At 32.8% G+C, this 64078-nt stretch overlaps 2 protein-coding genes across 3 annotated transcripts; both read left to right on the forward strand.

Annotated features, from left to right (window-relative positions):
* The first annotated feature begins 30373 nt into the window (after positions 1-30373).
* Positions 30374-33149, forward strand: LOC132735589 (uncharacterized). Its single transcript, XM_060722565.1, has 3 exons — positions 30374-30570; positions 31160-31320; positions 33025-33149. Exons 1-3 carry the CDS (start codon positions 30485-30487, stop codon positions 33147-33149), a joined length of 372 nt encoding a protein of 123 aa, XP_060578548.1. The 5' UTR covers positions 30374-30484.
* Positions 33150-35377: 2228 nt separating this feature from the next.
* On the forward strand, positions 35378-51255 carry LOC132735591 (uncharacterized). Of its 2 annotated transcripts, XM_060722568.1 has the most exons (7): positions 35381-35625; positions 37803-39276; positions 45708-45947; positions 46266-46385; positions 48050-48123; positions 49464-50049; positions 50957-51255. In XM_060722568.1, exons 1-7 carry the CDS (start codon positions 35476-35478, stop codon positions 51061-51063), a joined length of 2751 nt encoding a protein of 916 aa, XP_060578551.1. In that variant the 5' UTR covers positions 35381-35475; the 3' UTR covers positions 51064-51255. The 2 variants fall into 2 exon arrangements, with proteins under 2 accessions (XP_060578550.1, XP_060578551.1); XM_060722567.1 differs by lacking the exon at positions 50957-51255 and having other exon boundaries at positions 35378-35625; positions 49464-50578.
* The last annotated feature ends 12823 nt before the right edge of the window (positions 51256-64078 follow it).

Raw genomic sequence — 64078 nt, forward strand, 5'->3', positions numbered from 1 at the left:
AAAAAGTTTCCCCATGAACTCTCATTATCTTATTTATATAGCCTTTTTACCCAGCTTGCTTTTACTGGCATTTTAAGATAATTGTAATGTTCTATCATTTTTAAGTCCACCATTTTTTATATAAGTTTTAAAGTTGGGCGTTTTTTTTTTCTGGTTCTTCCTGCCCATAGAAAAGTGAAACATCGCTTTGTTTTTTTCTTTCTCTTAAACATTGGATGGGTTTGCTAAAACTGAAAAAGGGATTATTAATTTTGGGCAAGCAAAAGTTTTCACTATTACTTTTCCTTAACGTAAGCTTTTTGTGTTTTGCCACGCTTTAAAGCAATTGAAAAAAATCCTTGAAGTTTAAGTTTTCAAAAATTTTTATTTTGTATTTTTCTTTTGTAATTCTGCGAAAAATAAAAGCCTAGTGTTTTTGAGCTGAATTTCAGATGTCCACTTAATTTTTCTATTTCTTACAAATATTCTATGTGTAGTAATCTTTAAATGACCCGACTCGTACAATATTGATTGATTTCTTTGAATTTAAGGGTTTAAAAACCGGAAAATTTACTTAAATTTCGATATCACATAACAATTTTTTTCGAAAGGACCTAAACTGAAACCACGTTTTACGAAAGTTGATCATCCTGCAAAGAAGGATTTTTTATTTCTTTGTTTCCCCAAAACTTTTATTCCTTTTATTTTCACTATCTTTTTCTATGTAATGGAAAAACCTAAACAGGACGATGAATACAATGATAGAATAAAAGGACAGCCTTCCCGAAACACCCTTTCTATGGTAAAAGGTTTCTGAGTGGAAATGACCATTATTTACAAAAATACTTGAAATATTCAGTTGTAAAAAAGGTTTTGAAACCCAATTGTAAAAACTTTACCAAAAAATTGGGAACTTTTGAAAAGTATTAAAGATAAACTAAAAGATTTAAATATAAAATGTTTTTAAATAATGGGGAAAAAATAAAAAACCCTGGTTTGTTTTTTTTGAAAAAATTTTCCCAATTTTTTAAAAAAATCATCCTTACGCCACCATGTAAGGGTTTTTTTAAAAAAAAAACCCTTTTGATTAAAAACTAATTATATTTGGAAAAACTTTTTTGTTTGCGAATTGGGAAAATATTTTTTGTTGCAAATTTTAAATTAACCCCTTTAAAAGAAAACTTTTTGGGTCTCCATTTGATTTTAATCTGAAAAGATCTTTTTTCCGGGCTTTGGTAAAGGGTTTAAAATTCCTTGTTTTTGGGAAGGTTGTTTTTTATATTTAAATGGGAATCAAGAAAATTTTTTTGATGCTTTTTTCCCAAAAAGCCCTTATAAAATCGCCCGGTTTAACCCATCAAACCCGGGACTTTTGTTTTTTTCGAAACTTTTAAATTCATATTCTTTAAATTTATTTTCACATAGCACTTTTCTTCTTCTTTTAATGTTTTAATGTCTGTTTTAAAAAAGTTTAGTTTTGTTTTTTGGGGGGCTCTGTTTTTTGGTATAAATTTAAAAAAAAATGATTTTTTTCCTTTTAAAATATTTTTTTTGCGTCTGAAATTTCATTTTTTTCAAATTTTTTTAACTTTGAAAAATTTTTTTTTTCTCCCTGCTTCTTTTCTAAGTTAAAAAAAAGTATTTACTATTTTTTTTTTTTTGTTCTTTTGAATAGAAACTTTGCTCTAAAAAATTCGAGCCATTTACACGGTATTAAATAAATTTTTTCAAGTTTTTGCTTTTTAATATAAATTTTTTTATGAATTTATTTTCATTGTTTTTTTTCCATTTTTTGAAAGTAGTTAGTATTTTTTTTTTTAAATTGTTTTTTTCTTTAAAAAAAAATTTTCACTCATTTCTTTTCTTTCTTTTTTTTTTGACTGAAAAATTCAAATTTTTTCATTTCCTTATTTGTTTCCTTTAAAAACCTCCATAGGGGTTTTTGGGAATTGCTTTGCTATATTTATTTCTCTATTGAGATTTTTTTTTTGGCTTTTTTTTGATTTGGTACTTTTCTTTTTAGTAAAAAAAGAATTGTTAATTTTAAAAATAGCCGGGCCCCTTTTGTCTTTCATTATCTTTTATTTTAAATTTTCCCTAAAGATTTGAATCTTTTTTTTATCCGTTGAAATATTATTTTTTTGGAAATGACTTTCATAGAAATCAAACCAAAAAAAAATTTCTAAGGGCAATATATAACGGGTTTTCCCTTTTTGAACCATGTAAATTGCCCTTTTTTAGGGTGTTTTAATGCCCCCAAATATAAACTAACTACATTTTTTCAAAAATTTACTTTTTTTTTTAAACCTCGACTTTTTCTACTTTTTTTTTGGGTTTTTCCTTTCTTTTTATCAAATTTTGTTTTTAAAATAAATGATTAAAGTCCCCAAACCCGATTAAAAAATTTTAATTTTCCCACTTTTTCAAAATTTAAAACTTCGAGCATTTTAAAAAAATTTGTCATGTTACATCATTTGGGGCCAAATAAATGTTAAAAAGGTTAAAATTTTTTTTAATTTATTGATTTAATTACTAATTAATCTTCCCTATTATAGTTCTTTTTTTTTTCAAAATTTTTTCCATTACAATTTTTTTTTAAAAAGGGAAAACATTTTTTGGGTTTTGATTTTTTTCACTGAAAAAAATACCTTTCCATTCTTTTTTCCATGTTTCCGAATTGATTTTTAAATTTGGGTTTTTTGAACATAAAAAATTAAAAAAAGGTTTTGTAAAAACCAAATTAAAGATTTTTTTTCTTTTCCCAAAATTATTTCCTAACCCTTTAACATTTTATTGTAGTTTATTTTTATTTCCTTATTGAAAAACAGAGATTAAAAAGAATGAGTAAAAACCAAAAAAAATTTTTAAAAAATTTAAAATTTGGGGCATTTGGGAAACTTCACATAAACAGAAAAGAAAAAAAAAATGAAAAAACTATGTTTCATTTAAAAGAGGAGTTTTTAGATTGACCCAAGGGTTTTTTGTATTTTCAGTTTTGTTTTACGTTTCCTTTTAACTTTAAATAACAGATAACAATTTTTTATTTTTAATTTTATTAATTTCGAGTGTTTTTTGATTTTTAAATCTTTTGCAAAATTTTTTCCTTTAATAAAAAATTTCATATACATATGCATGAAATGCAAAACACGTTACGCACGCACAACGGCGCAACACTATAACAAAACCACAAAAATACATACCCATGCCATGCCATACATGCAAAATTTCGTACCATAATTTCAAATATTTATTAAACATATAAAAAAAATATGACCTTAAGTAATTTGACTTTAAAACCTCTTTTCAAAAAATTTTATAAAAATTACTTGTTTAATTATTTTGAATTCAAGTATAATGTTCGGTTTTCTTAAATTAATTTAATACAAAATAAAATAAAAAAAAAAAACTCCAAGAATTGTTTTTTCTTATACTTTAAAAAAATCTTACGGTAGAAAATTTCCTTTTTTATTTAGTTTAATTTATATTTTTCAGTGATAATGGGGACAAAAAGAATAAGAAACAACACTTGATTGGAAAAAAGTCTAAATAAACCTTAGTTTTTAAAAATAATCTGAAATTTAGATAAAAAACCAAACAAACAAAAAAAGAATCAACCTTCCCTTTTTTAAAGTGTTCTTTTAAAAAGGATAAAAAAGTTCGAAAACCTCAAAAAGAAATACAAAATGAAAAAAATTCATTTTGTTCCTAGACAAAAAACATAAAGGTATTTCTCAAAACAAAAAAAGAAAGAAAAAACAACATAAAAAAACCAAATAAAAAAACAGTTACTGGACACGCTGAACAAAACTTTTTTGAAAAAGTTTCTATTTATTTGGCAAAGACTTATTCAAATTTCCATATGTTTGGAAATAGGGTTTGAAAAAGGAAAAATTAAATCTACTTAATACAATTTAAGTAACAGATAACTTTGAGACAAAGTTTGTTCTCAATTAAAAACATAAAACCAAAATTACTTTTAATTCATTACAAAGACCCAATGCATATCTTATAAACTAAATTGAAACCAAAAATTAAGAAATTTATTATTTTTGAAAAATGTATTCAACCACTTGTGGAAAAAAAAGCCTTATCAACAATACAGGATGTTATCTTTATTAAAATATACCCTTATATAGCCTGTACTATGTATATAGATCCAGCTAGTATTCTCTGTAAATTAAAAAACCATGCCCTAACATACATAATAACACAAATTCGACATTTAACATTTCATTTATTGCAAAACTGGGTGTTATAAAAAAATTTGCAAACAATAAAACTATATTATTCTATACATACACATACATATAGAAGTTTAAAGATGGGCAGTATAACAATTGGTTTAGTTCTTATATATTCGTATTCTTTTTTATGATTTCTAGGCAAAAGTTTTAAAGGACTTTTATTTTACAATCTATTTAAACAGGGTAATAACTCCCAAAAAACCTATAGTACTTTAAAAAGTTTCATGTATATGTGAAAAAAAAAAAGAATCTACATAGTAGGCTACAAGATTTATATAAAACCACGTAAAAACATGTGAGAAAAGGTCCCAGTTTTACACTCATGTTATAATCTTTGTCTAACATAAAAATGAAAAAACAAAAACAAAAAAACACAAAAACAACAACTAATCTTTGGGAAAAAAACTATCAAAAAAATGTACAAAAATTTCATGAAATTGTGTATTTACTAATAATTTCAAATTACAATAAAAAAGTGTTTATAAAAATGATATTTCTCACACTTTTTTACCCACCAAAAATCATGAAGTTGTGTATTAACTGTTAAGAAGTGGCCTGCTGTAAATGAATTTTTTTCCACAGGGACTTGATTTTTCTGATAATGTATTTCTTATATGTTTCACTTTTTATTTATATTGTTTTCATGCTTCTATTAAACGTTATTCCACGAAAATATTAAGCCACTTATGAATTCTTATAGCAACACACAAGATCACATTCCACTGCTGCTTTTTATAGAAAATTTTTTCCATTTTTTGACCAGGCATTTATAACCTTTGTTTGGATTTCACTCTTTTTGATTAAACCATCAAAACATGCCATATTAACACGCGTTTAAATCTTCACTTACAAAAATATTGCTTCCTTTTAAATACTTCCTATTTCTCCAGTAGTTTATCTCTTCATTCTTGATACCAAATCTCACAATAATTTGTCTATGACTAATAAACTTCTCATTTTCCGTTTTCTTTCAATTTTTCGGCCATAAGTTTTTCACTGCTTTCCTTTTTCTTTTTTGTTTTCATCACTTTCATCATTTCTACTGAAATTATTCTTATGCCTATTTTGATTGGTTGGTTTTCCCAATTCGATGTTGCTAGTATCTATGTCACTCCATAAAGACTTAAGCCAGGAATTTGGTCATTTAATTTCTCAACCACTTTTTTGGTGCTTTTTTGTTCAGCTGTTTCAACCACTTGTTTCCTGCGGCTACCATTTATTCGTACAAATTAAATTTATACGGCTATATTGAGCATTGTTGTATTTGTTGTTCTGGGCAATTGGGGACCGTTGCTACTTCTCCAATCATATTAATCTTATCTGTTTGAAAACACTTCCTTTGGCTTCCCAATTTTTCTTTCAAAGTTCAGCAATTTGGGATTTTTAGATAAGCATTTTCCCTTTCAAATAATCAAACATTTGTGATTCCCATAACTTCTAATTTCATTTTTCAATGGAACGAACATATTTTCAGAACCGCATCCTCTCTTAAGATGACATTCTTTATCTATATTTTTAAGAAATTGTCAATCTTTTGTTTAATAACATTTTCCAATTTTTGCGGTTAATATGCTTGGATTGATTATCTGCTAATAAGCGTTTAGGCAAAACTTAAATGGATACTGTATATCATCTAATGCGATACCCCAATAATAGACGTTCAAGATAAAACGAACACACTGAGAAAAGCCTGAAAGTTTTAAAAAAACTATGAGTAGAAGACGATAGAAAAATTAAAAGAAATATATATGAAATTAAACTGAAATAACTTAACGATGTTATTTGCGAGTCTTCAAACTTAAAAAAAAATAGAAAGAAAGAAAGAAACAAACAAAAAAATTGTTAGAAAACGATTGACGGCCGAGCTTTTTTTTATTTTTTTTTTAATTTGAGAGGTCTGACAGTTGGGGTGTCTTGTTGATTTCTTGTTCCTTAAGCCGTACTATTCCGGATTTAAAAAAAACAAGAGTATGGAAACGGTTTTAAAATGGCTCAACCAGGAAGATATTTAGGTGATCTAGTTTAGATCTTTTGACCCATATTGAAAGTTTGAAGAGTTGTCAAGATGCCACTTCACATTACTTCCGACCAGTACAGTAAGTATGATATCAGATTTTGGTTTAACAGTGTTTAGATTTAAATTTGATACGTTATCATGTTTATGTTAAAAACAGTTTAATAACTGATAATGTTAATGGATGATAAAATTAAAGATATATTTTGGTAGTTACAAGAGTATTTAAATAACATTTAAATGATAATTCAGATTCCTTGTGTGCGTGACGGTGAGGTGTTGGCATAGTCATCAGAAACAGATTGCAAATGATTCGCCCCACTTACAATTCGCCCCATAACGACCCCACATTAGTGACAATTCGCCCCAGTTTTAAAATTCGTTTAAATCGACCTAAAGGATATCAAAGTAATTGAATGTTTGTTTTATGGTGGCTGATTTGTGCCATTACGTGTTTTCACCCGCCACCCCGCCAAACAAAAAGTCAAGAATAAACAATTATTTTTTTTTGGGGGGGGGGGGGCAAAAAAATTTTTACTAATTTTAAGCGGGGGGGCACACGATGGGCAGCCCAACTCCTAATAAAAAATTCCCTACCGGCCCCATTGAACCCCTACCAAGAATAAATTTTAGGAATTTTAACAATTTTTAAAAGGCAGGACGCGGATTAAAAACACGTTAACAAGTGCAAGGAGGAAATTTAGGAAGTAGAACAACAGGGAAGCGAATTGTGGCTGATTTGTGCCTTTCGTGTTTTCGCCTTGCGACCCCTCCAAATGAAAAGTCGCAAATTAACAAGTTAAAATGACAGGGAGCGGAGCGAAAACAAGCTAATAAGCGAGGGCACGGGGCGAAGTTTAATAAATAAAACTTCCGGAGCGAGATTCAAGAAATAAAACGGTGGGGTCGCGGGACAAACGCGCTAATTAGAGGGGGCGCAGGGCGAAGTTAAATAACATAACATAACATATTTTTTTTAGCAATAAACATATTATACAATGTTAATAGCCAACATGGAGAAAAGAAAATGTTAATAGTGGTATACGCAGTGAGAGTAATGGTTAATATGTTTTCCAGAAGAACAAAGCTTTCTAATTCTTACGTAAAGTATAAAGCAAAATTCATTTATCTTTAATATAAAGTATACTGATTAAGATTTTGTAAATGCTTACAATTAAACACCAGGACAATTCTGTTCAAAAGACCCTGCAAACACTAACCTATAGAAAATACAATGTTATGTTAAACCATCCAAAAGGTATCATAAACAGCACTAGAAAGTCAAGGAAATAACACCATTTTCAACCTCACATTTCAAAATTTCTCAGTCTATGGGAGGGGTCACCACTCCATCACCACTCATAAGATGAGCTATTAAACCAACAATTACATTTTTTGGGTCACATGAACAAGATACTTGCCCAATATTCAAACAAGCCCTATTTTTGTCTGTAGCATTATTTTTGTCAAAATATTCTATCCATATGTCAGCCCCTAGGAAATCATGTTCTGTATCCGCCCCAGAAGAACGAAATATCTAGATTTTAAGTAAAACTGTAAATATCAATGTTTATCCGTTGTACACATGGAATATATTGACGGCATGTCATAACAAGGACAGAACATCAAAGTTTACTGATAACAACGTTTTTATGGGAAAAACCAACATATTTGATTAACACTTGAATATGCTGGTATACATGTATGTGAAAATAAACAAAGAATATTTTTGTACCGAGTGTACTGATACTAGTGTACTAGTGTATTGTTTACACAATTCTTTTCTTATTTGCGAAATATAAGTATTTAGCAAGGTTACAGATATTCTTTTTATAAGTAACGAACATTAACTTTTCAAATTAATTGATTGATGACCAATGATGATAGTACGGTTTTAGATATTTAATTTTTAAATCTTGAAAAAGCGAGGAGGAAATGAAATTCTGTTCCGGTTGTCGCATATTACACGATTTTCATATTCTTTGTTCACGAGGAATGTTATGATATCTTCCGGTTTCGATAAATAACTCGTATATCTTGACATCGCGATTCTATATTTATTTTCCAGTACGTATAACTCCGGTCTGTATCGGATTTTAGAAATAAATAAGTTTTATTTATTAAAGGTGAATCATTTTGTTTCAACATTTTTATCCAATATTTGATCATATTTATTTTTCTGTATAAATAAAGTGGAAATCGCCATAGTTCACCATATAACGCCGTTAAATGAGTCGCCCTTTTTGCGACGGACGCGCCCTCAGGCGCGTTCAGAGCTAAGTCATCTACACATGGGATTTCGTCGGCTACAATCGCGCAAAGTGTCCTAAACCGATTGACAGCCCAAGAAATAGTACATGAATTTGATCCTTCAAAACTCCCATACTTTGTCGGGATATCTTAAAATCTTCCATATTTAGCCTTTTCAATTTCAAATTAAGTTATCCAAGTTAAAATATGAACGTATATTATTGATAAAACGTTGTAGTCCCGTAGTATTATTGCGCAATATGCAATTACTGCCGAAACGAATTTACCGCTGTCGAAAAAAGTAGGACAGCAAATTATACTACAATAAAGGTGTAAGCTCTGAGTTCCAAACATTATTAGTAGAAAAATAAATATTTCTACTTTATACAAAACATTATTATTAACAAATCAAAAATTTTTCCTGACTCTAGGATAATAGCGCATTAATAAAAGAAGAACTATTTTCGTGACTCAATACCGCGGGTTTAAGCTGAATATTCAGCAGTTATTAATAAATTAGATACAGTACAATGTTAGTATAAATATCTATGTTTGAAAATGCATGTAAGAAGAGAGTTTTTCAACACTTTTACCAACCATGTAGTCCCTTTTATGGTCAGGAAGTTATTAATATCAGTTTCTACTTCCGATTCTTGTGGTTTGTTTACATTATTTTTCTAGTCACGTTATTCTAAAAATAGATTCTGCTTCACCTGGCCTGATTTTTGGACAGGCGATTAGGGAGTACACATTATACATGTAATAAACCAGCGATTAACATGCAATACTTTAAGAAATTCTATACAATTGTAAGAAGCAAAACAAAGTTGAAAATGGAATTTAGTGTGAAAATTTGAAAAGGACAACTTAACACTGTAGTGCTTAAGTGACATTTAAATTAAAAATAAAAACGATGTGCTCTGGCCTCTACATCTTTACCTTGTAAATAAAAAAAATCTAAAAAAATACACTATTAATTGCTGAATGATTTTAACTAAAACTTTTTTAATGAATATATCTTTATAATGACTTATTATTTTATTGTCTATAATGCCCACTTATGATATAACACGAAGCAATTCTAATAGCATTCTCAAATGTATAATGTATTATGCTTGAAGTTTATTTGCATGTTTTTATTTTAGAAATATTTCGTTGACAGTATTTTTTTCTATTTACATATTATTTCTTTAGAAATAAAATCGGATAAGGACACTGATTTACAAGTTTGACCAGAGTTTTTAGGCAAATTTCATTCTGTATTTAAGTGCTTGAAAGTAGAAAATCTGAATTATATCAGTTTGGGAACACAAAAATAATTGCTCTAACAAATCTCGAACTTGTATGGAACAAATTTTCTCTGTTATATATTTTGTGTTTTGTGTTTTGTTTTGTTTTTTTCTAAAAAAAGCCTTAATGTCTCTCCGGTTGCATGTCCGTCGCATTCAGTGCTGCAGCACTTTGATTACACAGAGTACTCGTCTCAGAAACTTATTGCGTATAAGTTCGCTGTCAGCTGTCTTATGCACACCCCATATTTATGAGCCAAAATTTGGTATGGGTCAAACAATGTTCATTTCTGCGCGACCGTTATTTCTATATATTAAAAGATGAAAAAAGTTTATGCAGTGCAAAGGATGGTGCTGTGCTACACATTTTTGTGTTCGGTGCGGCGTTTTTGATCAAAGTGATATCCAAGTACTTAAATGATTAAACGACCTCTATTGTTGTATTATATATATAAAATACATACTTTGTGTGTCTACCCTTTTCGAATATCATTGTTTTTGTCTTTGATACATTAATTTTCAAGCCCCATAAGTTAAGTAATACTCAACATCGTATAACATTGACTGAAGGGTTTCGGGAGATTTTGCAAAGAGTACCTGATCATCTTCGAATAGTTCAGCTCATTTACTGTAAATATATCACTTAAGTTACTGTCTATATTATCTATGAGATCGATCTAAAGTTTTTTCGCGCTTCATAACAATCTGCGTTGAACAATTTATTATTTACACGATTGTGTGACCGGCTTACATTGTTATTGTAGTGTTTATCAAATACAGTATGGGCGTGGACGGATAGCAAAGTACTGTCTTAGGGTGATAACTTGAGCCATTGTTTACATAACAAAGACCAATAAAAATGCGAAAAATAGGTGAGGCAAATCAATGCCATGATCCTATAAAAATGAAAATAAAACTACATGTTATCATATGTCTTGTTAGTGCAGAAGGTAAAGCAACCGTGTCAGTAATGTGTTTACCCGTTCAGACAGAAGTTCGACTACTGGTAAGATTTTTTTTTACATTAGAACAGTCAATTGTTCAGTAAACAAGTTTGACCGGGTTTTTCATATGCATACATGAATATGAGATCGAATATTTTATTACACTTCGAAAGAAAAAAATAAATTGGAAATAAAAAAATAAATATAAGTAGTCTAATTTAGAGTGTTCAAAGCATACGGTTAGGTGCATACGGTACCACGTGTTAATACCACGTGCTTACCACGTGTTAATACCACGTGTCAATACCACGTGATTATATAGGTAAAGGAATACATTTTCACTTCGTCATGGGTACGGGAATACGTTCCCAAGTGAACATATGGGTAAAGGAATATGGGTAAAAGGAAATACAGTACGGGAATACGTTCCCCGGAAATACGTTTTCACGTGTCTTACGCTAAAGCATGACAAAACATGTATGTGACAAACAAATTTTTAATGAAAGGGAAATAAACCTTACAAATTTTACGCACATTATTTAAAGATCCTGTACGTTTTGTGATTGATATTGTTACTGTGTGTATACCACACTTGCAAATATATATATATATATATATATATATATATATATATATATATATATATATATATATAATATATATATATATATATATGTATAAATTATGCAAATAAAACACAATTTTTAAAACATCGAAGAATATTAAAAATGTGTACTGCAAACATTTGTGCCACATTAAATATTTAATCAATAAATTATATGCATTTATTTCTTATTGGAAAATTTGAATTAGAATTTATAGAAAATAAATTTCTAATTACCTCCCTTTATTTACATGAAATGTTAAATTCGGTAATATCTTTATAAATAATGCTTATTGGAACTTACAATATTGACAAATCTTAATTTGAGCAGCATATTTATGAAATAAAACCATGAAAAAAATGTGTTACAAGATCTTTAAGCAGAGTTATTTACCATTATATATTAGAGTCAATTTTCCTTTGAGAATAATTTTGGTCAAAATAAACATTCACAGTATTTTTACGTATTAAAGAAAATGAATTTTTTTCTTGTTTTTTATCATTTGAATTAAGTCTAATGAAATTCCTTATTAAACTACATTTGTATTTTCTTTCCTCAGCTTGTCCTGCATTGCGTCTCTTAATTTTGTTGCAAATTGTTGGAAACATAGTTTGTCATTTTGTTCCATTTTATTTAAAATGCCAAAGTTAGCTCGTTGGCTTTTATTTATAATTTTATCACATAACTGTGACATTAGTTCATCACACTGAAAAAAAATGACACGCAAAAATTAAAAACTCCAAGTCGAAAGTCCAGTAAAAATGTATGAACACCACTGTCGGATCGGCTAGTAAATCCATGAAATGTTTAACACTCTTTGAACAGTCTCTGTTTAACTCCATATTAAAAAAGAATACTGTTTGTAACTCATAGATATATTTACCGTTCTCAAACTTTTCTTGGTTCCATTCTAACGCTTTGTTTAAAACTTGCGATCTTTTCATTAATGTGTTTTTTCTTAGCTTTTCCATTTTTTACTTATTATTATATCTTTTTTTTCTTTGACTTAATTTACAATTGTTTGTGCAGTAAAAAATTTAATTGGTTTGTTAAGTATCAAAGTGAAAGCATGAAATGTTCAGGTCAGAAAATAAGAAAATGAACTGCTATTTGTAATGTTACTTTAATTTCTATGCCTTTTTAACATAAAAGAAAATATACTAATTGTTACGTTAGTAAGATCAGTATTTGGCAATGACATTCGTCAGAATGACGTTGGTCTATAATAGATTCTTTTTTGATTTAACTCTCTGAAAACGAATAACGTATGAAATACTTTATGATGAATGTAAGTCATAGGCGGATGATCTTGATTAACCCTGCCAACATCTTACCATACAAGGTAATTTTAATGAATGTGTAGTAATAGTCATTGTCAAATGAAGGAGGGTAGACTGACTTTATCATAAATCTAGATTAAAATGCTCTCACCTTTCAAGATAAAATAGGTGTATAAATCAAATATACGATTTTACGCAATAGTATTTAGCCTCATGACCCGAAACTATACTATTATATGATGTTTCGGTCTAGTTCGTAAGGGCATTCTTTGACTCATTTCACATGACCTCCGGATCCTGTTTTTTGGGTGTTTTTTTTTGGGGGGGGGTGACATTGAGTAATTCTCAAAGAACAAAACTTTCTAAAGGTGACTCTTATGCCATACGATTCTAAACCACGTATTTCATGATTAAGAGTTTATGACGTTAACCCGCGTGACTGTCTTTAACCCACATATCTGAAGTCCTGTAAAAGAGCATCCTACTGTCCTGCAAGTCACAACACGCTTTTTTATTGTCATACACAAAACGCGAGTTACATTTTTTTTTTCAAAAGTAAAAAATTCAATTCTAAATATGCAAAATTACGGTAGTTCAAACGTGCAGAGTTATATGCAGACTTTTTCGAGTGAGTTTGGCGTGTAGGAAAATCTTCTAGGATACTTAAAACCGATGCAAAAAAAGACAAACAATCGAAGCCTTGTAAATGTGTATAAATGAGGAGAAAATCTCATAGCTGGCACTAACTTCTGGAAGTCCAGACGAGTTTTAGCAAATGTCGCAGACTGTGGGGTTCGTATTTTGGTGTATGAAGGAAAGAACCTACATAGTATATAAAACTGTCGTTAAATTGGAAATGTGTTATTGAGTTAAAAATGCTTAATACACATCAAAGAAACAAATGGCATTTACTTTATGGAAAACGGCGAAACAGTGTTACTTTGACAAATGGCATACGCCAGAATTTTACTCGTGCTTTTGCACATTAAATTACAAGATTGCCTTCAGTACTACGTAAATTTATTTTACAGTATATTTACACAACATAATGAAAGCACAATACAATCAGTCTTACAATTAAAAACTTCTAGCTTTAACACAAGGGCTGAAGTGTGAAAGGTAATGTGTCCATTTTACAATGTTTTGTTTATTGGGTTCTTTTTTTCACATGCAACACCACTATCCGTTTCAGGTTTTACACAATCATTCGGAGTCTTCCTGTTGTTCCATAGCATCCTGTTCTTCTAGCTCTGGAATTTCGTAACTGTTTAGAACCTTGTCAAATAAAAACTGCCTTTTGAGTATACCGTATTTCAAAGCTTCCTCCTTGTCGTACCCATCTGTATCAATCAACCTATTCACTGTCTTTTTAATAGATTTATAAATAAGATCTTTTTTCATTGTTCAAACCACACCACTTTACTACCAAAACTATTCATTAGTGCTTTCCTGTAGGTGCTTTTCATATTCCTGAAAGCCCTTTCCTTGGCTTCACTCAGACTGATGTCGGTATCATCCTTCAAAAGCTCATTTACCATGGAGTCATACTGCGACTGGCACTTTAGAAACGTTTCATCTTCAATGTTGTCCCAAGGATCGGTCATCAAAGACTTCTCTGAGGTGACAGATGCGTCATCTTCATTGTCGCTATGACTGGACTCATTGTCTTCTATGGGTCCAAAAATATCCTCTTCCACTGATATGTCTGACATCGGGTCCTCTTCCGAGTCGATGTTTGACATCATGTCTTTATTCGGGTCTTGTTCTGAATGCGCTGATTTTTTTATGACGTAACATATTATCCTTTCTCCCAAAAGTTCTCAAACAAATATCGCACTGAAACATTGTCCTCACTCCTCAAAGTTTTAAACAAGAATGAGGAGGAGTAAGTGAACTCTTCAATTTAATATTTGTCCTATAGATGCGATGTCGATTTCACCCGTGTTCTCCTTATGCTTTCTTTCGCTTGATGGCGGATTATGTCTAGGCTTTTTACTCTTTCTGCTTTTGTCACCAACTTTTGAATGCTGACGTTTGCGTTTTTCACTGGTAGGTTTTATTTCTTTCTGACCTATTAGGTCTTTAGCTTGACGTCTGAGCATACTTTTAGCTATAGCGGTCATCTGTTCCGCTGGAAGTTCCATTCGTATGTACATTTCAGATCGCGATGTTCTACTGTTTGGTCATCCAGTCATTTTACTTGTCCTCGCCACGTTTTCAAAAATGTCCGCTTTTTTTAAAAGTCTGCTATTTTTACTTTTGTTGCTCCTCGCTGCGTTATGAAATATATCCATATTTACGAATGAGCGTCTTTACTCTTCAAGAACCAAACGATGACTGAACTGAACAAGGTATAATGACAGCCTCACTTTAAATAACATTTTCTACATTTGAAAGTCAGTAATTTTCTGGTTGTTACTCTGTCAGAATTCACTCCTCACCATCCTCATGCCACTCCTCACATCCCTTATCTTTACTCCTCACCACCCTCATGCCACTCCTCACCGCCCTCATGCCACTCCTCACCACCCTCATGTCACTCCTCACCACCCTCATGCCACTCCTCACCACCCTCATGCCACTCCTCACAAACCTCATTTTTCTCCTCATTTATACACATGTACAAGGCTTCGATTGTTTGTCTTTTTTTGCATCGGTTTTAAGTACACTAGAAGATTTTCTTACACTCCAAACTCACTCGAAAAAGGCATATAACACTGCACGTTTAAACTACCGTAATTTTGCATATTTAGAATTGAATTTTTTACTTTTGAAAAAAAATGTAACTCGCATTTTGTGTATGAAAATAAAAAAGCTTGTTGTGACTTGCAGGACAGTAGGATGCTCTTTTACAGGACTTCAGATATGTGGGTTAAAGACAGTCACGCGGGTTAGCGTCATAAACTCTTAATCATGAAATACGTGGTTTAGAATCGTATGGCATACGAGTCACCTTTAGAAATTTTTGTTCTTTAAGGTATTAGGACCCTAATGGGCACTATCAGGAACTAAAAAATTGACATCATAAGTCAGATGTATACCTTAAAGTACACCTGTTTGAAAAATTTAAACAAATTTACCGTACGGAAATCAAGTTATGGCCACTTTTCTGAACTCAAGCTAGGATGTTATCAGGGCCCTTTTTTAGAAAGTAGGAACCTTTAAATAATCTGCAATAACATTCTAATGAAAAATGTTTTCCCATTAATTTTTGGTAAGAAACAAACAGTACCATTCAGCTACCAATCCAAATAAGCAAAATTATGGTTTCTACTTAAAATTTATGAAATCTGTATAAAAATGTTACCCTACCCCACCCATTTTTACCACGTGTCTGACCATTTTTTTACTTAGGGAGCCTAATTAAAAAAAATCTTAAAATTTACCCAAATGAGTGCCTGTTTTCAAAGTTTCCCTGAATTTTTAAAAAAGTATATTGGTTGATCTTGTAAAATATGAAATAGTTTTACCGTCTAGTTTTGATTATATTACACTTTGAAAATATCAGGTACCATATTTATTACTATATTTAGCATAATTTAGCCAATAAATACCTATATAAATTAAAAAATCAAAATTAAACACTTTTTTCTTTCCAAATAGGACATGAGAGATACATAAATAATGTTAAAAGAAAAAAAGAAAGAAAAAAAAGTTGACACTTCTGGGGATTGAACCCATGGCCCTCATTTTCAATGTAGTTAACAGTAGTTCCAGCCTATTTGAATACTCTTCAAAGCGGAGGTAATGCATTAGGGTGCTAATACCTTAAGAATTACTCAATGTCACACACCCCAAAAAATCATGAAATACGTGGTTTAGAATCGTATGTCATAAGAGTCACCTTTAGAAAGTTTTGTTCTTTGAGAATTACTCAATGTCAACCCCCCACCCCCACCCCCCCCCAAAAAAAAAAAAACACCCAAAAAACAGGATCCGGAGGTCATGTGAAATGAGTCAAAGAATGCCCTTACAAACTAGACCGAAACATCATATAATAGTATGGTTTCGGGTCATGAGGCTAAATACTATTGCGTAAAATCGTATATTTGATTTATACACCTATTTTATCTTGAAAGGTGAGAGCATTTTAATCTAGATTTATGATAAAGTCAGTCTACCCTCCTTCATATGACAATGACTATTACTACCAATTCATTAAAATTACCTTGTATGGTAAGATGTTGGCAGGGTTAATCAAGATCATCCACCTATGACTAACATTCATCATAAAAGTATTTCATACGTTATTCGTTTTCAGAGAGTTAAATAAAAAAAGAATCTATTATAGACCAACGTCATTCTGACGAATGTCATTGCCAAATACTGATCTTACTTACGTAACAATTAGTATATTTTCTTTTATGTTAAAAAGGCATAGAAATTAAAGTTACATTACAAATAGCAGTTCATTTTCATATTTTCTGACCTGAACATTTCATGCTTTCACTTTGATACTTTACAAACCAATTAATTTTTTTACTGCACAAACAATTGTAAATTAAGTCAAAGAAAAAAAGATATAATAATAAGTAAAAAATGGAAAAGCTAAGAAAAAACACATTAATGAAAAGACAAAGCGTTAGAATGGAACCAAGAAAAGTTTGTGGACGGTAAATATATCTATGAGTTACAAACAGTATTCTTTTTTAATATGGAGTTAAACAGAGACTGTTCAAATAGTGTTAAACATTTCATGGATTTACTAGCCGATCCGACAGTGGTGTTCATACATTTTTAATGGACTTTTGACTTGGAGTTTTTAATTTTTGCGTGTCATTTTTTTCAGTGTGATGAACTAATGTCACAGTTATGTGATAAAATTATAAATAAAAGCCAACGAGCTTACTTTGGCATTTTAAATAAAATAGAACAAAATGAGAAACTATGTTTCCAACAATTTGCAACAAAATTAAGAGACGCAATGCAGGACAAGCTGAGGAAAGAAAATAGTTTAATAGACTTAATTCAAATGATTACAAACAAGAAAAAAATTCATTTTCTTTAATACGTAAAAATACTGCGAATGTTTATTTTGATCAAAATTATTCTCAAAGGAAAATTGACTATATATAGGTTAATAACTCTGCTTAAATAATGTGCGTAAAATTTGTAAGGTTTATTTCCCTTTCATTAAAAATTTGTTTGTCACATTCATGTTTTGTCATGTTTTAGCGTAAGACACGTGGAAACGTATTTCCTTACCGTATTCCTTTACCTGCATGATCAGGTGGGAACGTACATGTATTCCCGTACTGTATTCCTTTACCCATATGTTCACTTGGGAACGTATTCCCGTACCCATGACGAGTGAAAACGTATTCCTTTACCTATACAAGTAAAATGGTTTCCTGCGGTGAACATTTTAATGATATAAAGATATTTCATTTAACTATTTTCAACATTATTTGGGAGGGGGGGGGGATAAATAAACGTTTGTAACAGGAATATAGTTGACAATAATCGGACAATATAGAAGAAGGTCTTTGGAAACTGCATGTGACCGTTGAAGACCGGAGAAGGTCGAACATAAAACAATTTTTTTTTAAGAAAATGATTAAATAGGCCTACCATTTTATGAATAATTCCGAGCAAAAAATAAATAAAGTAAACACACAAGTTTACGCAGAAAATATCTCTTTTTATCATGGCAGATGCCACCACGAATATTTTCATTTTGCAGATTTTCAGTTTAAACAATTTATTGTTTGTAAAATTTGAGATAGATATTAAAGAAACATTGATAATTTTCAAACACATCATTCAAGTTTTTCCACCTTAAACGGTAAAATAATCATAGAAAATTAGAAATATCACGTAATAGATTTTTGTTCTCAATTACATGTAGGTGTAATCCGGACTTATTCCCTACAGGTAAATCCGTAACGTACCGGCAAACGGTATTTAGCTGGGTTTTCGAAAAGGTCAATTAACCGATCATATGCCATTTACAGATCACATGCTCCTCCATGTACCGAAAACAGGTCACGTGCTCCTCCATGCCTCAAAAGTAAAACGCGTACCAATACCCTGCGGTCTCCAGACCGCAGGGAATAATCACGTAGTATTGACACGTGGTATTAACACGTGGTAAGCACGTGGTATTAACACGTGGTACCGTATGCACCTTACCGTATGATTTGAACACTCTAAATTAGACTACTTATATATACTACAAGTACAAATGTTGCTGCAATGCAGCAATTGAGAAGCTCCGCGCAAAAAAATGTGCTCATTACAGATACCTTACCAAATTATTCCTACGCACAGGTCATGTTATATTCAGATTAAGTACTATTGTAGATTTTTTCCGAATGTTTTGTAAACCATTTTTTTGCATAATTATACTTATCTTATGCACTGTCCATAATTTAAAAGGGGGAAAATATTTACTGATGCCTACCTGGTAAGGAAAGTAATTCCATTGAATACAAACAAGACTTACAAGACTTGTAAATGTTATGTGACATAACTGTACTGTGTTCTGTTTCAGTAATAGAAGATAGATGATAGAAATATCATAGTCTGTTATAATTGTAACAAATATACAAATAGTAACAAAAGGGACTAATATTATAATATAGTATTATTACATGCATATTTAACATGTCAAATTAAAAAAAAATGGTTTCTTTCAATACTGAAAGTAGAACACACTCTGGAATGAAAAAATGGAATGAATTTTCAAAAGACCAAATTCAGGATTTTTTTTGTTTGTTATACACGCGTTACATGGTGATACAGTATTTAACAATATAATAGAACACTGTTTCCTGAATTTTAGGTAGGTATGAGGAAATTCACTCATATCATATTCGTGCGAGACAAAGATATGAAAGCTATTTGACATTGGTAATATATAAAAAAAACTATTGTTAATTAATTTTTAGGGAGATCAATATATATTTTTGTTGAATTGCTTTAAAACCATTCATAAAAAACATTACACTTCATGTTCAAACTGCAGATCAAAGTTTCTGTTGTTGTCATGATATCTATCTATAGCCTATGCTTTAGGTGATTCCGCTTTGTCAGCCATGTTTGTTTTAACTAAAGTCTGTCCAAAGTGAAAGAAGACCAAAATTCATATAACAACAAAGCTCTTATTGTAAAATGATGAACTATTTGAAAATACACTTCCAGGTTTATATTTTAAGGACAATTATAAACAAAAATAAACATGATAACAATAAGAATATTTACCTTGAATGTGCTACATTTCTGAAGACCAAAAACATTATGTTGCAAAGTTTTATGCACATTTCATGAATGGCAAAATCCTTTTAAAAATCTGTTTTAGTGCAAACAAAAGCTATTTTTTGCAGCAAATACAAAAAATCTTTCAAAACTTAACTCCAAATAATTCAGTATCTCATGTCCTTCTAAGCACATGGCCTCCATTATTTTTTGTAAGAAAGTAGTGCAAGAAAACAGTCATCATTTATAGCCTTATGAACTACAATTAAAATGAAAACACAATTAAACTTTAAAATCTAACCTTTTTATGTGTAACAGTGAAGTCTGTCTGTTTGTCATGTACACAAGAAATAGGTAAATGATGTTTATTTTCATGGTACTAATTTTTTACACATGTCATGGAGGCCATGTTTTTGCAAGGTGAGATAAACTACTTTCCTAAGATTTATGTTTTTTAAAGTTTTTTGTATTTTCTGCAAAAAATAGCATTTGTTTGCACTAAAATAGACTTTAAACTGGATTTTGCCATTCATGAAATGTGCATAAAGATTTGCAACAGAATGTTTTTGGTCTTCAGAAATGTAGCCCATTCAAGGTAAATTTCTTATTGTTATCATTTTAATTTTGTTTAAAACAGTCTTTATAACATAGAATTGGCAGTGTACTCATATAACAATGTGAGCTTTGTTGTTACATGAATTTTGGCCTATTTTCACTTAGCACAGACTTTGTGTAAACAAACTTTGCTGACAAAGCGGAATCACATTAGTAAGGGTCCATCCGCTCGTAAGGCTACAAAATGCAGCTTTCGCTGTCAAGTACGGACCCCCGAACATGTCACCAGTCATACCATTATTCCCTGCGGTCTGGAGACCGCAGGGTATTGGTACGCGTTTAACTTTTGAGGCATGGAGGAGCACGTGACCTGTTTTTGGTACATGGAGGAGCATGTGATCTGTAAACCGTACATGATTGGTTAATTGACTTTTTCGAAAACCTGGCTAAATACCGTTTGTCGGTACGTTACGGAATTACCTCTAGGGAATTAGTCAGAATTACACATAATTAAGAACAAAAAACTATTACGTGATATTTCTATTTTTCTAATAATTATTTTACCGTTTAAGGTGGAAACTCTTGAATGATGTATTTGAAAATTATCATTGTTTCTTTAATATATGTATCTCAATTTTACAAACAATAAATTGTTTATACTGAAATTCTACAAATTTAAAATATTATATTATAGTGGCATCTGCCATAATAAATAAAGATATTTTCTGCGTAAACTTGTGTGTTTACTTTTTTTATTTATTTTTTTTTTGCTTGGAATTATTCATAAAATGGTAGGCCTATTTAATCATTTTCTTAAAAAGAAATAATTGTTTTATGTTCGACCTTCTCCAGTCATCAACGGTCACCAGTTTCCAAAGACCTTCTTCTATATTGATCGATTATTGTCAACTATATTCCTGATACAAACGTTTATTTATTCCCCTCTCCCAAAACAATGTTGAAAATAGTTAAATGAAATATCTTTATATCATTAAAAATGTTCCCCGCAGGAAACCATTTTACTTGTTACAAAGTGGTATGCTGCACCAATGACGCTAATGAAATGTAACGTTATATACTAAAGTTTAATTATTTCAAAACAACCAATATATCAACATGTTATTATTAAACATTTAATTTCATAACTATAAATTAAAAATAATTATCGAAAGCAAAATTGTTAAAATCTTTTGCCTGAAATCTTCTTTATATTGACAAATTCCACCACTAATAGTATACTTGATATGCTGTGTGTAAATGCATTTCAAAATATAACAAATTATAATTTCATGTACTACTAAAAAGGGAAATAACAAATTTATAACCTCAAAACATTTATAGCTATTTATAGCTTTCGAATTTATGTAACAGCAGAACTGCTTTCCGGTTCTCATTCATTAATATGACATGCTGCGAATCACCGACGGGGAAACCAATATAGAAATCGAAAGGAGTTCTTGAATGCGGATTTACTTTTAGCTGTTAATCGAAAGGATTTATTGCTCAAATCCGGGTCCATGGACAAAAAAAAATAGTAAACACAAATAGCTCCGCGCCTGTGGGCGCGGAGCAATAAAATATATATTATAAGAAGAAAACAAAAAGGAAAACGAAAAATAAACAAGAACAAGATATGTTTGTAAAACATGTATGCCCCTTATTGGCAGCCAATTAGTCATATGATCAGGTTATTATGCATGACTTCTGACCCAGTGAACAAAAAATTAATAAGGGTTATCTACTGGTCATGACTAGTCACAAGGTAATAATTATTGTGACCGCATAGGTTGTGTGCAGCAATTTAAGTTATTAAAAATCTTACCAAATAATATATACATAAATTTCATGAATCATGTAGGCCTCATTAATAACAGCCAAGTTGTTATATTACATAAGACCTTCAAATGTGTATACCAAAAGCATTTTCAGTTTAATATAAAAATATCAACAATGGCAACTTGAGTTGTTGAGTAATTGGTCAGAAACCATCTTTGAGTACAAGGTCAATATGTCACTGACCCCTTAACCCCAAAATCGATAGGGTTCATCTGCTGGGCATGAACAATCATCATACAAAGTTTGAAGTTCCAAGGCCTAAGCATTCTTTAGTTATTGATCGGAAACCGTTCTTACCTACCAGGTCAATGTGACCTTGACCTTTGACCCCTTGACCCCAAAATCAATAGGGGTCATCTGCTGGTCATGACCAATCATCACACCAAGTTTGAAATTCCTAGGCCTAAGCATTCTTTAGTTATTGATCTAAAACCGTTTTTACCTACAAGGTCACTGTGACCTTGACCCCTTGACCCCAAAATCAATAGGGGTCATCTACTGGTCATGACCAATCATCATACCAAGTTTGAAGTTCCTAGGCCTAAGCATTCTTTAGTTATTGATCGGAAACCGTTTTTACCTACAAGGTCAATGTGACCTTGACCTTTGACCCCTTGACCCCAAAATCAATAGGGGTCATCTGCTGGTCATGACCATTCATTATACCAAGTTTGAAGTTCCTTGGCCTAAGCGTTCTTTAGTTATTGATCGGAAACCGTTTTTACCTACAAGGTCAATGTGACCTTGACCTTTGACCCCAAAATCAATAGGGGTCATCTGCTGGTCATGACCATTCATCATACCAAGTTTGAAGTTCCTTGGCCTAAGCGTTCTTAAGTTATTGATCGGAGACTGTTTTTACTTACAAGGTCAATGTGACCTAGACCTTTGACCCCAAAATCAATAGGGGTCATCTACTGGTCATGACCAATCATCGTATCAAGTTTGAAGTTCCTAGGCCTAAGCATTCTTGAGTTATGGATCGGAAACCGTTTTTACTCACAAGGGAAATGTGACCTTGACCTTTGACCCCTTGACCCCAAAATCAATAGGGGTCATCTACTGGTCATGACCAATCACCATACCAAGTTTGAAGTCCCTAGGCTTAAGGGTTCTTTAGTTATCACTCGGAAACCATTTGGTCTACGGACCGACGGACCGACAAATGCAAAGCAACATACCCCCTCTTCTTTGAAGTGGGTGCATAATAAATACATTGTAATAATGATAAAAAAACAGACTTAGGAGAAAAAAACTGTGGTTATGAAATTGCAGCAAGTGGGATTCGAACCTAAAATTACAAAACACTAAAAGTTACAATTACTCCGATCTACCGGAGAGCCATAACGGTAATACTCTGACGATTCTGTAAGAATAATGCTATATAGTATATGTAAGTGATATCGGATAATAATCCAGATAACCCCGTTTTTGGACTTTGGACTCCCATGTACCGTTAAGACCAAATTACCATCCTAGGACAGTAGTAAATTCTTGAACCACGTGGCCAAGATCGCATGAATGTACATCACTGACAAGCTGATTTAAAGCGCGATTGCTACACATCAAGAGCTCCATGAAAATGGGTATTTTATTACTGTCCCAGCAATTCTTCTATTTTGAAGTCTGATATTTTATCAAAATCAGCGAAATCTAATTGTGAACAGGACTTAAATCTCCCCTTACTAGCCTCGGACAGCAGACGGCCATTCGCTATCAATAAACCTATAGCTTGGCATAAATCGAGTAGGCGCCGCCCAAAATGATCTAAATTTACTCTTATCTGGGATCTATTTTGTGTTTACAATAGGTACTTCATCATCTATATATTTATCTCTAAGTAACCTATTAAAGATCTCCAGTAATTAGTACTTTTCCTAAACATGTATACTTAACAATATCTAATTCTAACTGATCAAAGTGATCACAATCGAGTTTATTGGGGTATATATGAGTGGCAAATAAATACATCCTGCTTTAAAACAAAAAGCTCTGCAGAAATTTTTACCCAGACGAAACAGTTTTGGTTCTTTTCAATTTTTTCACTATACTGGGTGGGATGGGCTCTGAATATAGGATGACTGTAATCCATAGAGTTGCTGAAATGTAATGATCGTGTCTTCAAAGTATTCCTGTGTATTAATTTTGTATTTCCTATTGATCGTTCATTCACTTGTTTACATTTTTCATTTCGTGTAGTTTTCTGTGTACTTTGTGAAACGTAAGTGTGGTCTGTGCTTGTGAATTTCGTGCACCCCTCTAATAAGGGCGACATGGCTTGCCGGGGTTTTTTTGTTTTATTTTTTCTTAGTCTCTACATTCACATTTGGCGTCTTCGACATTGAAGTAATATATCACAAGTATTTTAATCCATATCTTATCCAAAATTATCCAATATTATCCAGAGAAAACTACTTTTTAAATGAAAAATTTCAGAGCCGTGTAAAACAATGCTCTCACTACGAATTGACCGGAAGTATATCTAAATAAATCCAACTTTTCCCGCTGGCCCCCACTAATTAGCGTATTTTCGTCCAGCGATCCCGCCAAGCAAAAGTTAATGATCAATAAGTTGAAATGGCGGGGCCGTGGAGTCAAAACGCCATTATTAGTGAGGGTGGGGGCAAAGTTTAATAAATAAAACTTCGCCCCGCAAGGGCGCATTGTCAGATGTAAGAAATAAAATTGCGGATCGCGGGACAAAAACACGCTTATAAGCAGGGGCGTGGGAGCAAAATTTAATAAATTAAACTTCGCCCCGCGCCTACGCTAATTAGCATGTTTTCGTCCTGCGACCCCACCAAGCCAAAAGTCGATAATTAAACAGCTAAAATAATCTCGACCTTTCGCTTGGCGGGTCACGGGCGAAAACACAAATGGCACTAATCAGCCACCAATAGCGCACAGCAAATACATGCTAATTAGTTGGTACCAGGGGCAAATTTATGTAAATGTCGCCCGTGGGGCCGCAGAGCAAATAAAAAATAAAACGCGGGATGTTTTTTTAAATAGTTAAATATATCTAAATTTTCAAAATTACGAAAATATATTTAATAGACTAGTTCATTGATAATGTCACCAGTTTGTTACAGTAAAGTATAAGCACATGTAACACTAAAACCCTTATAAAACGTTCTAATTACATGTGTATAATGCATTATACAACTTTCACATTTCTTTAACTAATGATCCCAATCATTCTTATCTGTTACATAATAACATGTAATCTATAATCAATGTCTTTTTAAGGTTTTTATGCCCCCGCCATATAATGGCAGGGGCATATAGTGTTACCCTGTTCCGTCATTCCGTCATTCCGTCATCATCAGTTTCCGTTCATTATCTTAATAACCGTTGCACATATTGAACTCAAATTTGACATATAGATATGTCATGAGAAAATACAGGTCAAGTTCGAAATTGGTCATTGTTCGATGATTTTTGGCAGAGTTATGCCCCTTTAACTTTGAAAATAATATGAAATTTTCAGTTTCCGTTCATTATCTCCCCAACGGTACAACACATTCAAACTCAAACTTGACATATGGATATGTCATGAGAAAATACAGGTCAAGTTCGAATTTGGTCATGGTTCGATGATTTTGGGCAGAGTTATGCCCCTTTCACTTTAAAAATAATATGAAATTTTCAGTTTCAGTTCATTATCTCCCCAACGGTACAACACATTCAACTCAAACTTGACTTATGGATATGTTTTTGGAATGCGCAGGCCAAGTTCGAATTCGATCATGGTTCAATGATTTTTGGCAGAGTAATGTCCCTTTCACTTTGAAAATGATATGAAATTTACAGTTTCTGTTCATTATCAACCCAACAGTGTTACATATTAAACTTAAAAGGACATATGGAAATGTTTTTGGAATGCGCAGGTCAAGTTGGAATTAGGCCAACTGTCGATGATTTTTTGGCCGAGTTATGTCCCTTTCACTTTGAAAATAATAAAGATACATCTTAGGAATAAGCAGTCTTAGGAATAAGCAGTTTAAGTTTGGATTTGGTCAAACTTATCTTTCCTGAATGTTGGAAAAATTTTGAACTTTCAGTTTCAGAACTCGTACTTTTGTGGAAATGTATATAGCCATTATTTTGGCTACAAAGATGCAATTTGCTATTTTCAAAAGGTTAAGACTGAATAATTTCAGTGCCTTGAACATTGTATAAAAATGGTTTGTGTTAACATTGAAAAGTTTTAAGGGCTTTGAACTTAGAATGAAAAAAATAATTTTTGCAAACAAATTTGGAACTAAATATTATAACATTTGAAATTTTGGCATGATGACACATTTCTAGTTTTATAATTGACGAAGCAATATATATATTTACATAAATATACGTATATGTATATGTAGGCTTATAGCTGAGAATTCAGTGATGATTCATATATGCTAACAATAAATTATAATTTTCCCAGGGAAATCATCAGTTGAGCGAATCGTTATATTACCGATAAACAAGAACCTTCCATCTCCCGGCTCTCATGGCCATTCAAGTAATATTTCATTTTTCTATTTCAGAGTTTCATAAGCTGTGATAGAGGATTTGTGATATGAGAGGATCATCGGAACTACAAAAAACAACTCAAGCCTAGCTGAGTGAAATGTTAACTTACGTTGACTTTTTTAACCAAACTTGATAGTATGAACCATACTTGATTAAACTAAAAGATAGTTTTAGTAAAGCCTAAATCAGGGAGGAATTATTGTTTGGCAAAATTGACCTGAGACATTTGAATATTCAATGACCTTTTGTCGGTAATTGTCAGTCTCGGAAGTAAACCACGCAGGCTGATTTTGTATCCTTGTTTGGACTAGCATGTAAACTCAGATTTCAACATTTTTGGTAAAAATATCTCATTTCTGAGAAAAAGCTAGGCTTCCACCTTCATGATGCTAGATTTTTTTTTTGACTTGCATGCAGTTAAAGGTGACAACATCTGATGAGGGTAAATGAATACCCCCTATGTAGAATCGATCAACAGTTGCAAAGGATTAAACTCTTATAAGCTATTCATGATGAGTTTACCAAGCAGACCTCCGTTGGAATCTAAAGATTCAAGTTTTGATGATCCGCTGACAATTAATCCTTTTAAAGTTTTAGTGGACAACATGTGTGAGAATTTGGACAAAGAGCTCTATAAAAAGTTTTTGTTTAAATCAAAAGAGCATTTACATGATGACTATAATGCTCTAGAGAAAAATGGAGAGAGATATGAGTACAGGCAATATTTTAGTAAACTGGAGAATAATCTTGGTGAAAATGGGGCAGTTGATCATATTGAGCATCTTGTAAGACACACCATCTTCCATGGTGGAAGTGGTAAGTATTAGTGATATAAGAAATTCCTTTCAAAGGCAGTAAGGATAAAAAATACATAAAACTGAATCAGATCTACAGGTGTACTTGAAGTTGAATTTAATCAACAAGTGCAATATTATATTATAAATAAATACTTCTACTAAATTGATGGGGCGTCCGTGGCCAAGTGGTTAAGGTCCTTGACTTCAAACCACTTGCCCCTCACCGCTGTGGGTTTGATTCCAAACAGTGACTTTGGCTATCCAGCAAGCTGAAGGAACCTCGGTGGTTCTACTCAAGTGCCTAGTCGTGCCTGAAAGAATAATGCACGTATGGTCACCTGAGGTCCTCCTCTACCAGTAAAGCTGGAACGTTTTCAAATGACCTTTATTGTGTTAATGTGACGTTAAACCCAATCAAACAAGCTAAATTGATCATAATTTTACTTTTGATTTATGTTTAACATGATTTTAATTGTGTAAAAAACACCATAAACAAGGACTTTTGGAGGGCACTGTATATTAATTGTAGAAATTGTAATGATTACAAATAAAGAGACAATTACAGTACAATTGTATTAATTTTCATAATGAATTCAAACATATTTAATTACTTTCAATCAATTTCTAGCATAAAGATATGAATAATTCATGCCTGCTCCAAAACCAAACATACAATAATGCAATTTTGAGTTTTCATTCACACTTTGATTCAATTTCACTCCATTACTCTACACTCCCTAGCAAAAGTTATTGGAATGTCAGTAAAATATGATTTTAATGAAATCGGCTACATGTATGTGCAAATTCTGGGCCATGGACCTTCTGTGAAGAGCATAATTATTTTGTGCCAATGAAAACTCTTTATTATACCCCCCAAAACAAATTTTAGTGGAGTACTGTATAACGGGTTAATTTTGTGACGTGGAAATATTTGCGATATTTGCAAATTGGAAATTATTCGCAAATATTTAATGACACAAAAATCATTTCTTTTTAATTTTAGGCAAACTTTCTTCTATCATATGAAAACACGTTTTCATACAGCATCTTACATAAATAAGTTTGACAAACATTTCTCATTGCCTGTTTGTTTAAGTTTGCACAAATGATTAAATGAAACAATACATGTCTTAATAACACAATATGTTATTCATATATCGAAAGAATATTTCAAAATATGGCAAAGAAATGTTTGATCAGGGCCTTTATCAAACTTACAATTATGTATAGTTCCAACAATTATATAGATAATAAAGATATTAAACAACTGAATAGAAAAATTGCAATCAATGCATATTTTTAGCATGTTCCTGCTTAGTTAATGAAATCACGAAAACAGTATTAAATACAAGAAATCATATTTTCACAAATACATGTATTTCCACACTCAAACAGTCCACATTTTGACATTTGCAAAATTTTTGTAGCACAGAAATATCCACTTATACAGTATATAGGAGTTAGCTTGTCCGTTGGTCGTCAGTCAGGGCGTTGTTATGAGTTATGAGACATGAAACAGACATTTTGTTCATGCAGGTGTAAATGGTGGATGTACAGATTGAAGTCAAAATACAGTGTCTATTCTAGGTGGAGGGATGGGGGATTCACCCATATTTTTGAGAACTCCCCCCCCCCTATTTTTTCAGAGGCAGGGGGGGGAATTTTATATAGAGAAAGAAGGAAAATGATTGACAATGTAATAAACTCTCACTTTTCGATTAAAATCCCCCTGTTTTTCGAATCCTAGAATAGACACTGAAATAACTTTAGATTTTGCCATCATTGCATTCAATGTTAAAAGTTAAGGACATGTGTGTAATCAGAAACCAGTGTGAACGGGACTTCGCATAAATATACATCTGAATGGATTGTTAACATTCAATTGACAACAGGAGTGGGACAGTCCTTTAATACATGTACTTTAGGCAGTTGTTACATTTTATACACCACAGGCTCACATAATATGATTTTATACAACTTGTTTAATAAATTTAGTATTAAACCTTTACTCATTTAATATTCTCTATATCAATCTTTTTAAATATATTACCAATTCTGCTCAAAGTCGACAACAAAACATGAGCATGATGTCACTGTTAGGTTTTGAAGAAAGGGGTTTGTATGAGGGAACTGAGAAATGTTTGAATATTTTGTTAGACATAGTGAAATTATGTTTTTGACAGGCTTTTTTTTATGTTTATGAGAGGCTTATATTGTGCAATTATTGTAAATATTCCAATAACCATAAAAATTCTTTACCCATTACCTTCTATAATAAGAACACTTCCAAACTTAACAGATTGCCATGTAATATTTTTGTATTAAAGGTGTTACACATGTAGTCTTTGTTTAATGAGGGTCCATCCAACTGTTAACGCACAAAAAGCCGCTTTTGCTGCTGATTATGGATCCTTGACATGTCATCAGTCATGCCCTCAAAGACTTAATTTTCAACCACATAGTGGTGATGATTTACCTCCATGCAATTATCATGTCGTATTAGGCAAAGGTATGAGTTTTGAGCCCAAAGTAGGTCACTGTATGACGGTCAATGAGAATCAAAATGTACAGTAACCTGAAACAATAATGATAGGAAGTAGCCCTTTAAAAGGCTGTTAATGCCAAGCAAAAGGCCGACTTTACATACCGTCTATCTGTGCCAATGGCCTAGCACCCTAGCACACCATCCACATTGTCTCAGCCAACATTGTAGAGCCACCAACCTTGGCTTAAGTCAAGACATCAGCAGCTGGTCCCAAGTTGAAGACCAAGTCGCAGTCCTGTAAAACAAGAAGGGTAATAAATGTTTACTATCCGCAAAAGCCGTAAATCTTCTGCTGATGCCCTGCACCATCTCAGCGAAGTGCACTCACTCAGGGGAAGTGAAAAGAAGGTGTTACACTGTGTGGTGTCAGTGACTTATACCAATTTTATTATTATATTAAAGGTGTTACACTGTGTGGTATAAGTGGAATGGGGAAGACCAGTTTGGCTGCCCAGGTGTGTGCCCGACTTGCATGCAGTAAACCAAAATGGAGGATCATCATCCTCAATCAAAGGTAATAAATTTTAAGTGTAATTTCTTACTATTAAATGTAATGATAGATTCATGATTATATTAAAGCTGCACACCTCCAGATGAACCAATATATTTCAAGAAAATCAAACTTAAGAAAAAAAGTACTCAGATGTTAAGAAAAGAAAAATGATTCAAGATAAAAGTAATAATTTCTTTGTTATATGCGATTTATGATAATACATATATATAGCAATGTTTTTATTCAGTGCATGATTTCTGCTGTTTAATAAAATGACAAATGATTGAATACATTTTTTTGCCAGAAACTGTCCAGGAATAAATTGTTTCCAAATGTTTGAAAGCTTAGGACACTTCTGTACGAAATGGTACTCATCTTCCCTCTCAGTATAACATAATTTACACTTTCTTAATTGTTTCTCTACTCAACTAATTTTTTCACAATTTTGGAGGCATAGAACAGAATGGTGTTTCAAAAAGAGCTTTAAAAATTAGATAAACGAAATGTGGTTTACATTAAAAATGCTACATGCATTGCATAATAGATCTATTATTCAAGAAATTAAAAGAGCAATAGAAACTGTTTGAAATTTAAACATATTTTATTAAAGAGAAAAATCAGAACTCAACGACTTGTTGTTGGACATGATATCAGAATTGAGTGCAGAATTAGATGGGAATGAGTACATGCAGCTACTATCAGAAACAAACACCAACCATCTAAAGATCAGGTGTAACAAACTGATAGATGAGGTTCTTGAAAAACAACTAAGTAAGTAGCTGTGTTGTTGAATTTTTATGCTCTCTAAAGGGTGTGCATATAGTCGCCGCTTTGTCCGTCCTTCCGGCCGTCTATCTGTCCGCACTACTGAAGAGGGAAAGGGGGCCATGTAACTGTAAAGAGGACAAAAGAGTTTATTCCGTAACAATAGAATAAGGGCCATGCGCCCTCTATTAAACAAACGAAAGTGATTCTCCTTTTTTGGATATGGTAAAAACTTTAAAATCTTCTGTTAAAAAAACAATACTTAGAGCTTAGATATAAAGCATGAAACATCTTGTAGTGGGTGTCTACCAAGTTTGTTCAAATAAAAGGCCCCAGGGGCCTATATACAGGTAAGTGATTTCAGGGCCATCATGGCTCCCTTGTTACACTTTGAACTTTGTCCGGGACATAACTCTAAAACTACAAGAGATATCAACATGAAACTATTGTAGGAAGAGAAATCTCATTGGGTGGAAGTGCAGTGCTATAGAACCAAAACTCTGCCTTGCCTAATTTTAGAGTTATTGCCCTTTGTTCATATTTACACTTTGAACTTTGTCCGGGACATAACTCTAAAACTACAAAAGATATCAACATTAAACTATAGTGGGAAGAGAAATCTCATTGGGTGGAAGTGCAGTGCTAAAGAACCCTTATTCTGCCTTGCCTAATTTTAGAGTTATTGCATTTTGTTCATATTTACAATTTGAACTCTGTCCGGGACATAACTCTAAAACTATATGAGATATCATCATAAAACCTTTGTAGGAAGATAGAGCTCATTGGTTGGAAGTGCAGTGCACTGCCTTGGCTTATTTTGGAGTTATTGCTCTTTGTTCATGTTAACACTTTGTTCTGGACATAACTCTAAAAGTATAAAAGATATCAACATGAAACTTTTAGAGTTATTGCCCTTTGTTCATTTTTACACTTTGAACTTTGTCCAGGATATAACTCTTAAACTATAAGAGATATGAACATGAAACTTTATAGGTAGAAAGATCTCATTAAATAGAAGTGCAGTGCAAAAGAGCCATAACTCTACCTTGCCTAACTTCAAGATGTATACTTTTCTGTGTCAAAAACCTACTCAGGAAGCATCACCCAATCCAACGGGTTCTTGTTTATTCTAGGTCTTCTGCTTTTATCAGGAATATGTCCCCAGTGCCTAAAGTTTTATTTATGTTACTTTTTTTTCAAACTTAGGATGCAATTATGAACTAAACAGTTTAATTGCTAGTAAATCTTGAAGGTTGCCATATAACAATTAAAGTGTCTGTTTGACAAAGAACCGAACATTAAGAAGTAACGATAAACATTATCATTATATTGATAATTTAAACAAGATCACCGCTAGGCGGAGCATTACATGCCCAAAATTAATTTTTTTTGTTAGAAAGGATGAAACATTTGTAAGACATGGGAATTAAATACAGTATCACCTCCTTCAAAATGGAACTTAAGTTATACTCCGGAAACGGAATTGCTATCGGTTGGACAGACGGATGGACACCAGGGGGTAAAACATAATACGCTGAAATTCTTTCAGGCATTTAAAAATTGATCATGGACTGATACTCAAATGACTGACATCCATTCAGGAAATTCATCATTTTAATGGGAAATGATGAAGATTACAAGTCATTATTGAAACCAAGTATCATAATGCTGTTACATAAACATTTATAAAAATCTATTGTTTATTGTTAGATATACTACTTCTGCTGGACAATGTTGATGGACATTGTGATGGAGAAGATAGACAACATGATTTTTCTAAGTTTATGAAGGAACTCCTAAACAACATTCCTCTAAAAAGTAGCGTAAGTCTATAGATTGAAATTGTGATCCCATCCCTGATCCCAGCCTTTAAAACCAGTTATATTCCAATTTTGTAAATCTAAACCTATGTACTTCTGAAACATATTCACTTGTTCATACAAATCTGTAATAGTGTGTATGGTTAGAGTATAGGCTGATATGGTTTATACAGAATTAGTTTTAGTTGGATTGTGTAGGAAGCTATAAGCTTATAGACACACTTTCAAATCTGTTCCTGGAACCAACCAGTACTGAGCAATGAGTGTAAAGTTTCTTGCCAAAGGAAACAACGACTTGCCCTGTCAGGGTTTGAACCCATGCCGCTCTCGATCATGATAATACTAGTCTAACGCGTTAACCACTCGGCCATGCTGCCACTCTAATATCACTTAAAATTTATTTGGTTTTAAAGGCACATGGTCTCTTGAGTCACTAGGATTGATCCGCATTCCAAATGTCATTGTGTAAGTCCAATGTAATACAATAAAAGCCCCACATTAACATATACAAATAGTATCTCTATATGATTGTAATAAAGTTTTCATAGATTAGATACAAAAAAATAAAGTTATCCTTTTGGTATTTTGTGAAAGCTTAATGGCACTTATTGCATGGTGTTACCAATACTTTGATTAAATGCATACATGAAATATAAAGTAGCATGGCCAATATTTCTTCTGCATACCCTATTTTACATTGCATCAAATGTTAGTATATAAATAATACATGGGTTTGTGAGTAACAGTAAAAATATCATTCGAAAAATATTACTGTTACACAAGACGTTAGCATACGAGCTGAAGGCTCAGGGTGATCTATTATTATCAAAGGGGGATACTCCGGCGTCCGTCGTCATGCGTCAACAATAGTTTTCTTCTCTAAAACTGCTGTGACAGTCAACACTTGAATTTGCTCATGCCATTTCAATTCGCTCCTTTTAGGAGTCAACAGAGCTAAAAATAGAAAAAACTTAAAACATCTTCTACTACAGACATAATGGATGGATGATCACCAAACTTTATCTTTAGCATCCTTGGGTAGTCTTTTATCAATGTTGCTCATATTAATTTGATTGGCCCCTTTTAGGGGTCTCTAGGGGTAAAAATAGAAAAAAACTTTTAGACATCTTCTTCAACAGAACAAATGTATGGATGATCACCAAACTTTGTCTGTATCATTCTTGTGTAGTCTTTTATCAAATTTGCTCGAATTAACTTGATTGGCCCCTTTCAGGGGCCGCTCAAGCTAAAAATAGAATGACCTTTAAGCATCCATATCTAGAGAACTAATTGATGGATGATCACCAAACTTTATCTGTAGCCTTCTTGGGTAGTCTTTTATCAAATTTGCATATATTAATTTGATTGGCCTCTTAAAGGGGTCCCTAGGGCTAAAAATAGAAAAACTCGTAAACGTCTTCTTCTACAGAACTTATTGATGGATGATCACCAAACATTGTCTGTAGCACTCTTGGGTAGTCTTATATCAAGTTTGCTCATATTAATGTGATTGGCCCCTTTTAGGGGCCGCTAAAGCTAAAAATAGAAATACCTTTTAATGTCTATTTCTACAGAACTAATTGATGGATGATCACCAAACTTTGTCTGTAGCATTCTTAGGCATGCTTTTATCAAATTTTCTCATATTAATTTGATTGGCCACTTTTAAGGGCCACTAAAGCCAAAAGAAGAAAAACCTTAGAACATCATTTCCTACTGAAATAATTGATAGATGATCACCAAACTTTGTTGCATTATTAAGTAGTCTTTTATCAAGTTTGCTCATATTTATTTGATTGGCTCAAAGTTAATATCAGAAAATATTGACACTGGATAATTTTCAACACTGAAAAGCAGTTGTTTCTGATGAGCGTCTCAGGGCCATCATGGCCCTCTTGTTTATTTTATTACCCCAAACAAAAACTGTAAACATTTGAAAATTTCAGATAAGTCTAACTATAACAAGATTGAACCAAGAGTAACAATAACTCAGCTATTCTTACCTTGCATCAGTTGAGAAAAAAAAACAACACGTGATCAGATTTTTAAACTGTTAAAAAGTTACCTTTTCACAATACAAATTTTTAGTTATGTAGTACAACTGGTTTTCCTTCAGTCTTTCATATATTGTACATACTTTTGGGGGAGGGGTGTCCTCCATTCTCCACGTTCGTTTGCAGGAAGTGGCCAGTCACTGGAGTCAAGGTCACTGGTGCTTAAAACAAAGATTTTTGCACTTGCATGTATAGCCATTATTTATTGACAGATGTCTTCAAATATTTTGACAAGTGTGCAGACCTCATAGCAATAAGTCTTGTTTTTTATACAGGTGAAGTTTCTAATGACAGTAGGCAGAAAACTGTCCACCACCCGTCTGTCAAATGAGAGGAATTTTATCTTTAATGGACAAATGTTGGAACAAGAACTGAAACCGTTTACTGAGTTTGAAACTTCCCGAGCACTACGTAGAATTTCTGAAAAATCTGAAAAGGTAAAAAACATAAATTTATATTTTTTCTAACTTTAATCTACATTGTTGAGTTAATTTATATGGACATATGTTTAGTAATAGAAAGAGCATCGAAACACAAGGCTATCTGATTTGTACAAGGGGGCGTAGCCCCCGAGTATTAATCAGATTGCCGTGTGTTTCGATGTTCTTTCTCTTTTGTATCAAAGTCAAACATTAAAACACTTTCCCTGTTGTCACAATATGAAACCCCAGAAAAAAGGAACCAATGAAAGAGCATCTGAATATGATATTTCTGTAGCTTTCCTTTTCTCTTCCTGCATAATTAGTAAAACCAAACCAATGGGCATGCTCTTGAGTGCGGGTAAATAATATCTGCACTCCAGTTAATGCACTGTGCATGTATATGTATACGATATAACTCTGACACATTTTCAACAGAAAGGTCCCCAAACTATTATAGAATTATTATAATAACTTTTAACATAAAAATAAATGTATATACAATATACTCAAATATGTTGACACTGTAATGTTCTTTTATGGGCAGTAAATGTGGAAATAAGCTCAGTTGTTTGTTGATTTTCGTCTTAAAAATTTTTGAGGTTAATTCATAATTAATTTACCTGCAAATTTACATATTTATGTTTATATATATAATTTTTACAAAAAGTTAGATTAGATTTACTTCACTGACATTTTATCATTTTCAGCTATATTGTTTTATTTCTGATAACAAAAAACTTTGATGAAATAAGATGTTAAGTGTTACCAAGATATTTGACTTAATGATATTTTTATATCCCCGCACAACAAAGTTGTAAAGGGGGTTTACTCGAATTAGCTTGTCCGGACGTCTCCCTGTCAAGCTGTTTTTCCTTGTCCGCCCAATAACTTAAGATTCCTATGACCCATAGTCTTCATATTTGGCATGGAGGTTAGTATTAGATGACCCCCTTTTGCTTTTGAGATCACTGAGTCAAATGTCAAGACCACAGTGGCCTTTAGTTCAAAAAAGTTGTCTGCCCAATAACTTAAGAATATTTTGACCCACAGTCTTCATGTTTGGTATTGAGGTTATTTATGGCTTGAAAATGACCCCTTTGAATTTTTAGGTGACTGTGTGAAAGGTCAAGGTCACAGGGGCTTTTATTACAAAAAAGGTGGTCTGGTCAAATGCTTCAGAATGCCTGTCAACAGTGTATTGATTTTAACATTTTGAAGCATTTAATTATGTTTTCATATATTATAAAACACCCACAGACAAAGCTGCATGTATTGGGGGTGGGGTTTCAAGTCATACAGTGGCAGTTTCAGTTTTGAGGTCAGTAGGTCAAATGTTATCTTTGCCACTAAAAACATGTTGAATACATAACTTAGCAATGCACTGGCTTACTGCCCTCAGATTAGCACGGAGGTTGTCCTTGAGCTCTAAATGACCACTGTTGATTCTGACAAAGTGGTATGTGGGCGTATTCATGCTAAGGCAGTGGCAGTTTTAGTTTATAATTATGTATTTTTAGCTCGACTATGCGATAAGAATAAGTAGAGTTATTGTAGTCACCCGAGCATCGGCGTTGGTGTCCGCGTCTGCATAACCACTTATGTTAAAGTTTTTGTAATACCTCAAATTTTTTCAAAGTCCATTGACATATGGCTTTGAAACTTGGCACATTTGTTCACCATCATGACCCCAACCTGTAGACAGGAGGAGGTAACTCTATCAAGCATTTTGACAGAATTATGCCCCTTTTTTTACTTAGAATTTACGTTAAAGTTTTTGTAATACCTCAAATATTTTCAAAGTCCATTGACATATGGCTTTGAAACTTGGCACACTTGTTCACCATCATGACCCCTACCTGTAGACAGGAGGAGGTAACTGTATCAAGCATTTTGACAGAATTATGCCCCTTTTTCGACTTAGAATTTACCTTAAAGCGTTTGTAATACCTCAAATATTTTCAATGTCCATTGACATATGTCTTTGAAACATGATGACATTTTCTACTCTTTGAGATTATTTCAAAGGCCTATAACTGTAACATGGATTTAGAGAGAAAAAAAATTGCCCTTTTGTAAACTTAGCAAATTTTACATTATCAAGGCTTTCTTACTAACAAGCACTAAGAATAGTCGAGCGTTGCTGTTCTACCGACAGCTCTTGTTGTGAAACCGTGAAATTTGTTCTATAACAGGAGCTGTCAGACAGGGTGTGCAGTGATATACATGCATTATGTGGGGGTATTCCATTTTCTGTAAGAGTGGTCGGAGATTTGTTAAAAAATGGCTTCACGCCAGAAAAACTTCTCTCTGGACTTCAGCGCCAGCCACAATCAGTCCCAATGGATGTGTTCCTGCAAAAGTCTTTTCAGATGCTGGAATCAACGCCCTCAATATATGAATTGAAAGGTCTTCTTGTCAGATTTTCAGTTTTCCAAACTGCAAGGTTCAATATAAATGCTGCAGTTGCAGTAGGCTTCAATACATCAAGAGACGAAGAATTTCGAAGACCTTTAAGTCTCTCGTCATTAAGTGGAAGGACAATTACAGATGAAACAGTGAAAAATGAAATGGAACTGAAATTACAGCAGTTGAAGTGTCATTTTTTACTAGAAGTTGATGATGCCCAATCTTCACTAGGAAGAAAAAGAGCATTCGGTGAAAAGTTATTCTCTTTGCATCCATTGGTTGCTAACTACATAATGTCACTTTGTAAAGAAGATGAAAACCTCAGGATGGAAAGAGAATCAGCAAGATCACAGTTTTTACAGTATTATGGCTCTTTCATAGAGTCATTAGGTAAACGTTGCGATAGTGACCTTCTCATATCAAGAAACATGATGGAGGCAAGTATGATACATATTAAGCAATTTTTCACGATTATTCGTGAAGAGAAATTTTTGTTAACCCAGTATTTACCACAGAAAGATCCAAACAAACATAAAAGATCTGCTAAAGTTGCTGTTCAGAGAAGGCACATTTGGAAAATTGCTGAATGGGCGATTTCATCATCTGAAAGGACATTGTTTGCAAGAAGACAAGCTGAACTTGAGCATGATAGAAAAAAATTGTTCAGCTATATATACTGGAAATCACTGGAAGCAGAAAGTCTGTTAATACAGGATCGGATTCAACTGACTCTTCAACTATTGAAAAGTGTAACCTCTGAGCTAAAAATCGTCAGAGATGACACTGTATGCTCAAAAGTGGATGGATGGGTTATAGTCCCAGATGAAGAAATGATTACCTGGGCAACATTTTATACGGTAAAGGGAAGACTTTACTTTAAGAAAAGTAGACACAATAACGAGAAAGTCTTGCAGGAACGAGCAATGAATATATTAACACTGGCAGAAAATCTTTTGGAAGGAAAAGATAAATCATGCAAAGGTGAGGATCTCAAAAAATACTTTAAAATTGATCTTGCAGAAGTCAAAAATTTGAAAGGTTGTGTATATTTCTTGATGAAGGATTACAACAAATCACGAAATTGTCATGAAACTGCATATAATCTTGTATTGAAGTTAACTGGGAACCAGCTTCATAAAAATCTAACCGAGTACCGTAGCAATGTAGCTTCCTGTTACTATCAGTCAGCATTGGATGCTAACGATCAAATGAAGAGGGATGAACTGTTCCAGAAGGCTTTAAAATATTATGCTATGTCAGGTGAATATATACTTTAAAATCATTTTTGTGTCACCTTTTCAAGGTGACATATAGGGTTGCCGGCGGTGTCCCCTTAAGCTTGTCCGGAGCACAACTCAGTCACTTTAAGTTGGATTGACTCTTAACTTAATGTGCATGTTTCTGTCAATGTCCCAAAGTGCAGTGCACAAGAATCGTTACTCTGTACTTCTTAATTTTTGAGTAATTGCCCTTTGTTAATTTTCATACTTTATTTTGCCAAGGCCATTTCTCCTTAACTATGAAAGCTATTATGGACTTGAAACTTCATAGAATAATATATTCATTTAGAGGAAGTGCAGTGCGCAAAAACCAGTACTCTGCACTCCTTATGTTTTGAGTTATTGCCCTTTGTTGTCATACTAAATTTTTGTCCGCGCCATTTCTCCTAAACTTTAAAAGCCATGGACTTGAAACTCTATAGGATGAAAGATCTGCTTAATAAAAAGTGCGCAGTGCACAAGAACCAGTACTCTGCACTTCTTAATTTTTTTAGTTATTACCCTTTGTTTTTTTATACTTCATTTTGTCCAGGTCATTTCTCCTTATCTATGAAAGCTATTATGGACTTGAAACTTCATAGGATAATAGATTGCATTCAGAGGAAGTGCAGAGCACAAAAACCAGTACTCTGTACTCCTTATGTTTTGAGTTATTACCCTTTGTTGTTATACTTAATTTTTGTGCTGGCCATTTCTCCGATACTATAAAAGCTATGAACGTCTTATCTGTGATATGCAGGCTTCATAACCTCTGATCCCCTTTCAAAATTCCATTTTAATTAGTTCCACCCATTGTTTTCTCGTTTAGGGCACACGCGTTTTATTACTTGGGGACCATACGCCGCTTTTCATGGAATGGCACGGAAGTGTCACATTGAAGGTTCCATGACAACCGCCGTATGAACACATCTGCGGATGTTTCTAAATTCAAAATTTTACTATGTCATGTTTAAATGTTGAATTCTGCTTAAGCCGGTGCTAGGGAAAGTGGACGGTAACTTGCACTTTCCAGTACCGTCCATGAACAGGCTCAATCAAACCGAGCCTGCAACATTTTCAATTTTGTCGTGTTGGACTTTCTTAAGGGATTCTGTATTTATCTATTTCATGGGAAGATAGATTTCATTGAGGTACAGTGCAATGTTTAAAAACCGGGACACAGTACTTGAAGATTTTTTAGTAATTGTTTTTTGTTAATTTTCTTACTTTATTATACCCCCACCACAAAATGTGGGGGGGGGGGGGCTATAATGGATTCGCTTTGTCGCGTCGGTCCGTCGGTCATCCGTCTCAATTTTCGTGTCCGCTCTATAACTCATATACCAATTGAAGGATTTTCTTCAAACTTGGCTCAAATGTTCACCTCAACAAGGGGATGTGCAGAACCTATGATGCCCATGTGTCAGCTCAAGGTCAAGGTTACAATTGAAGGTCAAATATTAAACAATCAAATATTACACAATATGTCGTGTCCGCTCTGTAAGTCCTACACTCATGGAAGGGTTTTCTTCAAACTTGGCTCAAATGTTCACCTCAACAAGGGGATGTGCAGAACCCATGTTGCCCATGTGTTCGCTCAAGGTCAAGGTCACAATTGAAGGTCAAATATCAAACAATCAAATATTACACAATATGTTGTGTCCTCTCTGTAAGTCCTACACTAATTGAAGGATTTCTTCAAACTTGGCTCAAATGTTCACCTCAACAAGGGAATGTGCAAAACCCATGTCACCCTTTTGCCGGCTTAAGGTCAAGGTTACACTTGAAGGTCAAAAATTGACTTAGAAAATATTCTTAAATTTTAACATTTATATGAAGATTTCTGAATCTTGAAAAGGTATTTGCTTGAAACTTAAAATATATATGAAAGGTCACAATTAAGATATGCTGGTCAAGTTTCCTAACTCTGTATTGCATTTTAACAAAGTTATGCCCCTTTTTCGAATCTTCAAATTGACATACAATCAAATATTAGGCAATATGTTGTTTCTGCTCTATAAATCCTACACTAAACGAAGTATTTTCTTCAAACTTTACTCAAATGTTCACCTCAACAAGGTTATGTGCAGAATCCATGTCACCTTTGTGTCGGGTAAAGGTCAAGGTCACACTTGAAGGTCAAAAATTGACTTAGAAAATGTTATTTAATTTTAACATGTACGTGAATATTTCTGAAACTAGCACAGGTATTTGCTTGAAACTTAAAAGATATGTGAGGTGTCACAATTGCGATATGCAGGTCGAGTTTCATAACTCTGTATTGCATTTTGACAAAGTTATGCCCCTTTTTAAGTCTTTAAATTTACATACAATTAATATTAGACAATATTTTGTCCCGCTCTATAAATTCTTTACAAATTGAAGGATTTTCTTCAAATTTTACTCAAATGTTCACCCCAACTGGGCGATGTGCAGAATCCATCTTTCCCTTGTGCCAGCTGAAAGTCAAGGCCACACTTTAAGGTCAAAAATTGACTTATAAAAATTTTAATATTGGGAAAATGAAAGGTTATTTGTAACTGTTTCGAACATGATTTGATAATAAATATTTATACTTTTACCTGTACAATTAGTCTTTTTTTCACCAGAGATAATTTCTTTTTATGTATTTGCGCCACTTAAGTTATTCCCTTAACCACCTTTCCAAGTTGTCTTCTGTCAAGGACATTGGTGGGGGTATGAATCGCATTTAGCGATAGTTCTAGTTTTGTCTGGGCCATTTCTCCTCAATTTTAAAAGTTTTTGACTTGAAAAAGATTATATTGAGAAGACGTGCAGTGCACAAAACTGGTACTCTGCACTTTTTATTTGTTGAGGTATTTGCTCTTTGTTAATTTTCATATTTCATTTTTGTCCAGGCCATTTCTCCTAGACTTTAAAAGCTTTTGACATGAAAGCTTCATAGGATGATAAATCTCATTGAGAAGGAGTGCAGTGGCACTCTGTATTTCATGATTTTTTAGTTATTGCCCCTTGTTGATTATAATACTTTATTTTTGTCTCAGCCATTTCACCTAAATTATAAAAGCTATGGACTTTAAACTTCATAGAATGATAGATTTTATTAAGGATAAAGAGCAGTACAGAAGAACCTGTACTCCCACGTACTTCATGATTTAAGAGTTATTGCCCTTTGTTAATTATTTTATACTTTATTTTTGTCCAGGCCAATTCTCCTACACAATAAAAGCTATTTAAGATAGATCAATCCTTCTGTAATATTGTTAAAATCAGTTCAAATGCCACTAAAGTTCAAGGTACATGCACATTATAAGAGTGGTGTTTATAAATAACTATATTTAAAAAGAAAATACCTGAGTGGCAGCTTAACTGTTCACAAGGCGACACATCCGACTCGCAGAGTTTAAGTTATTTGTGGAGCATGAAATTTTCGTAGTATTCTTGGTAAGGTCATTCCACGAAGATATGACATTTAATCCAAACTTACAATGTCTGTACTCTTATCAAGTACATACATGTGTCGGCACTTTTTCGGTTATGAACCTACATGTATACAGATAATCAAGTTAGTGTCAGATTTAATTCATAAATGGCTTAGGTATGTAATATTTAAAACAACGTGAAATAAAAATTGATTATATGTCTTCAGTTTGATGTCACTAAATGTTGGCGCCCTCAACCTTTTACTTGATGCACACATAACTGTCACATACTTATTTATATGAATATAAATTAACACGGCCTATGTGAAGTTGCGTGTAGTTACTGTCTAATATGGTAGACCGATTCAAGGTGTTTTTATACTTGCTGGCTGTCGTTTAAATTATGGGATGTTTACATCAACGAATAACAGTGGCAGTGTATCCCATGGAGCTGCATATCATGACACATAAATATGTTAATTACAGTCTTTTATCAGCATGAACTGTGTCATCTTTGAGTTACACCCACACACAAGATAAGCACTGTAAACTCTGTACATTCCATACAAGTTTCTTTTTTACAAGATAATGAAAATCTACCAATGGAGAACCCACAAAAATGCCCATTTTGATAAAGCTACGAAATGTCATGCCCACAAATATAATTGAATTCACAGTACTTGATGTTGTGTTTAGCAGTACCTTTTTATATGATTTTTGTTTAGCACTACCTCATTACATGTATCTGACATGTTTAGCACGACCTTTAAATTTGATTATTTTATATTATTTTTATATGCTAGCATTTTACATCAATTGTAAAAAAAAGCATCAATATGTGTAGGAATATGAAGAATCAGTGAGTCTTTGGCCATATGACCTTGTAATTTTTACTCATGATTGATTTAACGTCATGACTAACATTGAATGATATCACTTTATGCCACCATAATACATGATAAATCTTTTTACATGTCTATTGTACTTCCTTGTTTTTGTTTTTAGTTGTTTGAGTTATTGTCATCACATACTCACTGGCTTAGGCTTTGGTCAATCTTTTGTCCTTCTTCTCAAAAGCTATCAAAGCTTTTTAAATTATACCTAAAACACATGTTCACTATTAAAATGTGATGTCATCTTTAATATTTATTAACCCCTTACCTCATATAGACGTGTTTTAAAGACTTTTTGACCCCCCCCTTTTTTTGAGGCCTCAAGAAATGAAAAACTATTCAGACCCAAATTCTGTTTTTCGAGGCTAAAAATGGACTCAGATCGATCGTAAGGTAACGTGTATCCAGCACTGAAAAGCCTTTTACTCTATCTCAATCCATTAAGAAACTGCAGCATTTTGAAATCAGTTTTGATGGAAAAAAAGCAATGCAAAATAGTGATTTTTGGCAATTTTGAGACTTCCCCTATTGCCATGGTAACAGGAAATTTAAGATTGAGCATGATGTTACAGATGCTTTGGTCCAGTTAACATTTGTACTAAGTTTCATCAGTATTGAAGCATTTTTCATAGTTTCATAGCAGTTTGAACTTGTAACAGGAGGCTTTTCAATGAAAACGACCATTTTTCACAATATGCTCATGAGGTAAAGGGATAAGTGCTGTCACTTTATTCACTTATTAGCTCACCAGAACCGAAAGCTCAGGGTGAGCTATTAGTATCAAAGGGGGATGCTCCGGCGTCCGTCGTCATACGTAAACAATAGTCATCTTCTCTGAAACTACTGGGCAGATTTACTTCAAATTTGGTCTGTAGCATCCTTGTGACAGTCACACTTGAATTTGCTCATGTCATTTCAATTGGCCCCTTTTAGGGGTCAGCAGAGCTAAAGATAGAAAAAACCTCAAAACATCTTCTTCTACAAAACTAATGGATGGATGATCACCAAACTTTGTCTGTATCATTCTTGGGTAGTCTTTTATCAAGTTTGCTTATATTAATTTCATTGGCCCCTTTTAGGGGTCTCTAGGGCTAAAAATAGAAAAACCTTTAAGCATCTTCTTCTACAGAACTAATGGATGAATGATCACCAATTTTTGTCTGTAGCGTTCTCGGAGAGTCTTTTATCAAGTTTGCTCAAAAGAATTTGATTGGCCCTTTTAAGGGGCCGCTAAAGCTAAAGATAGAAAAAACCTTTAAACATCTATTTCTACAGAACTATTTAATGGATGATCACCAAACTATGTCTGTAGCATTCTTAGCTTGTCTTTTATCAAAAAATCTTTAAACATCTTCTCCTACAGAACTTATTGATGGATGGTCACCTAACTTTGTCTGTAGCATTCTTGGGTAGTGTTTTATCAAGTTTGTTCATATTAATTTGATTTGCCCCTTTTAGGGGTCGCTAAAGCTAAAAATAGAAATACCTTTAAATGTCTATTTCTACCGAACAAATTGATGGACGATCACCAAACTTTGTCTGTAGTATTCTTGGGTACTCTTTTATCAAGTTTGCTTATATTAATTTATTAAATTAGCCCCTTTTATTGGCCACTGAAGCTAAAAATAGAAAAAACCTTCCACCAATATTTTCTACTGAAATAATAGATAGATGATCACCAAACTTTGTAGCATTCTTCGGTAGTCTTTTATCAAGTTTGATCATATTAATTTGATTAGCCCCGTTTAAGCTTAAGCTTAAATGCCCCAGGTCATGACATTTCTTCAAATTATTGTTTAAACATATTCTATGCTCAAGTTTAATATCAGAATATATTGACATTCCAACATTGAAAAGCAGTTGTTTCTGGTGAGTGACTTAGGGCAATCATGGCCCTCTTGTCTTTTATTATTAAGCATTGAAAAAAGTGTGTGCTCTCCAGGGACAGGTCTTGTTAAATTTTTGACATTACATTTACATTATTTTAAGATCGTCTTTCCTTTCATCAATACGGCATGTAGCTTGAATGAAAAAATAAATGTGCAATTTTGAACATCGTCGGTAGTAAATTTAAGAATGCTTATCTTTATTTCTTAAAGTAAAAGATATATAATTACATAACATAATTTTTGCAGTACGAGACAATCAGAAAATCAATTGTGAAATGATGCCAAGTCAAGCAGGAACTTTACGGAACAGAGCTGAAATTTATTATAAACAGGACCGACTGGAGAATGCTTTAGAAGATGGGAAACATGTATTGACAATTGTTCGCAATTTGTACGTAGCTCCACATATAGAGATAACTCTTGCCATTGAAAGACTCGCATACTACCACTTTAAACTATGGAAGAAAAAACAGAAGGATTTAGATGGTAAATTGCGCTGATTTCCTCAGCATTCTTCCTCATCAAAATATAAACAATTTGCTCCATTTTTTGTCTGTTGATCAAATGTTCTTTTCCATTATAATTGATTCATTGTGCATAATTGATTAAGTATCAAAACTGTTTAAGAATTTGATGTTTCGAAATTTCCACATAACACCTTTCTAGAATAAAAATGTTTGAAAATAAGACAGTTGGGTGTTTAAATATCATTTTGTTGTGAGCCTTGAATTTATTTAGAATTGCATCTTAAATGTTTTTTTTAAAGTAATTTATATATATTTACACAAAAACATTTGTTTATAGGAGAAGGCCAGACTCATTTGGAGAAGGCCATGAAACTTTACGATGAGGTATTGATGCAAATTACAAATGGTGGATTACCTTTAGAATATAATGATACCAGGACATACAGAAATGTCAGAGGTAAAACTGTAGTAAACTGTATGGCCTTCTTAATTACTATGATTATCAGTGATGGTTGTTGCTACAGCCATCATGAATTTATCATATTGTCCAACACTATTTTGACACTGTTGGGCTCTTTTGACATCATAGGGTTATTTTGTCATCATATGATTATTATGCTCCTCGAAAAATCTCGGGGGAGCATATTGTCGTCGGGTTGTCCGTCTGTCCGTACGTACGAATGTATTAAAAGTATTTCACAGAAATGATCACCATATTAAGACGACGTGTCGCACGCAACATTTGGGTCGCTACCTTAAAGGTCAATGTCACAGCATGACCTTGCAGCAAAATCGTGTCCTGTCCATAACTTCGTAATTTTATGTCGGATTTAAGAACTATTTCACAAAAATGATCACCATATTGAGACGACAGTCGCGCACAACATTTTGGTCGCTACATTTAAGGTCAAGGTCACAGCATGACCTTGCAACAAAATCGTGTAAGGCCCATAACTTCGTTATTTGAAGTCGGATTTAACAACTTTTTCACAGAAATGATCACCATATTGAGACGACGTGTCGCACGTAACATTTGGTTCGCTACCTTGAAAGTCATGGTCAAAGCATGACCTTGCAGCAAAATCGTGTCCGGCCCATAACTTCGTTAATATAAGTCGGGTTTTAAACCTATTTCACAGAGATGATCACCAGATTGAAACGACGTGTCGCGCACAAAATTTGGATCACTACCTTGAAGTTCAAGGTCACAGCATGACCTTGCAGCAAAATCTTGTCCTGTCCATAACGTCGTTATTTGAAGTCGGATTTTTCAACTATTTCACAGAAATGATCACCATATTGAGACAATGTGTCAAGCACAACATTTGGGTTGTTTTTAGACTTTGAACTTAGTCTGTGACATAGCTCTGACACTACAAGAGGTATACCTTCCTATGTCCAAAACTTATTTCTGGGAGCATCAACCTTTTCAAATGGCTCTCGTTTTATTATTTTGACATTGTAGGCTTATTTTGTCATTGTAGGGCTTTTTGACACCATAGGATTATTTTCACATTTTATGGTTATTTTGACATTGTAGGGCTTTTTGACTTCGTAGGATTTTTTACATCAGGATTATTTTGGCATTGTAGGAATATTTTACATTGTAGGGTTATTTTGACATTGTTTGGCTTTTTTTATATCATACGGGAATTTTTACGTTGTAGGACTTTTTTAAATCAAATAAGTATTTTGACATTGTAGGATTATTTTGACATTGCTGTGATCTTTTGACATAGGATTTGATGGACTTGTAGGATTACTTTGACATTTGTAGGCTCTTTTGATATAAAAATTTTTATGGACTTGTATGATTATTTTGCCATCTCAGGATTGTTTTAAAGTGATGAATTATTTTGACATTGTAGAAATCATTTGACAATGTAGGGCTGTTTTGTCAATGTTTGGCTTTTTTTTTTTACATGAAATTTTATTATTTTTACATTGTATGATTATTTTAACAATTATAGGGTTATGTTGACAGTTTACGCCTCTTTTGACATTGTAGAATAATTTTGATATTGGTAAGATTATTTTGACACTTTTGGGTTCTTTTGACATCTTAGGGTTATTTAAGGGCTCTTTTGACATTATTTTGACAGCATTACATGTTATTTTCAGAAAATCATATGAAAGTGATGAGGCTACTGAGGTATGAAGGGCGATTATTTGAAGATCGACTTCGACAGTACCAGGTATTTGATTTTGTAGATGCTTTTTAGTAACATGAATTTTCTCCCTTGGCTTCCATTATCAGCCATTTCATAGATGAAGTACATTTGAGATTAAATGTAGTGTATCCGATACTCTTTCATAATTACCTATTTAGAATTCATTTTTGGTAAGGGAGGCTATTTCTTTCTTTCTTTTTTGTCAAATATACTTGTTTATAGTAAGTTATTTTCAGAGCAATTATTATCCCCCGCCGGTGGAATCTTGAGAAGGATATTGTTTTGGCGTTGTCCGTACGGGCTATTTAAGAGAAGTAGGAGGCCATGTAATTGTAAGCTGCCCGGTTAGCTCAATAGGTAGAGCGTTGGATTGTGAACCGGGCAACCCAGGTTCGATTCCCGGATGGCGCACGTCACTTTCGTTGTGATTAATCATGAAATCCTTTCTACGGTCATTCTCTCTGTACCTCTGCTGTGGCACGTACAGAAATTTCTGTTCCTTTCGAAAGTGAAGGCAACTAGTACTGGTAAACTGATTGACAGCCTGCCCAGGAACGATGCGGTGGTTGAACTGTGCTCTGGTGAATTCAATGTGGTTTATTCTCGTGATCCGGAGTGAAATCTACCACCACCACTACCACCAAAACATGTTATTGTAAACAGAACAAAAGAGTACAATATAGTTCATTCCATTAAAATAGAATAAGGGGACATTGCCCACTATTAAACACCTCTAACGGGACAGCAATGGTGCTATAGAGGGACAATAGGTAAATGTCCTTTCTCTTTGATGTCATTTGATGTCCGTAATGCTTTTATGTGGCTATTTTCTGTTGTGTGGCTAAAAAGAACAATAGAGAGAACAATAGGGTAAGCACATTTTTACTGTCTGGTTAGAACATCCGTCCTTCCGTCAGTCCGAATTTCATTTCCGCGCTAGTTCTCTGCAACTTCAGGCTGGAATTAAAGGAAACTTTATGGGAATCATCAATATCAAGAGGAGATGCGCATAACATCTGCTTGCTCCTGTCAGACCCTGCAAGTCAGAGTTATGGCCCTTGATTAGTTATGCAGTATGCATATAAAGCAATAATCGTTTCCCAACTACTTCTCTGGAACTACTGGCTGGAATTCAACGAAACTTTATAACACCGTTTATTGAAACCTTCAATACCAAAAGGAGATGCGCATATCATTGCCATGTTTCTACATGTTTAGTAATAATGATATTTGACAGGTTATATTATCCAATATAAATAGTTTAGTGATAAAGACTGCCAGACTCTATGTAATGGTTATATAGTGAAATTCTAAACTACACAAAATATTAGTGGTTCTGAAGTACTCATGCATTCTATTTTCAGGGTTTTGAAGAGGGAAAATACAATAAGAAAATTCACCATAATCTGCAGCATGATCTAGACTTTGTTCCTGAAGAATTTCTCAAAAAAGCCATTGCAGAGGGTGCAAAATTTGTACCCCACAAAATGGAAGATTCTGATGATATATCTAGTGAATCGGGCTGGAATAAAGCTAACCCTGTAAGTAGCATTAGCAGCAGCAATAGTACCTCTGAACGTGCACAAAGCCCAAATAGAATGATGGACATTGATCAAGTCGTTGCACTTAAAAGACAAGATAGTGGTTTAGAAGAAGCTGAGATGAGTGATGAAGAGTTAAAAGGCCCACAAAAAGAACTTAATGATATGGAAGTGGATAAAAGAGATGTGAAACCATCAATAGTAGATAATGATCATGATGCTGTTAGTAAAAGAAAAATGTTACGTAAAAGATCCTCTGTGCATGTTAGTAGTAAACGACAAGGTGTTGCTGAAGGAGGGGAAGTTAAAGAAGAGATAGGAATGATTAAATTACAAGATCCATCACAGGATAGTGTTATGTCAAAAACGGACAGGAAGATCTATGTTAGAGATGAAGAGATAGAAGATGGTAAGTTTGCTTGTAAATGTACACTAATTCTCTCAACAATCAATATTTTCTGTAATGTTATCAAGATTCATAGTTCTGATGCAGATTTCTCTCTGAACATAATAAAGGACATGCATTGCTGCTAATGGCAAAAATGAAACTCTCCAGCAAAATTCCCTCAATGGTTACACGGCTTTTTTGAAGAAAAAAATGAAACAAACAAATAGATTTTGAAGTTAAGTTCACCCTGCAAAGAAACAAATGCACTAGCTGTATACATACTTAAGCTACAATTATTCTACAACTGTCAATGATTTTCTCACTTAATTGGGAAGAGGTCATAGCCTCATGATTTTGGGAAAACTGTTTGTAAAATTTGGGAGGTAAAACGGAGTGCGTTTGTCGGATTTTTTTAGGGAACTGCATGGTTTTAAAGAACATTTCGATTGGGAAAACATCTTTATAGGCTTCAGTTATATCAGATGAAAAATCATTTTGTCTACGTATCTGCTGATTTTTTCAGCGGATTTATAATTTTACAATTTTTTAAAGTGCCTACAGTTGAATTAAAGAAAGACTGAAGTAAAAGATAACAAATAATATTATGTTTTCTGTTTTACTTGTAACAAGTACATGTCCATTCACGTATATTCCGTAAAAAGCAAGTGGTATTTTAAACAAATATATTACATTGTAATTATCTTATAAAAGGGTCAGCTGATTATACAGCAAACATTAATTGGTACCTTTTCTTATAAAGAATCCAACTTTTAGGCAAGTACATACTCTTATTTACAATAATTTCTGCATATTAATATGTAATTTGTTGGTAACAGAAAATGTTTATGTATAGATGGAATAGTTGCAATGAAATTATTACACACACATTACTTGCTTTCTGTGCTTTATTTTGTTCTCATTTTTTAAGATAATGAGCGTGGCGTGAAATCTATTGAAAGGAAGGAAACAGAGGCCAATAAGATAACGATCTCTCAAGGAAAGATTTTTATGGAGGTTAATAACAGGAAAAATTAATTATGGATTTCAAGGAAATTGTTTTTCTTAATTAATGATAGATCAGTATTAAATATATGATAGTGCTTGTGTTGTTTTAGTACAAGTTTCTGTAATGTTATGTCTTTTTATGACTTTTATCGAAAAAGAGACCAGATGTTATTTTTGTGTAATATATAGAAAATATTGTACGAGTGCAACTTCAATACTGAATTTATTGAACAATTTGAATAACATTTATTTGCGTGAGCCAATATTTCCATTCTTTTAATTTCGTTGATTGGTAACTTAATTTTAATGATTCTACATGAAATACTTTGAGTATTAATTTATATTAGTAAATTGTGTCTTCATAAATACCCAGGAACCATACTATATACTGTATTTTTCACAAAGTATATAAACTGTTAGTGTTTAAGTTGAAAAATAATATAAAAGTTCCTGTGTCCCCGGATAGACCCTTCTAATATTACCTCATTACATATTCATAGATTTCTCATAACGAGGCTAACAGGGCAAGCTCCAATATCTCTCCTATGTAAACATATTTATGAAATATATGGCCGTAACAGATTTAAAGATCTTGATATATACTTAAAATTACTACATACTTGTTGAAATGTTATATTTAACATTACAAAAATCTCTTCTGGAGATAAATGGTTTATTTTACGTTATATACAGTGAAGGATATACATGTATTCAAGACCTGAAAAGTGAATTAATGTTTATGATAATTCCAAGTGATTTCTAATATTCCGTGACACGTATAAATATCAGGTTAACTCTTTGCAACTTATACAGACATTATCTGTGCTATCAGTATTTTATTGCTTACCTTAACACATGTTGGTCAAGAATGTAAAGGCAATTAACTGATAATAGATGTAAACAGTTGGATGCTGAATTCTGTACCATACTCAAAATTCCCCTAAATTTAGCCATTGAAATTAAAAACAAAAACAAACAAACAATAAGTTTTATTCATTTTGTATTTGAAAACCAAAAATTCTGGATGACTGTCTAGAAACTGGTTAACTTTACAGACAGCCTTACCAAATCAAAATAACAATTTTGTTTAGACATGACACCACACCCCCGTCTTATACATTTCAATGGATTTTCAGTATCTTAACACATGATGTTGTTTACAGCATTGGAAAATACATTTCATGCTAAGTAACGGATGTAAAACTTATATATTATCAACTGTTTTAATTAATTACAGTATTAAATACTTAGTATATAACAAATCACAATCATTTAATTGCAAATATCAGTCAAATCTGAGGTATCATTAGCTTATTGCACTTGTCCAGTTGGTCCGACTTGATAATGTGGTCATATTGTTGAGCCCTGTACTAGCTGATATATAACAAATCATTTGGGTACACAGCACTTCCAGAAGATGCCTGGACTAACCATCCCCAGACATTCCATTTACTTCGGGGGGGGGGGGGGGGGGGGGAGGACTTAAAAAAAACCCCAACTTTTGCAAGAATTCTTTATGGGGGCAAGTCGGAGGGTATTCAGGACAAAAGACAGCATCTAGCTTCAGCACTTCTTTTAGCATTCCAAGAAAAATATTCACTCAACCCCAGAATAATATATAATCAATAAGAGGACAAAATACTAAATCCCGTTATTACCGTGTTGACATAAATTCCTGCAGCCTGTACCATATATGTAACCAAAAAGCACAATGTTAAAAACAAAGTAATTGTTAGAAATAAAGTAATGCTATGAAATTTTTTTAAAATTTTTTATTTGAATTTAAGACACAAAAGATTAAAACAAATGGTCCTTTTAAAATATGCTAAAAATACATTTTTGTCAGCTTGCAACATCTTATCTCTTTTTCTATCAGTCAAGCTTGTTTGTTTTGACTTTGCTTCATAATAAAAGTTCTTAATGTTTTTTGCTGATGTTTTAAACATTGAAAACTGTAATGAATATACATATGTTGAAAATCCAAAATAAACAAGATATGTATCTGTTATCATTTAAAAATTTGTTTGTTTTAAAAGTTCAATATCACTGTTTATTTTCTTCCTCAGTTTTCTGTAATTTTTCTTTGAACTGTTTGATAGTTTCTTTTTCATCTGTTCTGCAACTGCCATGATTAAAGGCGATTCAAATACCAGTTGTCAATTTGTGTTCATTACTGTTACCAATGGAATTCCTGAAAAATATATACGTTTTATTATGAAGTGGTAACAAGAATCATGACCTTTCTAGAATATATCAATTTATATTTTAATTGCACTTATAATGTTTTTTTTTTACTGTAGCTGAACTTTATTTATGTGTAAAATTGAAAATTAAGTCTTGTGATCTACCTTTCATCTGGCAAAAATCTTCTTTAGTGTTCATCTTACTGGTCTGTTCATTACTTCTCCAGTTGAACCAAGAGGGTTTTCCTATTCTCTTTTGACTATGGGGAATTTGGGGTCCATGATCTTTTAAACTTATTGTGTGAAAAAGCTTTTTAAAAAAAGCAATAAATGTCTTGTCATATATTTGGGTCTGAAAAAGGTAAACAAATAACTGTTTTTTTTTTAGTATAAAAAAGGGATTGATTTTTGATTAAATTTATAAGGGTCATATTTAAATGAATTTATGAACAAAAAATTTATTATTTTTAAAAATTAAATTTAAAAAAATTTTAAAAAGATGAGAAATTAGATTTAAATTAAAGTAATAGTAAACATCTAAAATGCTTTGTTTTTAAAAAAAAAAAGGGAAAAATGGGAAATTTTTCCCCGAAATGTTCTCGTTCATTCCATCTACTTGGGCTTATCAGGTCAGACATTACTTGTTTACATTCATGCACTGTTAGCCTCTCTCTGGTGATGGAATGTAAAGTATGCATATAATTTGAGAAAGGCCTATTAGATGGGACAAAACACAGATTTGCTGAGTTCCAGATAACATCCAATTATAGATCTCGAAATAATAATTTTATATGTCTGGTTGATGAAACATAGTTTGTGATCAGTATTATTGATTTTATTTTATCTCAGGTTATATTTCTGGTTGCTTTAGTGACAGAACTGATCACAACGAGGCCTTTATGCTATATGGCTCCGGATTATTTATTTTATAACTTCTTAAATCTTGTTAATTAAATGTATGAAAGTAATCACAATTTACATGATGTTCCAAAATTATATTATGAGCAAAATAGGGCTAATTTTACAATTTTTACACAATTTCTTTGATCAACTCATATCATTACATTTCATTTATATTGGATTAATGTGGCATAATATTTATTTTTATTTTTCCATCTTATATCCATGTATCAATGCTTTAATTTGTGCAAAGAAAGTTGTGCGGTAATCATAGGTTTTTAACATTGACTGGGATACTGATCGTTCCATTAAGTACTTTGTACTACTTACTCCACATTAAATGTTTAAAAACGTTATTTAAGGTAAATATATATATTTTTGTCAGCTTCTAGTCTCCTACATTCATCGCTTTTCTTTATTTTATCATTTCCATCATCAGATTATATATTTTTTCTCATTTTCAAATTATTTATGATTTCCTTTTACTTATCTGCTCACATTCTTTATCTGTGCAATAAATTTCCAGTTTAACGTTTCATGTATTTGTTATCAAACATAGATAGTATACTGAGAAACACAAACTAGTTACAACATATGTTAGATACTCAGCAAAGAAAGTTGATTTATTTTCCTGTCGAAGGCCGGTCACTTTTCAGTTTGACTTCCTGTAAAATGTACAGGGAAGAAGAGTTTTCGTTGGTCATTTAAAAATTACAAAAAGAAATCTGGGAATCTCATTGGCAATTCTAAAATAAAATGTACAGCTACAGGTCAGTTCTGGCCATTATGAAATAAACGTAAAGGATAGTTATAAGATAAAATATACATGATATTTCTTTAACTTTCTACTTGAAGTGCTTAGATATTTAAGTTCTGTTAAACAATACTTCTTGCATTCAGATTCCATTACATTTTTAATGAACATTTTTTTACTGAGTTTATTTTACACAAGATCTTTAAATTTTGTCTTAAATAACGAGAATATCAGAACTTATCAGGTACCCTAAGTTTATGATGTTGAATAAGTGTGTATAATATATTATATGGTTATTGATGTGTTCAATTGATATAATGTTTATATTTTTGCATATTAATCAAGTATTTATGAAAATAAAATTGCATTACCGACTGAGTACATGTTTGTGTTAAAAATGAGTTCACTTACCGAAACGCGACAGGTCTGTTGAGAAACACATGCATCTTAAAGTGTTCCACTTTTCAATATTAATAACCCTACAAGAAATATAATAGCCACTTCGTTCATGAGTCATAACAGTGGTTAGTCTCTTTTTCTTGCAGTTCCTTTAAGCAACTTCTTTTATTAACCAGAATCTATATTTGGTTGTTACAGTATGTTCTTACTTTGAATAGGGTTTGAAGTAACTTTGGTCAAAGGTGCTAATGCTAAGAAAATCATGTATACACTTTTGTTCACTATATTTTGCATTTAAATATATTGTTGAAAACGCAAGTTTGGAAGGCAATCCAATGTCGTGGCAATATTTCTTGTTTTCTTTGTTTTCCTGTTGGTGGATGTCTTTGAACACATCTGCGGATGTTTCTAAATTCAAAATTTCACCATTTTTCGTGTTCAAATGTTGAATTCTGCTTAAGCCGGTGCTAGGGGCGTGGACGGTAACTTGCACTTTCCAGTACCGTCAATGAACAGGCTTAATCAAATCTGCATTATTTTCAATTTTGCCGGGTTGGGCTTTCTTTAGGGATTATGTGTTTCTCTATCACAGATTTGATTTGCTGTAGATAATGATTTGTTGTCGAAAATGTTTACATGTTTAATCCATTATTATTTTTTGTCATTTTTGCATGTTTAAACAGTATTACATAATAAATTGAAATTGAATGAATAATTAATATTACATTCCATTTAAATATGAAATTATTTACAGTTGCTTGAAGTATTGCCATGCTCAGTTATCATGCATTTTGGTCATTTTTTTACATTTAAAGCTCAAAACGTTGTCATGTATTAAAGTGTCAAACCATTTCAATATAAGTCAAAAATCAATTCATATTAAATAAAAAAAAATCTTATAAATAAATATTATAATTGATCTCTGATTAATCTTTTATATACACATATTTGAACTTACAACTATATTGATATATTTTTAGACCAAGCAGCATTGTAATTCTGATCTCTTAACTTTTTTATAACAGATGATTTTTTTTGCATTTTTATTGTATTGTGTTTTAAATTGATCATGGTCATAATATTTTTGTAGGGCAACGTTGATTCTATGTATAATGTATAATGTTTTTGACTTGCTTTTGCATTTGCACATGTTTCATTAATAAATATATAATGTATAGCCAATGTTATATACTGTGTAAAACAATCAGAAAACAAGACAAGATTACATCATATTCCATTTATCTGACATAGATAGGGTATGTACATGCCTGATGTAGAAAAATAAATCCCAGCGACTTCAAAATAAGGATAGTTGACAGTATGAAAAGGGAATAGAATTTTCTCAATTTAATTGAGTTGTTATGTTGTTATGGGTAGACTTAATTACTGTTGACAGTTTTTGTTCTGGCTAGATTTTGAGGATATTAGGAACAAATATAATAAATATACAATGTGGCAATATTTATGAAACATCAAAAAAATGATATTGATGGTATTTTTACATAAATAATTTTTTTTACTTTGTACATATTTTGTGCTCTGAATGATTGTTATTGTACTCAACTACATTAATTGTTGTGTTATTTATTTATCTATTCATTCATTTCAGTATATGAATACATAACATTATTAAGACTTCATAAATGAATTATTATTTTAGGTCACTGAAAGAATTAACAGGAAAATGCCATAGTTTCATATATTAATGGTTATCCACAGTATTCAAATATTGTTAATATAGGTTAAACATTACCTAATTATAACTATATGCACATTAAGCATGATTAAAAGACTCACGTGTCCTAAATAAGCATGTGACAAAGTTGGAAATTAATATGTTTTTTACATGCAAGATCATAGTTATTTGTTTCGTTGTCAATGGTATGTTGCTCTTAATGGTGTTCTAAACATGTTTGAAGTGGTTACCTTTAATTATCTCCCTCTTTAATCATGTTGTTTAGTTATATGCAAGATACCTTAGCTGACGATAGTATAGATGTAATTACAAATTTTTGCTTGCATTGTTTGCAGATGATACTACTATGAACAAGGTTTACAAATTCTACTTAATAAATTGTACGTGTTGAAGGAAATGGGGTATTGAAGTTAATTTAGATAAAACAGTTGTAATGGTTTAAGACAAGGTAATAGACCTTCAAATATATCAATTAAGTATGACAATGAAATTTTTAATCAAGTTAAAACATTTATTTATTTAGAATTAACGCTATCAGCTAATGGAAGTTAATGGAAGTTTTAATCAGGCTTAAAAATCATTGTCTGCCAAAGCTTTAAAGTCTCTTTATACTTTGAAATCCTTTTTTGATAATGTCAATTTAGATATTGAAGATAAATTAAAACTCTTTGGTTCAATGGTATTACCAATTTTATGTTACGGGTATGAAATTTGGGGTTTCCATAAATCTCCGTGCATAGAACGTGTTTACTTGGAAGTTTCTAAAACAAATACTTAATGTTAAACAGCAAACATGCAGTACTGCAGTTTACGGAGAATTTGGTGTATTTCCTTTGTCTATAGTACATAAAATTAGAATAATCAAGTTTTGGTATAAAATTAAAAATATGCCTGACTCAACTATGTATAAATTAATGATATTGCAAGGACGAAATAATATATTATTAAAATAGTTGGTCATGTAATATAAAAAGTTTATTAGATGACTATGTTTTTTCTTACCTCTTGAATTATGATATTTGAAATGAATATTAAATTAATTATTCAAATAATCCATGATCAATATTTACAACAATGGTTATCTGAATTAGACTCGTCTTCTAAATTAGATTAAGTTAAATTTTATACAAGCTAGTTATTTAAATACTGTTACTGTTGAGGCACATATGAAATTATAAATGTTCATCACACAACTTAGAGATTGAAGAAAGTCGATAAAGGAATATTATTAGAAGTGAAAGATTATGTAGAAGATGTAATATGAATTAAGTTGAATCAGATTATCATTTTTAGCTCGACTATACGAAGTATATGGAGAGCTGTCCTACTCGCCCCGGCGTCGGCGTCCGCGTCCAAATTTAAGATTAAAGTTTTGGTGCAGTAAAATATTTTTCACTATAACTTTGTCATTTCTTAAGGTATCAACTTCAAACTTCAAATGTATGTTCCTTATCATCAACCACATCTTATGTGACAAAGTTCATAACTCTAGCACCAATATTTTCAGATTTATCTCCCCTTGAACTTAGAATTTTCCTAAAAAAATACTTTTTTTTACTGATACTTCTTTATTTCTTAAGGGATCAACCTCATTCTTCAAATATATGTACCTTATCATCATCCCCATCTTATGTGACAAGGTTAATAACTCTAGCACCAATATTTTCAGATTTATCTCCCCTTGAACTTAGAATTTTCCTCAAAAAATACTATTTCTTACCGTTTCTTCTTTATTTCTTAAGAGATCAACTTCATACTTCAGATATATGTACCTTATCATCATCCCCATCTTATGTGACAAGGTTCATAAATCTAGCACCAATATTTTCAGATTTATCTCCCCTTGAACTTAGAATTTTCCTCAAAAAATACTATTTTTTACTGTTTCTTCTTTATTTCTGAAGGGATCAACCTCATACTTCAAATATATTTACGTTATCGTCATCCCCATCTAATGTGACAAGGTTCATAACATAAGCACCAATATTTTCAGATTTATCTCCCTTTAAACTTAGAATTTTCCATACAAAATATTATTTTTTACTGTTACTTATTTATTTCTAAAGGGATCAACTTCATACTTCAAATATATTTACGTTATCATCATCCACATCTTATGTGACAAGGTTCATAACTCTTGCACCAATATTGCAAGAATTATCTCCCCATAAACTTAGATTTATTTACTAGAAAAATGTTATTTTTATACCCCCGCACAACAAAGTTGTAAGGGGGGTATACTGGAATCAGCTTGTCCGTCCGTCCGGCCGTCCGTCCGGCCGTCGGTTTTTTCTTGTCCGCCCAATAACTTAAGATTCCTTTGACCCTTAGTCTTCATATTTGGCATGGAGGTTAGTCATGATTAGTAGATGACCCCTTTTGATTTTGAGGTCACTAGGTCAAAGGTCAAGGTCACAGGGGCCTTGACTTCAAAAAGCTTGTCCGCCCAATAACTTAAGATTCCTTTGACCCTTAGTCTTCATATTTGGCATGGAGGTTAGTCATGATTAGAAGATGACCCCTATTGATTTTGAGGTCACTAGGTCAAAGGTCAAGGTCACAGGGGCCTTGACTTCAAAAAGCTTGTCCGCCCAATAACTTAAGATTCCTTTGACCCTTAGTCTTCATATTTGGCATGGAGGTTAGTCATGATTAGTAGATGACCCCTATTGATTTTGAGGTCACTAGGTCAAAGGTCAATGTCACAGGGGCCTTGACTTCTAAAAGCTTGTCCGCCCAATAACTTAAGATTCCTTTGACCTACAGTCTTCATATTTGGCATGGAGGTTAGTCATGATTAGTAGATGACCCCTATTGATTTTGTGTCACCAGGTCAAAAGTCAAGGTCACAGGGGCCTTGACTTCAAAAAGCTTGTCCGCCCAATAACTTAAGATTCCTTTGACCTACAGTCGTCATATTTTGCATGGAGGTTAGTCATGATTAGTAGATGACCCCTATTGATTTTGAGGTCACCAGGTCAAAGGTCAAGGTCACAGGGACTTTGACTTCAAAAACTTTGTCTGCTCAATAACTTTAGATTCCTTTGACCCACAGTCTTCATATTTGGCATGGATGTTGATCATAATTAGTAGATGACCCCTTATGATTTTGAGGTCACTGGATCAAAGGTCAAGGTCATAGGGACTTTGACTTCAAAAAGTTTGTCTACCCATTAACTTAAGATTCCTTTGACCCACAGTCTTCATATTTGGTATGGATGTTGATCATGACTATAAGGTGACCCCCATTTCTTCTCAATTGCTAAAGAATGTCCTGTCCGCAATGTATTGATTTTGACATTTTCACATTTGAAGCATGTAGAATACATAACTTAGCAATGCACTGTCTTAGTAACCTCAGATTTGGCAGGGAGGTTGTCCTTGAGCTCTAAATGGCCACTGTTGATTCTGACAAAGTGGTATGCGGGGGTATTCAAGCCATGATAGTGGCAGTTCTAGTTTATTTTAACTTTTTTATTTTAAAGGTATCTACCTCAAACTTCAAATACTTATTCCTTATCATTAATTACATTTTATGTGACCATGTTCATAACTCTTGAAGCAATATTTATAGATTTATCTCTCTTTGAACTTAGGATTTTCTTTAAGAAATATGATAACTTCTTTATTTTTTAATCTATCTACTTCGAACTTCACATATATATTTCTTATCATTACACAAATGTTGTGTGGCAAGGTCCATAACTCTAGCATGACTATTTCTAGAATTATTCCCCTTGATCTTGGAATTTATGTTAACAAATGTTATTTTTTTACTATAACTTAATACATAATTATACATAATTGATTTTTCTTTCATAGTTTTGTCCTCCTTACTGCGTCCAGTAATTTATTAGTCGAGCTTCGCTGTCTCCTGTGACAGCTCTTGTTGCAATATGTCCTTTTCATAGAGAATTATGTTTAACTATTTTAGATAATTATTATTACACATGGCCTAATATGAATTAATTCAATAAGATTATGTCAACACACAACTTGCTAAATGTGTTTATTTGGCAAGCAGAGAAATGATAGTGTTGTTGTATAATGAAATATGTATTTCTTTAAAGTATTTGTCATATTTATGGTGTATTTTATTAAAAATGTTAAATATGCCGTGAGTTTTATTGTATGTGTTTATATGTAAGAGTGTGCATCAATAAATTCGTAAACTAATTCAATAGCGGGGAAATGATTTAAGTCAAGTACCTAAAATGATTACTCATCAAAATAACGTCCCATGCACGATTTGCATTTGTCCCATCTCTCGACCGATGATCAGACCACGTGTTGTAGCCCGTCACGTGACATCTTCCGCAGCTCTCTGTCCACGGACCAGCTCAGTTCCTCCCTTGACTCAAATTTCGTTCCATGGAGAATGTTTTTTTAGTTGGAAACAGCCAGAAGTCACACATTGCTAGGTCCGGGCTGTAGGGTGGGTGTGGTAACAGTTCGACGGTGAGTTTTTCTAGTGTATCCATGACAACGTGGTTTGAATGGCTCGGTGCGTTACCGTGATGTAATATGAATCGAGACCTAAGTAGATGTTGCCGCTTTCTCCTTATTGCCGCCATGAGTTCCATTCTAAGTATTGTTGCATAATAGTTCCCAGTGACTGTCGATTTCAGAGAAACAAAGTGGTTTAGCACTACACCGTATGTATCACATAATATAATGGCCTTAACCTTCCCGGCTGACTTGGAAATTATCGCATTTGTAGGGGACGGCTAGTAGTCCAGACAGAACTCTGACGTTTGCATTCGGTTTAAAAAAAGTGAATCCACGTGTTATGTTATCACTCGTTTTAGAAAGTAATCGCATTCTTCCCGCTATCTCCTGTCGTACTGCTCTTACCCCCCTCTGCTCCGACGTCAACAAACGAGGCACCTATCTTGCTGAAACGCGGAGCATTCCTAATCTATCAGTCATAATGCCCTGAGCTGTACCATATGAAATAGCGAACTTATCTGCTACGTGCTCCACACTTACTCGTCTATCTCAGAGTATGTACGCCTGAAGGCTGAATGGCAGCCACTGTTTTATCATATGTTACAGTCACTGGTCTACCTGAAAGACTGTCGTCTTCAGTTGCCTATCTAACGTCTCTATACCCTTCCATCAACTTTGAAATGGCACCTTTTGACAGAGCAGACTCTCCGTAAATTTTCTGCAAATTATCATGAATACCGGAAAAAAGACTTTCCGAGTATTTTTTTAAACTTTATAACGAGGCACTGTTCGTTGACTTTGTGTGACGCCATTTTCGAATGGATGCCCATAACGACGTCATTTACGGTTAATGACGTCATTAGTGATGACGTCAAAGTTTTGTACATAGCACGATTCATTTTGTAATATGTTTCCACAGCATTTAAAGTTTCATTTGAAACGTACGATTCATTTTGTAATATGTTTCCACGGCATTTAAAGTTTCATGCAGTTTTGACACTATTGAAATACTTTACGAATTTATTAATGCATCCTAGTCGTATATGCCCGTCTTTTGCTAAAACATGAAAATGAAACTTAAATTATATAGTTTCATAATTTTCAATATTATAATACTATTGTTAATCTTACGGCGAAAATAATGTATAAACTTGTATGTTTATGCTAATAAATACTATGACTTAACTTGACTTGATAACTGAAGTGGTCATCCTAAACACACCATTATATGTTCCTCCCTTCATTGATGGACTATTTCGGTCCTATGGCAGTTCTCCATCAACCTGGTGACATTGCTTGTCGACCTGTTCAAACAAACGCGCATACGGAATAGTAATATCCCTCAAATTATCAATGGAAATCAAGCCATGCAGTCTTCCAGTCCATTGCAGTATACATGTGTTGCCATGTACAACACATCATCAAAACATCATCAAACTACCATCATGGTACTTGACTGTGTGCACCTGTCATTTGATACCAAGTAAACTGTCTAAGTCTTCAGGCGGTCATCGACAATAATGATAAAATGAGTATAGATCCTGTATGTTGTAATTTAGGTTGCAACCACAAGTGAAATTTTATATATGTATATAATTATGATTCTAAAACAATTTTCAAACATCGAAGAATATGTAAAATATGTACTGCAAATATTTGTCCACATTATATGTAATCATTCAAGTATATGCATTCCTTTCTAATTGAAAAATTCACTCGGACTTTATAAAAAAATCAATTTCTAATTACCTCCCTTAATTAACTCGGTAATATCTTTACAAATAATGTTTTTTAGAAGTTACAATATTCATATTAATCTTCATTTGAGCATTAAATTTATGATATAAACCCTAAGGAAAAAATTAGTTACGGATCTTCAAAATTGGGGGTTTTTTGCCCAGAAAAATGTAAACCCGTAAAAGGAAAAAACCCAAAAAAAGTATTTGTGATGTCAAATTTATTTTAAAACCCCACCTCTGTAAATTGTATGGTACACCAAAAACACGCAATTTCATTTTTTTATATTGCAATATACCCAATTCGTCACACCATTTAATTATCTTAGATTTGATGTCCTCTTTAACAGCTTTGCGATGCTCTGTGTGTAACATAAACTTCTGCAACACTGCAAATCACCATTAGAATAATAGTCTGATAATCTGCATCAGCTGCATTTCGTTGGCTTTAGAAAGATAAATTCAGTGTATCAATCCCTCAATGGCTCGAGCAATGCAGTTGTTAAATTCTATGTTATGAATTTATGTTTTGATATTTTCAAGCAATGTTGTTTTGCCGTTGTTGTTGCAGCAATTTCTAATTCAGCAAAAGACTTGAAATGTTGCACATGGCCAATTCTTTATATTGTTGACCATCATACCATGATGATGAAACGGATTTTTAGAATTTGTTGCGGAATAAATATTGGACCAACTTTCTGCAAACTCTCGACTTTCCTAAGTCTATGCAAAGTCATATTGGACCTTATGTCTGCAACCTACTGTATTGGTTATATAGCGACTGTTGGGCTAGTGAATAAGTGAAGTTGCCTACAGGAACGGAACTCTTTTCCCATTTGCGCAACTCCATGTTGAAAAATATAAGTTAATAAAAAAACAAAAGCAGAAGTTAAATGTTATATCATTAAATTAAAGTATGAACAAACAA

The sequence above is a fragment of the Ruditapes philippinarum genome, unplaced genomic scaffold (genome assembly GCF_026571515.1).
Source record: "Ruditapes philippinarum isolate M1 unplaced genomic scaffold, ASM2657151v2 ctg1361_1_1_1_1, whole genome shotgun sequence".
NCBI lineage: Eukaryota > Metazoa > Mollusca > Bivalvia > Venerida > Veneridae > Ruditapes > Ruditapes philippinarum.

What these genes read in the sequence shown, in the direction of transcription:
- LOC132735589 (XM_060722565.1), top strand. Translation starts at nt 30,485, where the DNA reads ATGGGGAAGACCAGTTTGGCTGCCCAGGTGTGTGCCCGACTTGCATGC. An exon ending in ATCATCATCCTCAATCAAAG is followed by an intron (nt 30,571 to 31,159) that starts GTAATAAATTTT and finishes ATTTTATTAAAG; the next exon opens with AGAAAAATCAGAACTCAACG. An exon ending in GGTTCTTGAAAAACAACTAA is followed by an intron (nt 31,321 to 33,024) that starts GTAAGTAGCTGT and finishes GTTTATTGTTAG; the next exon opens with ATATACTACTTCTGCTGGAC.
- LOC132735591 (XM_060722567.1), top strand. Translation starts at nt 35,476, where the DNA reads ATGACAGTAGGCAGAAAACTGTCCACCACCCGTCTGTCAAATGAGAGG. An exon ending in TTTCTGAAAAATCTGAAAAG is followed by an intron (nt 35,626 to 37,802) that starts GTAAAAAACATA and finishes GTTCTATAACAG; the next exon opens with GAGCTGTCAGACAGGGTGTG. An exon ending in AAAATATTATGCTATGTCAG is followed by an intron (nt 39,277 to 45,707) that starts GTGAATATATAC and finishes TAATTTTTGCAG; the next exon opens with TACGAGACAATCAGAAAATC.